At 35.8% G+C, this 55,009-nt stretch overlaps 1 protein-coding gene and 1 long non-coding RNA gene across 2 annotated transcripts; both read left to right on the forward strand.

Moving 5' to 3' along the window:
* Nucleotides 1-498: 498 nt before the first annotated feature.
* On the forward strand, nucleotides 499-48,742 carry LOC146146462 (ribonuclease inhibitor-like). The gene is made up of 9 exons (XM_083390770.1): nucleotides 499-510; nucleotides 1,436-1,597; nucleotides 39,003-39,065; nucleotides 40,213-40,264; nucleotides 40,595-40,666; nucleotides 42,346-42,587; nucleotides 45,100-45,255; nucleotides 45,816-45,971; nucleotides 48,560-48,742. The coding sequence occupies exons 1-9, from the start codon at nucleotides 499-501 to the stop codon at nucleotides 48,740-48,742; spliced, it is 1,098 nt and encodes a 365-aa protein (XP_083246896.1).
* A 4,712-nt stretch (nucleotides 48,743-53,454) lies between these two features.
* Nucleotides 53,455-54,687, forward strand: LOC146146463 (uncharacterized). The gene is made up of 2 exons (XR_014498731.1): nucleotides 53,455-54,242; nucleotides 54,559-54,687. It is a non-coding gene; the product is annotated as an uncharacterized LOC146146463 (long non-coding RNA).
* Nucleotides 54,688-55,009: the final 322 nt, after the last annotated feature.

Consider the following 55,009-nt stretch of genomic DNA (forward strand, 5'->3'; position numbering starts at 1 on the left):
CCCAGGTTGGAAACCACTGGGCTGAGCGCTGCCGGTCGGTGAACAATGTAATAATTATTACACGAATAATTATAAGCAATACTCAATTATAATGGCGTTTAAGTTATACTTGCTGACAAAGTCGTAGAGTACCTGAATACCTGGTGAGTGAAGCAAACGCGAATTTTGTAGCAAACCCGTATATTTTGTTTAACTGCTTGTAATTTTTTATTACATAAGTCTCATCGTTGCGTTATATTTAAATAACTGAATGAAAATTTGTTTTATGTTGATTGCGATTGAAATCTTATGATTTGGATTAACGTTCTCTTTCGTATTAAGCGCCTGAAAGCGTGGTTTAAGATTTAGGAATTGTTACGTCACACGTTCTAAATATTTCAGGCTCAGTTGATGGGTTGGTGGGCATTTTACCCCAAAGACAGAATTCTTATCAGCCTATGAGCTTCACCTAGCTCATAGCTCGACAATATTTTTTCTAAACGCGTGCCAAGCCCTAAAATGTCTCGACAGGCCCGTAATAAATTGTAAATCATTTTTTTTTTGCAAATAAAAATGGGTATAATTGAAATAAGAAGGATATACCAAGTTGTTAAAGTTTGGTTGTTTAAATTTTCAGGTATAGCGTCAAAATTCATTTACGTGGTTAAAATACCTAAAAATATGACGAACGTCGCTTCATGACCAGTTTGTAAAACGTTTGCAGCCGGATGGTTTACATCGGTGGGCCGTGTTTTGCGAGCTCAGCACTTTATATCTGCAGGTGACAACGAACACTTCCCACCCTGTAACTTTCACATATTATTTAGTGAACCCTAACGGTGCAACTGGCGGCGTATTTGTTATAGTTTTTCAGAAGTGGAATTTGCACATCACGAATGTAAATTTCGTCAAGTTCCAGGGCGTTTTGAGGCCCTACCAAAAATCCAGGGCGTCTAAAAACGCTCTGCACACCCACGTTCGGCGGCTATGCATACATCTATTAGTAATTGAACATTAACTTAAACTACTTTGTTAGCCGGGTAAATAGCTTATTCCATTTATAATTTGGCAGGATAATATTGCTAATTTTTATCCAAGATTGTATACATTCACTTTTTGCTACTGCACCTTTGATACGTTGGTAATGATTTTAAACTGTACCTACACTTTTAATGATACGTTTATAATTGTAGTTATTGCACCTTCAGTATGCAGATAATATTTCAAAGTGTAGCTTTGCCAAATACAAATCTGACAAAAAATGTGTGGCATTTTATTATATTTGCTACTTTACCTCCAACGTACCAATGCCCTTGATTGTTCATATGTTTTGTTTCGACTAATTCACCAACGAAGTGTCAGCTGTAGTAAACCATCTCACTAAATAAATAGACCGTCTAAAAAAAAACTTTGTGGCTCACATTTTAAACCTGAACTCGTCAATTTGTTGTTTCAGATCAAGTTGCTGGTTCTGAGGGATAACCGCATCGGCGACGAAGGAGCTCTTGAGCTTTCTCGCGTCCTCCCAAACATCGAGGAGTTAGGGATCAGTGATTGTGACATCACTGAGGAAGGCAAGGAGGTGATCAGATCGAAACTGAGAGAACTTGGACTTAAAGTAAGTAACAACAACAAATAAAGCACAACAACATAGAAATGTTTAATCATAGTCAAGGTCGTCTGTATCATCAAGGTCAAACAGTTTTGACCTTGAACATTTTTCCAACGCAGCAAACAGCGCACACTAGCGGCGAAAATATATAAAAAAATAGGAAAGATGTAAAAAGTAAATGTTAGAGACAAGAAATGCGAAAGTTTAGATAAAAACACAAAACACTTGAAACAAACTTTATTGTTTTCGGCGTTTGTAAAATAAATGTTTCTTTGTTAGTAAAATTTATTTTTCGGCTTAGCGCCGCACTTTCTAGACAATTTTTTTACCAAATTTACCAAAAATGTCTCAATTAACACAAAATATGCACAACTAAAAAAAAAACGGTTTCGACTCAATTCGGGTCGTTTTGTGACCTTTGTTTACCTCGGACAAAATTTACATTGTGCGATTATGACGTAACAGTAAGCCCATTGATGGGACGAAACAACTCGAACAAAATATTGCGAATTCATGTTAATAACATCCGGGATATTATTTGCGTTGATATTAAAAACAAATGTCAAAAATACTTTGGAGTTAATCAGCAATAATCCGAATAAACTTTAACAGCTCGTCAACATTAAAACACAAAAATCTAAACCTTAAAGTTAAATTATATTCTTCGTTTATAAGTGGTGGTGATAAATACGGCTGTGAATGTAGAATTACAATCGTCTCTAGGAGGTTACAAAATATGTGGAATGTAAGCAACAAAACATAGAAATATAACGCGAAAACAATATATTTCCTTAATCACCATTAATAGAACCGACTTATGTTAATTCCCATTACAACTTTTTTACGACTAACCTACACACAAAGTTAAAAAGTGAAACTTTTTTGTCTTGATATTCCCACATACAAGTATTATTGGCATAATGCAAACGGACACACAATTAATCTAGTGACGCAATTCATAAAGTCATCCAATGTAGCGCAAACTTATAGAAAAGCCTAGTTTACAATAAAATAAGCTAGATTTTGCAGAATAAACCTTGATTACATGTTTATTATATTATCTAATATTTGTCGCTTGTCACCTTTCTATTGTAAATAATTGGAATAACTACGTCATTTATTCGTCATCACTGGCTTCATATATACATTGATAAGCTTAGCAAACATCGAATAACTACTCTTATTATTCACAGTACCTCCTCTAGGCCATTGTTTAAAATTTTCATTTTCTAACCACGCATCTTTAAATTATTTTACATACCACAGTTTTTTTTTTAGCTAAACGTTTTCAGGTTAAAAAGCTAACTTTGGTAAACCAAAATATGTTGAACGCCGTTTGAAGAGCAGTATCTTTAGCTTGGAAATATGATGGATAAACGGGAACACACAATAAGACCAAAAAAGCAACAATGCCTAAATCAGAAAAATCTATAAAAGCATAGTATTTAGACCAGGGGTGTCCAACTTAAACACGCCGTCGTGCCAATTTTTATCTTATAACTTTTTCTCGTGCCAAATTTTGGTAATTACTTCTTTCTAATACCAAAAGCATTGTTTTACAAATAATAAAACGTGTACAGTTAGTAGTGCGCATTACTGCATCTAAGTGTCCGTCGGTGAGCTGACTTTTGCTTTCTTCACACCAAACTTTATAGTTAAGTGAATGCTAGCCTCCACTACAATATAATGTTATAGTATTAAAAGTAATTATTAGTTGTCGTGATTGCCGCGATTGTTTTATATTGTGAATAAACAATGGCAATTTAATGTATAAATAAAACTATGTTTTGACAATTTGCTGAATCACAAATGAATTATTTTAGGGGGGCTTGTGTGCTATTTTTTATTATGTCGCGTGCCACATTGGCACACGTGCCGCTTGTTGGACACCCCTGGTTTAGACCAACGACATAATACAGCCAAATACGCAGTAATATAGTACAGCATAAGATCTTAATCGTCTAAATAAGACATAAAATCATCAGAATAAGGCCTAAATGGCCAAAATAAAAAAATAAAAAAGCCTAAAACTGAAGGGATGGGGTAATGGACGATTAGGGGCCGTCGGTCTGGCATCGGCCAAAGCACGATTCGCTTTGCGTCTTAAAGGTTCGCTTTTTGCTGGACGTTAATTGGCTGTGTCTGGTTATATATTTATGACGTCATGCTTCGTTAACGTTAGACAGAAAATAGGGGAATTCCCTAAGTTGAAATTTCGGGAACTCCCCTTTTTAAGGACTGGTTCAAAAAACGCCCTGGGATTTTGAAAGTTCGGCGCCTATGCATAAAACCACAATTACGAACATAGTGACGTAGCAATGATCCTCTGTTGTCGAATAACGAATTTATCTGAAAAATGGGGGGGCTACTCGCAACAAAAGCCCCAGGGGTATCACCGTAGCTTATGGGTGAAAATAACCCACCCGGTAACATTGTACAAACAATAAGGTCACACAACTTTTAAATAGGGCTTTATGTATGAGAAGCAACATTCTCAGCACCTATAAGGAAAATAAGTTAAGTAATGGATTTGCAATAATTTAAGGCAATTACAAAACAATTGTTATTATTATGGAAACTCTTGAAAATTGTGGGGGACAGATGTGACTGGTTGGGTCTCAACTCACCTATGGACCCACTTTATCAACATTTCTTTAATCTACCCCCGATGTCACATTTCCAGTGGAGCCTCATTAATAAAATATACTTGTTTCACTTGAAAGCAGATTAACTGTTGAGCGAAAACTTCTTTGCCTGCAAAACACTTTTATCAGCTTTAATTTTCATCTTGTGTTTTGCAGAGGAAAAGAGTGGATTTTTACAACTGAAGTTCGACTGATCTTGGATTGCTTCGAGCGACCAACAATCGTCCCTCCGTGATGCGAAACATTTATCAGCTTTCCTGTTGATGAAACGTGGCGTGTTGCCCCACCCCCTAACTGCATTGTTTGCCTATTATATGTAAATTCCGTTTTTTTTTTGCTTTGCGAAAAAAATTAAATTGTTATAGTATATGTTCCTGCAACGCACACAGGGGAAATGGTATTTGTTTAACGTAGCCTAGTCGTGCGGGTTAAGGTAGTTCCCTTAACAACAAGCACCAGTATTTTTGGGTTCTAAAAACATCGACTAAGGTAAATATTGTCAGTGAGAAGTGTGTTTTGCCTGTGGTATAATCTGCACACACATATTGGTCATTTAATCGTCAACAATATTTAAATGCGTTTTTTTGATTTGCGCTAATCGATAGCATCTTTGTTATGTCTCTTTTGTTTTAAAACTAACACCTCTCCAACCTAAAACTTGTACAACTAAATGTGTGGTGTTCTTATGGACAACATGTGACGTCATCCCTCTTATTGACCGCTGTTGCCTTTGTTTTGTTCATGTTTGGCCGACTCTTTCCCAAACCACAGCCGTGTTTATTTGAGCGAGCGCTCGTCTCCCCAAAGCGCTTTGCCGTTTTGCTCGTTGCCTTGTAATAAGTGAGTTTGCGCCAAGGCCAAACGTCGCTTCACAACTTTGCTTCGACGAGAATGTCGACCTCGCTTGTTTGGTGGCCCCCCGGTACTTTGCTGTCCACGCATTTTAGCGTCTTGTTTGTTCTTGTGAAGTCGATGTTTTTATACTTTACTGTTGTTTGTAATGCCTCGCTAACATTTAAGTTCACTCCATTGTTTTGTGTTATTAATTTTTATTTTCGAAGCGTATTTTTACCCAAGATCAAAAGTTGTCTGAGATTTGTTTTCACTGATGAGAATCCGCTGTGGCTTTTGGTAGAATTCGTAAATCGTGCCCTGAATGAAGTTTATTTGTTGTTAACCAGGGTTTTTTAACCAGGGGTGCGTGTACCTCTTGGTGGTACGAAGCACCAAAGCAGGGGTACGACATGCAGTGGGAAATTATGCACTATTTAGGCATATTTGTAAAGAATGCGCAATTTATCAATAACAAAACTCCATGTTGTAAATATTGTTGAACTTACAAGACTGTTTTTAGTGCATGCATTCAACACTTAAAGTTTAAATACACTGCTTTTATTTCCTGTTATGAGGATTTTATTTACTTTTGTCGACCATTGTAGACAGGAGGGGGTATGAGAAAATTTCATGAAAACTTAAAAAGTACGATCGCTAAAAAGGTTAAGAAACACTGTTGTTAACAATGAGTAACGTGCCTCTTTGCGCAAATTACAACCCGAAGGGAATACTTATTTAAACGAGCCAAACTTTGATAATATAAGCAACCTTTCCACGCTTTACTGAGAATTACTTGCTGCGCAATACGCCACTTGTTATGTTTAATATAGCCAGGGTTGCCATCGACATGGACCTAAAAATAAGGACAAAAAAATTTAATTAGCATTTAAAAAACGTTTTTTGTCCAAAAAGTTTGGACTTTTTTGTTTAGCTTTTGTCATTGTATTAACTCCTGTAACGAACACAAAAACAATGCTAGCAAACCTTTTCGAGCAGCAACTGACTGAGTGTTAAACGCAATACCCAAAACCATGGGCGCCCGCAGGGGGGACTTGCGCCCCCCTGGAATTTCAAAATGCAATTATTAGTATTATCAGTATGTGTAATATTGAAGGTTAAAAATAATATACACTATCCATTGCCCCTGGTGGCGTATCCAGTAGGGGGCGGGAGTTCTTACCCCCCCCCCCGCCATTTATATTATCGTTTTTGGTTGTTTTTGTCATGGTTTAGCAAACTGTTCGAAGCGGTGTGCTTTTTAAGTAATTGGGTCACGCGCGTCTTAATCTAATGCGAAGCCAAAATCGAGCGCAAAACGCCGTTTTTCGTTTTTAGTTTGGCCGACCGTAAACGCTGGATAGTTTTTCTCTTTCGTTGTTTGTTTATTAGGTCAGTGGTTCTCAACCTTTTTTCTTTCGTGGCCCATGTACGTTGCAAAAATATTCTGTGGCCCAATAGAATTTTTATGAAAGAAAAACCTTTAAAATAGGTTTAGAACAGGGGTGTCCAACTCAATCATGCCGGCGTGCCAATTTATATCCTATAACTTCTTCCCGTGCCAAAGTTTAGTAACTAATTCTTTCTAATAATAAAAGCGCATTTTTAAAAACAATAAAGACGTATAGCAGTGCGCATTACTGCAGCAAACTGTCCGTCGGTGAGCTGAATTTTGCTTCTTGTTTCCTCACACCAAACTTTGTAGTTATGTAAATGCTAGCCTCCACTACAATATATTGTTATAGTATTAGAAGTATTTTACTGTATAAAAAATTAGCAATTTTTGACAATTGGGTGAATAACCAATTAAGTAGCCTATTTTAGGAGGGCTTGCGTGCCATTTTTTATTGGGTCGCGTGCCACATTTGGCACGAGTGCCGCTTGTTGGACACCCCTGGTTTAGAACAAAACACAGCAGAACATATTTCAACTTACTTAAATACAATGACACAAATGAAACTAAATCTAGCTTTTTAAATTGGTCTGTCACCTCAAATGTTCTTATGGCCCCCACTGGTTGAGAAGCGCTGGTTTAGGTTGACTGATTAGCAAGTGTGTATTCGACAATTGACAAAGCTAAGTCAAACCTTCTTTATTTTTTTTCGCTAAAAAACGTCAAGTTATACGCAGTATGTTCCTCGCTGTTCGGTCTCTACGCTAATATCCGATTTAAATGAAAGCAGATTCTTAAAAGGAGGTATAATGTCGTGCGCGTTTTAAAGTATAAATTTTTAAGTAATGATAGTTAACGCAAAATTATGCTCTTTATGCATACTCTAAGACCACGTTCTAAGTGTGCAATGGACACGACTTATTTCCCCTCAACCACAGCTTGTAATTTAGCTGACTGATGTGCGCAGATGTTGTGCCAATCGTGGCATAATAACACCCGGTAAAAACGATCTTCGCTTAGTATTGCACGTGGTGAAAGGCTTGCTTGTAGTTTAGAATTGAGCGCTAGTTCCGTTCATGGAACTTGAAAACTGCGCTGCTGATAGTTGAATTATGTATGATTCTACCATAATTAAACACATATATTTTAAGGTCTTGGTTTGTTTTTTTGCCGAAAGTTAACGATTGCACACTGTGGTTTCGCAGCTGGCGCCTGACAGGATTGTCGACGACGCACGTGGTCGCTATTGCTGGACGTATTTGGCTGTTTCTGTTTTTTTTCTATCTCTTCTTGCAATCACCATTCTATGACGTCATTATTCATTAACATCAGGCGAAAAAGGGGGAAATCCCTAAGTTGAAAATTCAGCACCCTTTTTTGATTTTCTGGTTACGCCCCTGTTTGCCCCCCCCCTGGAAAATTTTCTGTGGGCGCCCCTGCCCAAAACCATTAAAAGAGCAAAAACTGTCTAAAAGTGGTAAAACTACATTAATGTATAGCAAATGTAATATTAACTATATCGTTTGTGACGTAACAATGCTTGACAATTAAAGGTGTTGTATGTTGTGATCGAATGTTACGGTACTGCTCATAAATGCTAAATAAACAAATTATTAAGAATAAAACTTTATAAATTTTGGGATGGGGGGCATGGCCCCTCAGGCCCCCCCTGGCTACGCCTATGGTGTTGGCCACCCCTTCTTATAGCTTTACTGATTTAATCGAAGTGTCGGCTGCACTGCACCCATTTCCCCGTTACCAACCACTTCGCAAAAAGTGCTGCCTTCGTCGCACCCTATTCTGCTGCAGGCTAAACAGCAGTAACCTTGTACCGGTAATATTGTTTACTGCTAAAACTACGTCAGCTGCTGTATCCTGGTACAGTAGCCAAAACTGCTGCACCACTGCCCTACCCATCTCACCACTTAGAAGTAAAATCCTGAGACTTGAATGCCACGAAAGTACCTTTTCATCTATTCTCTAATGTTGTAAAATCTCGAAATCTCGACACAAAAGAATAATTTTAGAATATTATTCAACATCGGTTACCAGAGGAAAATAATCTAGGTTTTATAGTTATTGAAAATAGGACAACATAAGGACGCAATTCGAAAATAAGGACATTTCTTAGAAATTAGGACAGTATGGCAACCCTGAATATAGCTAACGTAACGTAGCTTCGAATCTAAACCATAATGCATTTGTACCAAAGTCTCTATAGAAATCACAAGTTGCGCAGCTAACTCGCCTCTTAGTTATAGCGACATGGACGCCATCTTGTTTCCCAAATTACAATAGACGCTTATGGCGGAAAAGCAAAAAATTGCAATTTATTAACGATTTTGCCGAATAAAAAACATTTGGATGAATGGCAATAATTAATACTAGTTAAACTAAACATTTTAGATCAGAATAAATAAATTTTTTTTAAAAATGGCCGAAATATACTCGATATTAGCGTGTCATGTCAGGATCATACTTTGTCGTCGACAATACTTTAGTTAACTATGCAAACAAAAATATCAGTAACTAATGTAAAGTGTAATGAAAATAAAGAAAATGTTTGATTGTTACTATTGGTTGAACAAGCATTTAAATTTTAAAGTAACTTTCCCACTTTATAGACTGCATTAAGGAGACATAATACGTTAAAAAAACACTGTTGTCCATTGGAATAGACTCTTAATTATTGGTTTGTTAATTTGGTAATAGATAAGAGCTTTGTGTATGTTGAAGGCAAACTTTTATTTCCCATCTTTTCACAGCGGGATTGTAAAATCAATGGATTTACAACTTGATATTAGGTTGATAGAAACAATATTTTTTATATAAAATTTGTCTAAAAATGAAACAATTTTGAAAACTGAATTTATGGACGACATAGGTCTGAAGGTTAATCACAGGGTAACACTAATTTACGCAATGATAAATTGTCGGAACGCTCACAGTAATATTATTAAAGATAATAACACTTGACCCACCTTCACCCAAACGCTAACCCCCACCCTAACCCAAATATTGTGCGTTGGTTTAATAATTGTTTTAACGGGGTAACACTTAAATTAGTGAGCGTTCCGACCATTCATCGTTCCGTAAATTAGTATTAACTTAATCACACAGTGTCTTCTGTTCCTAGTCAACCTTTGCAGCATATTTTTCTGTCTAACAAGACTTTTATAGTTATTGGCATAACTTTGCCCAGGTTTGAAGTTTAAACTGAGTGGAACTTGCACAGCACAACACTTCTGTACAAGGGTGTGGCTAAAGCAAGCATCAAGTAATGAACAAATAGACCCTATCACTAGAAAACATTTTCTCAACTGAGGTCTGAGGGCAATGTTAGTTTCTCCTACACCAAGCTGAAGTTTCAATTTTGTGGGTTTACTTTGCCAGCTATGCTTGTTGTCAACAAAGTCTATTGCAACTGACTTTATTCCACACCACTTCTGTAGGCCTAGTCATTCGGTTTCCCCTTTTCCAGTATGTTTGTGTTGCATTTTGTTTTTATTATTTATTTTGTGCATTGTTTTTATTATTTCTGAAAGAATGGAATTTATAATAAAACAAACTAAAAAAATTGTTTTGTTTTTTATTTTCCAAGCACATAGTTACAATTCTTAACAGTTTTTGGTAAGTGTTTTTATATTGGCAAGTTTTAATCTTCAACTAATTAAACAAATTATTATAAATAACTACAAAATCACAATAATTGCAAGCATTTGTTATAATTTCACATAAACACATAATTTCATTACAAAAGGCTCATTTTCAAGAATGTAAACAAACACCAGTAAGTTTATTTTTCACATTTACAGTGTAGCTTAAAAACAAAGTTTAACATTTTTTTGTTAAATTATAATTTTCTTTAAAAAATCCATTGGATGCGGTGAAGATATCTTGCAATTCTTATAGAAGGGAGTCCAGGAACAGGAGGATTTTAATTATTCTGTTAAAAACAGGGGTATATCACCTGTAAGACAATATGCTAGGTTTCATTATGAACATATTCAGATATTTAGATATCTCTTTATAGGAAAACTACAATAAAATTGGCTATTTTAATTTTTAGATGATTGCATTATTTTTATGATTGATTTTCTAACTCATTTAAATAAATTTCTTAGCCGGGTAAATAAACAAAAACGTACCTATTGGCTATTTGCCTGGCACACTCGAGCAAGCATACACTAATTTGTAATTATATATCGATTTACCTACTTAGTAATCCGGGTAAATAGCTTCTTACCTAACAAAATGTCTGAACCTGTATAGTTGCTACCTTTTTGTTCGAACACTAATCTAACCAAATTAATACTATATAACACACAAATGTAACAGTTTTCAACGTAATTCGGTGCATTATACATATACGTTTGTATATTGGGTCGTTACAATTTACAAAATTGCCGAAAAAGTTAAAAACGATGATTTTCTATTTTGCTCCCATAAGAGCCCATTATAAATTGAGGCGATTTGGGAAACATTTGAGCAACAGGACTCAAAACCAAAACGTGCACAAGATCAAGTAATACATGTTATTTTTCGTGCCATTCTTTTTATTATGATATATTTTTTATTTGAGTTCCACTTTTATGGATTTCCGATTATATGGAGTGGATTTATTATGCATGTTATTTTTCGATCGATTCTTTTTTTTTAATTGAGTCCCAATTGTATGGATTTTCGATTATATGGGCTAAATTTACCAAACAAATAAGTTAACAACTGGGTGTAACTAAACCTGCAAATTTAGCCTTGAAACCCGTAAAAGTATTTTTAAACGTTCATAATTTTTATCTACTCTGCTTATGTGGGCATGGTTATGACGTCATTGGGTATCGAATTGTGATACTTTTTGTTCACGATATTGGTTATCGGAAAAAATGTCACGTTTTGGGCACCCCTAACCAATTGCATGTCAATAGGACATTTTAAACGTAAGGCAACACTTCTTGTATTTAAAGATCTATGTTTGACCATTTTTAATCTAATTCAACTGCAATATTGGATTTTAATTTTGTTAACTTAAAAAAAAATTGGTTAGAATTAGTTGAACATTGAATAGCGATGCGATTGTTTGTGTTTGCTTTTAAATGATCAATGAATCCTAAAAATAACTTTCGTAATTAGTGGCTCTATCGACCTCGTAATTGGTGGCTCTATCGAAACTTCAACACAAAAGTTTATTTTATAAAACCAGAAAATTGAAGGCGTCACGGCAGGCATATAGAACAAAAGCAATTAGGGAACAAAACAATACTCACTTCAGGGCGAAATACCAATCGTAAGATAAAAAGTTGGAAATGGTTGAATAGAAAAATTTTAAACGGAAAACTGCAGCAGCAATATTTGCGAAATACTTTAAGCAAGATTATAAACGAAATACTATCGATAGGTAGGTAATATGAAAATGCGACAGAAACAAATTAAATATAACCTCAAATGACAAAGGAAAATGAAATTATAGTAAAGTAAATGAAAAAAAAAAAAAAAAAGGAAAGGCTTATCGAAATAAAAAAATTAAAAATCCATACACTAAAGAAAAGTTAAAGACGACCGTAAAAAAATGCTACAGAAACATAAAAAATATATAATGCTAGATTACAGAGAAAAAAATAATTACTGAAAATAAAAAGTAAAGGCATAGGCCTACATTTATGCAACATCCAAAAAGGTAAAGAATGCCGAACTGTTACCGAATCACCGTCTTTTGTAAAATTTTAAGGACCAGAACCGGAACTGAACGGAATAATTTGAAAGAACATAAACCTTAACCGAACCCAACCTGTAAACAAAAGCGGTTCACTCCAGCATGACGTCACAACTTGTATTTTACAGAGCTAAGTTAACGCCATGTTCGAAATTTTAGGACAAAAATATGAATATTGATTAAATAAAACGTTGATTTTTCATTTTTTCTATATATTATCAATGAGTTGCTGTTTTTTTAATACGTCACGTAACTTAGCTTAAATGACTTTACAATTTAAAAATTATTCTTGCCTCTAACCAACGAGATTGCAAACCGTGCTCAAAATGCGTCCGATTCTCTCGGTATCCACCCGACGAATGACAATGCAACACAACGCCATCCAAAACGCAACCGCACACAAAGTTGTCACGCAGCGCTAGAAAAACTGAGACTTCGAAATTCACACAAAGTCCTATCCCTGAGGGAAAACCAAGTCGGTGGGTATAGCTGACCCGAACGGCGATTCCCGCGGACAAACGCATTAGTCCGGAACAAAGGGTCTACAATAATCAAATTTGTGACAATCTGTCTTCTGGTAAGTAAGAAAAGTACAAATCCTACATCTGCCTGTCTGCCTGTTTTTAAGTTCGATAATAATAATCGGCTGCCGGACAAATAGCGCCTTACCATCACACGCGGTGGAAAAAGTGATCACGGAAAACAGAGTGTGCAACTTTTTAGCCACCTTTGCCGCACCGGCACATTAAAAGCACATCAAATTCAAGTGCACATAAGATGCAGATTTAATGTACATTTGGCGAAAATATCGCAAGTGCACAATGTGCACTGAACCGTGCACATATCGCAAGTGCACATTGTGCGCACAATGTGCACATTTTGGTTCGTGCACATATGACAAGTGCGCATTGTGCACATTTTGGTTTTGAGCCCGTCTCCATTTGAGCGCGCATGAATCTGAGTTGCACAACTTGTATTATTTCTATGAACTTTGATTTGTACAATGCGATTATAATAATTTCCATTTGAGCAATAGAAATTAGATTTCGTTGAATTAGGAGTTATTTTGTGGCACAATTTCGCGAAATTTGTTTTATGTGACAAATGCGTGCTTTGAAGGTTGGCTTTGTTGAGCGCTTATAAGTTTTAAAATGCCACAAGGATGAGCTTACAATAACTAGAACAACTGTTTATCTGCTGTAACTACTGATGCGTGTTACGCCTGGTGGCTACTCGCAATGTAAACGTTATTTCACGTCACACGATTTATAGAATCGCGCCCGACGCTTATTGTGACGTAACTTAATGTTGTCACACCAGCGCGGTTTGATGCGATATTTTGACTCACTTGGATGCGATATTTTGACTCACTTGGCTGACAGGCTCAATATCGCATCTTATTATTTTGAGGGGAATGACAAAAACATAATTAATCGCCAAACTAATTTCACCATTGTCATTTCGGCGAAATAATTTTTCATGCTTTTTTTAACATTTTTTACGCCGTTTAACACAATTTCACTTTCTTTTGCCTACGACGTATAAAACTGAACTAAAAATAAATATTTTCGCGTTTTTTGTCATCAATATAATCAGATTGTCAATTCATTCAGATATTTACAGCAAAATAGGTTTTCCGTAGCCCATTTGTGCTTAAAAACAAAGAAAAGTTGAAGTTGGGGTTACATTTGTTCGAATTTTTAAAAACTATCCACACATTAAAATTTCCTAAAAATTTACATACAACTACTAGAAAGTATTTTTAACAAGATAAGCATAGTCTCCCACTCTGGTCATTAAGATATTTTCAGCGAAATAGGTTTTCCGTAGCCTATTTGTGCTTAAAAACCAAAAAAAATTAAAGTTTGGGGGGTACATTTGGTCGAATTTTTAAAAACTATCCGCACATTAAAATTTCCTAAAAATTTCCATACAACTACTAGAAAGTATTCTTAACAAGATAAGCATAGTCTCCCACTCTGGTCATTCAGATATTTTCAGCGAAATAGGTTTCCGTAGCCCATTTGTGCTCAAAAACAAAAAAAGAGTAAAGTTTGGGGGTAGATTTGGTCGAATTTTTAAAAACTATCTGCACATTAAAATTTCCTACAAATTTCCATACAACTACTAGAAAGTATTCTTAACAAGATAAGCATAGTCTTCCACTCTGGTCATTCAGATATTTTCAGCGAAATAGGTTTTTGTGCTTAAAAACAAAAAAAATTAAAGTTTGGGGGGTACATTTGGTTGCATACCTCTATAGTAGCCTCATTAAGCTTATATGTGGCAAGTAATTTTAGGGTTTCACATTTATTTTGTGTTAACCAAATAATTTTTTTTGTAATATTTTGCAAATGGCGTCAAACGCAAAAATGGTGTAACCTACCTTGATCCTTTAAAGCATTGGCGGCAACTGTGAACCGCGATCCAAATGTTGGCCGCAGAGCCATTTTAGTGGGCCGCGAGTTACTTTTAAATGGTTTATTGTTATCATGTATTTGTGGGCCGCGTGATAGCCGTGCATTCATTGCACTTCATTTTAAAAGTTTATGTGGCTGAGAAGTATATTGTCTCAGCCTGGTTCAGGCCCGCGCGCCAAATGTGGCCATGTTCCTCCAACTGAAACCAATAGGCGCAATTTTTTGCGTTTCGCGCGATAAATGTGGTTTATTTGCATAATACGCGTTGTTTCTGTTAGGGAAGAACACGTTTCTTAAATTACTTGAACTATGACGTTACTTGTGACGTTAATGGTGCGGATTTTTATGTTCTTCTATCAGTTTTACTTTAATCCAGTGTTTCTTAACCTTTTTTGCTTAAGGGCTGTTGCGCCCCCGCCGCGACCTGCGCACTGGGGTCTGACCCCTGACCCCATACAGTTGCCCGGCGGGACGCAAACGCGCGAGTTCTTGTTGTTTGCAAAGGTTTCTGGTCAGATATCCTACCTGTCATAACCACAACTAAAATTCCAATCAAAAGTATATTGTTACAACGAATTAAAACGTTATCAAATAGCATTAGTGAACGTTATTTTCAAGTTAATGTGAGACAGACAGCCACCGCCTATTGCAGCGACTGTCGGCTAAAACTTCGCAAAAGACTTCTCTAGAGAAAAGCTCAAAACAGCTAAGAAACGACATGTATATAGCCAATACGTAGGAAGAAAAAGAACACGAAAGTTGCGTCATATTTGGCCAATAAGACTGGCCGGCACTCTGAAAACATGGCTAGGCATTACAGCGGCCATTCTAAGGCCAATTTGCAGCGGGAGTCAGACGCCAGCGAAACAAGTGGCTTGTGTTGCAGAACGTGAGAAAACCACCCGCAAGACTGACAGTTATAGATTACGAGATTAAAGGTTAAATGTCAAGTTTGAAACGAGGCGAACTGAAGCAGGAAAACTCAGGAATTTTACACACAACAATACGGAAAACTTTGCATCATCGAATATGATATTATGTAACTGAAGAACATATTTGGCAAACGAAAGCTGAAACGCGTAATCTAAAGCCCTATTTAAAAATTCGTAAGATAACTTCATATTAATATGAACTCTAAGATTTGGCTTATGGCAATTAATTAATTTGGGTGTTTAAGTGTTGATAAACACGTAACATCATTCCCCCATCCAAAATAAACATCGCCCAAAATGCATTTCAACATCTTGCGTTAATATGCGATATCGTCTCTTGAACGAAAATGTCTTGGTGCATCGTATTGTCGCACAAAAGCGTGACAATGCCCGCAGTCGGTGCTTCATGTTTGGCGAAAGCCATGAGTAGGTTTGCCAATGATTCCTTCCACGTTCCCGACTGGACACGACGAGATGAATGGACTTCTGTTAATCGAACGTAGGAGCCAAAACGAAGTTTGTACAAGCCGATAATCTCAAACGACAAAAATGTCGCGAACCACCTGCTGTTGAAGGAAACTCGACTGGTGTTTGAAGTCGTTCACGGCTTGTGTTCGTTGGGGGTTGAGGGGTCTAGCTGCAAACCTCAACTGCAGCCAGACCATCGAGGTGTATTGCCAAGCAATCTTAGAGTCCGGGTGTGTTTTGCATATACTCAGCGAGTATATTCGAAAATGAATGGTAGCTGCAACGCTGGTGAATTTAGCGCCTAGATCAGGTTGCAGCAGTACGAACGCCAGCTCTCGCATTCCAAATGTTCGAATACTTCTGAAAAAAAAACAATTTTGTAATTATGGGAAAACGTTTAACATAAAAAAATTCGTGAGTGGAATGAACTTAATATGGTTAGACATAAGTACGTATAAACAAGTTATTCTTAACTTTGACATCAAAATATATCAACAGATTTAAAGCTTTTTAAACATTAACACTAACTTCTTTTAAACAAAACACAATTAAAATTACAAGTTTTCAAGGCGTGGTCGTTTCTCGGAACACAATTATCACAACTAACGCACAAACTCTTTCTCACGCGACCACCACTCCTGCACAAGGCGTTTTCAACAATACAATCACGAGAGCAGATAAGAAGGAGGCAAAAATCCCGGAAAGTCTATACGTGGCAAGTTAAGGCGAGATACGGGCGATAAACAAAACACAATCAAATTGAATGCTTCAACGTTATTCTCAAACTGTTAACTCAGCGTATTTTTAATTTATTCCTTACCCCTTTTAGATTTACATCACCATTTTAAAGCTTATTTATTCCAAGATGAACAATTCCCTAGCATCAAAAATAGTTTCACTGGGCAAACAATTCTATAGGATATTTTGAAAATTCATTCAAGAAACATTTTAATAGTTATCAAAATGTAATCGGCAACTTTTTGTTTATTTGTTCACATGCAATATTTGCTATGTCATGATGAAACTGTTTATTGTTTTGACCCAACTGGAATTTGACCAATTGGCGTTGTCTATAGAAGCGTAGTACTTTCCCTTTGAAGAAAAACTTCAGCCCGAGTACTGGCCATCGACTTTGACTGACGAAAACTCCTGAAAAGAAAAGTTGGTAACTCTTGCGAGCTAAATTAGCCTGTCGCAAAAAGGTGAAATCGAGGTCGGCGACCGTCTCATCGTTTGATGGGATATGTTGAAATCTGAAAACACACCTATATTTGAAAACAAAAACTTCTTCATAGTTGAAAACTTCCAAACAAAACAATTGATTATTTCACGGACACAAGAAGCCAGCGACTCCGTCATGCCCGAATCAAAGAGACAAATTATAGTACAGTTATACAGCATATTTCTATTTTTTTCATTTATATATTTTTTTGTAAGTTTCAAAACAAAAACGCATCACAAGAAAACACGTTTTCAAATTGCTGCTTATTCACTTATACTTTCAACAAAGGTAGGTAATGGGCTTATCCCTAACTAAATTCGTGTTTGGACTTGCACGAATTGAAGCATATGTTTCCCGCCTGGATAAACCATCATGCTTTTTTTACGAGGAATGTACCGTCCCGTGTTCAGCCTAATCTACCTAACTATACGCGTCGTGCGTTTTGATTCAGACTTCCCTAAACTAAAACCCAAAAACATACCAATTGCTTACAAGAATAAGGAACTTAACACAAACTTATTTCGTGCACAACAAAATTAAACCGTGACCTCAAGCTTAACGTGTTGATTTTAAACTTAAATCTTAATACCCATACAATTACAAACGGTCCGACAATTATTGGACCCAATTGGAAGAAAAATCTCTGAAAAGATCAAACCGTTTATTTGCATAATAAGTCCTTTTTTGAAAGTCAAATATATCCACTCAAACAACGCAAAAATGTTTGAAACTACTTCCAAACCAACAACTTTCAACTCAAAACCAACTTATTTCTCACAAAAACTCAAAAATCTTCAATAAAAATTACTTTTATGTTTGACCAAAAAATTATGCTTTCCAAAACATCTGGCCAAAAACACATTACACAACCAACAAAGTTGCTTCAAACAACACCAAAACGGGGCACCAAACCGTGTTGCGCCCCCACCGCGACCTGCGCACTGGGGTCTGACCCCTGGCCCCATACAATTGCCCGGCGGGACGCAACCGCGCGAGTTCTTGTTGTTTGCAAAGGTTTCTGGTCAGATATGCTACCTGTCATAACCACAACTAAAATTCCAATCAAAAGTATATTGTTACAACGAATTAAAACGTTACCAAATAGCATTAGTGAACGTTATTTTCAAGTTAATGTGAAACAGACAGCCACCGCCTATTGCAGCGACTGTCGGCTAAAACTTCGCAAAAGACTTCTAGAGAAAAAGCCTAAAGCCGCTAATAAACGACATGTATATAGCCAATACGTAGGAAGAAAAAGAACACGAAAGTTTCGTCATATTTGGCCAATAAGACTGGCCGGCACTCTGAAAACATGGCTAGGCATTACAGCGGCCATTCTAAGGCCAATTTGCAGCGGGAGTCAGACGCCAGCGAAACAAGTGGCTTGTTTTGCAGAACGTGAGAAAACCGCCCGCAAGACTGAAAGTTATAGATTACGAGATTAAAGGTTACATGTCAAGTTTGAAACGAGGCGAACTGAAGCAGGAAAACTCAGGAATTTTACACACAACAATACGGAAAACTTTGCATCATCAAATATGATATTATGTAACTGAAGAACATATTTGGCAAACGAAAGCTGAAACGCGTAATCTAAAGCCCTATTTAAAAATTCGTAAGATAACTTAATGAACTCTAAGATTTGGCTTATGGCAATTAATTAATTTGGGTGTTTAAGTGTTGATAAACACGTAACAGGGCGCACGTTAGAGACGTATGAAAACGTTGCGGCGCACCTTACGAGCGAGGCGAGCGCGAAATTTTTTAGGTGTACCGGTATTTCTCTTAAATTGTCTTCATTATGCCAATTTTGATGGTAATTGGCTTTTATGAATTTGTTGCTGATGAAACTACTTTTATTTGAACATTCTAACGTAGTTGGTTTCGGCAAACTTGTGTGTTCGTGTAGTATCAGATTCTGTGCTTGCTACTGTTCCTTGCTCTCAGTATGTTTTATCAAGGACACATAATAAAAGCACAACGTTTTCAACATCGTCACCATTGCGTGAAGGAATTTATCCGGGGGAACCAGACCGTGGCCCAAAACAACACCCTAGACCTTCTCTGGGGCTGTTACTATAGCAACCTCAAGGTCCGTGCGACACATTTGGTGTTTTTCCATTGGTTTCCGTCTGAAGTGAAAATTTGTTTCTCTCTCAAGCAACCTAGAGAGTGTTGCGTACTTAGCTGCATTAGACGCTTTTCTAGTCGTCGTGTGTTCTAGCTTACTTGTTTGCGTATTTTATCAAAGGGAGCGTTGAACAACTTGCTATCTGACACCAACCGAATCTGTAATTACAGTAAATGGAGTTTAATAAGCATATATTTTATCTACTTTACACAAATTTGCGTAGTTCAATAAATATAGCCTAAAGCGTTCCACAAGCATGTGGCGAAAGTGTATTTTTTTTATAGTGTCTATAAATCAAAACTGTTTTTATTGTCATGAGGAACCGCTGTGTTTGGGATAAGCTGTTTTTTTTTCGAAGCTTAACCGAGATACGCGACGCCTTTAGTTTAAAACAATTATAGCAAAATAGGATTGGACATACTAAAAACATAACTCAGATTTTTTTCAGTTAAGCGGAAAATACAGCTGGGGGTGGGGGGGGGGGGGCATGACCACGCTCCCTTGGATACGCCCATGTTTGTCGGTTAGGCCGAAGCGGTTCCGCTTCAATTTAAAGACGAGCGTTGGTTCCGTTAAACTTGAACAAGAAAAAAAGTTTGTGAGCGAACAAAGGACGCGAGAGCATCGCAAGGTTGTCTCGTACTTCGCTCGACATTAAGCACTTGTTGTTCAACCATTAGCGACTGAAAGTTTGAGATTTTGGTGAAAACCTTCTAAATGTAGCTCAGAAAACAAAAGCATAATTAAGTTCGGTTCAAAATATTTAAAATTAATGCCTTTTTATTAGTTTTAATCGTTTTGTTTAATAAAAAGCAGTCGTTATGTTTGCCTTACTGAAGGTTTTGTCAACAAAATTTGTTTACTATGTTTTTGCAAAGTAACATGTCAAAAATTCACGGTAAATCTTGTATTATTTGACAACTTTTTTAACCGGTTTTGGCGCAAATTTTTATGGTGGACTTACTTTATGACGTCATTAATAACTGTTACTATCTGATTAACAGTAAAGACTAGCGAATAAATAAACAATAATTTGATGCCGTTTTGTCTTGGCTTTGTTTATTGTATCTTTGCTATCTTACTTTCTAATAAACATACTTAGCCTTGTTGGAACAGCTTTGTGTAACTTAAACTTATGAATTTATTTGTCACATACCATAACGCATTACGTCATATATTGTGACGTAGTGATATGTTAAGCTTTACATGAACATACCAAGTCTTGATAAATAAATATAAATCGCTCTTCTGGTGTAAACGAAGTATAAACCGACGTTTCGGCAGCAGATACCAGCTGACCTCATCAGGGTTAATAATTAAAACGAGAGTGCGTTAGCCATCTTATATACTGAGAAGTAAAAAATGTAGATAAATTCCCTGTGGAGGTTGTTCAGCAACATACATAGGGGAAACTAAACGTTCCTTTCATACCAGGAAACTCGAACACATGGGTGATGTCCGCCACGAAAAGGCATCCCGGTCAGCTCTGGCAGAGCATGCGGTTGAACTCCGACACGGAATTGATTGGGATAACTGTAAAATTCTAGACTGGGAACCGCACTATTACAAAAGACGGTTCATTGAATCATTCCGGATTGACAAATCTCCTAACACCATGAATAAAAAGGATTCATGGTATCCGGCAATCTACTCGTCGTTGTAGCTATACGCAATAGCTGATAAACGCCCGTTGTACGACGGCGCAGTTCTGCACCGGATGACTCCGGCGCGTCACAGCTTATCGCATACTTCAGCGACGTCTAGAATTATTAATTTTAATCTACATTTTTTACTTCTCAGTATATAAGATGGCTAACGCACTCTCGTTTTAATTATTAACCCTGATGAGGTCAGCTGGTATCTGCTGCCGAAACGTCGGTTTATACTTCGTTTACACCAGAAGAGCGATTTATATTTATTGATATGTTGCCTGGTGGAGCTAACTCTAATACCAAGTCTTGTTTGAGCAGCTTTGTGTCAAGTTAAAAATGTAACTTTATTTGTCATATACCAAAATGCGTTACGTCATATATTGTGACGTAGTGATATGTTAAGCTTTACTTGAACATACCAAGTCTTGTTTGAACATCTTTGTGTAAAGTTAAACTTGTGCGAGTGAAATATCTGAATGACCAGAGTGGGAGACTATGCTGTTCTTGTTAAGAATACTTTCTAGTAGTTGTATGTAAATTTTTAGGAAATTTTAATGTGCGGATAGTTTTTAAAAATTCGACCAAATATACCCCCAAACTTAAACTTTTTTTGGTTTTTAGCACAAATGGGTTACGGAAAACCTATTTCGCTGAAAATATCTGAATGACCAGAGTGGGAGACTATGCTGTTCTTGTTAAGAATACTTTCTAGTAGTTGTATGGAAATTTGTAGGAAATTTTAATGTGCGGATAGTTTTTAAAAATTCAACCAAATGTACCCCCCAACTTAAACTTTTTTTGGTTTTTAGCACAAATGGGTTACGGAAAACCTATTTCGCTGAAAATATCTGAATGACCAGAGTGGGAGACTATGCGTATCTTGTTAAGAATACTTTGTAGTAGTTGTATATAAATTTTTAGGAAATTTTAATGTGCGGATAGTTTTTAAAAAATCGACCAAATGTATCCCCAAACTTTACTTTTTTTTGTTTTTAAGCACAAATGAGCTACGGAAAACCTATTTCGCTGAAAATATATGAATGGCCAGAGTGGGAGACTACGCTTATCTTGTTAAGAATACTTTCTAGTAGTTGTATGGATTTTTTTAGAAAAGTTTAATGCGCAGATAGTTTTCAAAAATCCAGCTTAATGTACCCCCAAAATCTGTGTTTTTTCCCAAAAACTCTTTTCGAGTTTTCTTTATATTAGCAAAATTAATGGATTACGGCAATGCTATTTCGCTGAAAATATCTGATGGCCAGAGTAGGAGACTATGCTTATCTTGTTAGGGAAACTTTATTGTTGTTGCATTGTATTTTTTAGAACTTTTGGATGTGTGCAAATTCTTTAAAATTTATTCTAAAACAAAGATTTTAGCAGATATATTTTAAAAATGTGTTGTTGTTGTGACAACCTAAATGTATTGATGATAATTAAGGCAAATCATCATTTATAAATCAGTTTTGTATGAGTTCAGCAAAAGACCATTGTCATTTCGGCGAAATAATTTTTCATGCTTTTTTTAATATTTTTTACGCCGTTTAACACAATTTCACTTTCTTTTGCCTACGACGTATAAAACTGAACTACAATTAAATATTTTCGCGTTTTTTGTAATCAATATAATCAGATTGTCAATTCATTCAGATATTTACAGCGAAATAGGTTTTCCGTAGCCTATTTGTGCTTAAAAACCAAAAAAAATTAAAGTTTGGGTGGTACATTTGGTCGAATTTTGAAAAACTATCCGCAATTTAAAATTTCCTAAAAATTTCCATACAACTACTAGAAAGTATTCTTAACAAGATACGCATAGTCTCTCACTCTGGTCATTCAGATATTTTCAGCGAAATAGGTTTTCCGTAGCTCATTTGCGCTTAAAAACAAAAAAAAATTAAAGTTTGGGGGTAGATTTGGTCAAATTTTTAAAAACTATCCGCACATTAAATTTCCTAAAAATTTACATACAACTACTAGAAAGTATTCTTAACAAGAAAAGCATAGTCTCCCACTCTGGTCATTCAGATATTTTCAGCGAAATAGGTTTTCCGTAGCCAATTTGTGCTTAAAAACAAAAAAAGATTAAAGTTTGGGGGGTACATTTGGTCGATTTTTTAAAACTATCCGCACATTAAAATTTCCTACAAATTTTCATACAACTACTAGAAAGTATTCTTAACAAGAACAGCATAGTCTCCCACTCTGGTCATTCAGATATTTTCAGCGAAATAGGTTTTCCGTAGCCTATTTGTGCTTAAAAAACAAAAAAAATTAAAGTTTGGGGGGTACATTTGGTCGAATTTTTAAAAACTATCCGCACATTAAAATTTCCTAAAAATTTCCATACAACTACTAGAAAGTATTCTTAACAAGATAAGCATAGTCTCCCACTCTGGTCATTCAAATATTTTCAGCGAAATAGGTTTTCCGTAGCCCATTTGTGCTTAAAAACAAAAAAAATTAAAGTTTGGGGGGTACATTTGGTCGAATTTTTAAAACTATCCGCACATTAAAATTTCCTACAAATTTCCATACAACTACTAAAAAGTATTCTTAACAAGATAAGCATAGTCTCCCACTCTGGTCATTCAGATATTTTCAGCGAAATAGGTTTTTGTGCTTAAAAACAAAAAAAATTAAAGTTTGGGGGGTACATTTGGTTGCATACCTCTCTAGTAGCCTCATTAAGCTTATATGTGGCAAGTAATTTTAGGGTTTCACATTTATTTTGTGTTAACCAAATAATTTTTTTGTAATATTTTGCAAATGGCGTCAAACGCAAAAATGGTGTAACCTACCTTGATCCTTTAAAGCAGTGGTCGGCAAACTGTGGACCGCGGCCCAAATGTTGGCCGCAGAGTCATTTTAGTGGGCCGCGAGTTACTTTTAAATGGTTTATTGTTATCATGTAGTTGTGGGCCGCGTGATAGCCGTGCATTCATTGCACTTCATTTCAAAAGTTTATGTGGCTGAGAATTACACTGTCTCAGCCTGGTTCAGGCCCGCGCGCCAAATGTGGCCATGTTCTTCCAACTGAAACCTGAAGGCACAATTTTTTGCGTTTCGCGTGTAATGTGGTTTATTTGCATAATACGCGTTGTTTCTGTTAGGGAAGAACACGTTTCTTAAATTACTTGATCTATGACGTTACTTGTGACGTTAATGGTGCGGATGTTTATGTTCTTCTTTCAGTTTTACTTTAATCCAGTGTTTCTTAACCTTTTTTGCTTAAGGGCGCACGTTAGAGACGTATGAAAACGTTGCGGCGCACCTTACGAGCGAAGCGAGCGCGAAATTTTTTAGGTGTACCGGTATTTCTCTTAAATTGTCTTCATTATGCCAATTTTGATGGTAATTGGCTTTTATGAATTTGTTGCTGATGAAACTACTTTTATTTGAACATTCTAACGTAGTTGGTTTCGGCAAACTTGTGTGTTCGTGTAGTATCAGATTCTGTGCTTGCTACTGTTCCTTGCTCTCAGTATGTTTTATCAAGGACACATAATAAAAGCACAACGTTTTCAACATCGTCACCATTGCGTGAAGGAATTTATCCGGGGGAACCAGACCGTGGCCCAAAACAACACCCTAGACCTTTTCTGGGGCTGTTACTATAGCAACCTCAAGGTCCGTGCGTCACACTTGGTGGTTTTCCATTGGTTTCAGGCTGAAGTGAAAATTTGTTTCTCTCTTAAGCAACCCAGAGAGTGTTGCGTACTTAGCTGCATTAGACGCTTTTCTAGTCGTCGTGTGTTCTAGCTTACTTGTTTGCGTATTTTATCAAAGGGAGCGTTGAACAACTTGCTATCTGACACCAACCGAATCTGTAATTACAGTAAATGGAGTTTAATAAGCATATATTTTATCTACTTTACACAAATTTGCGTAGTTCAATAAATATAGCCTAGAGCGTTCCACAAGCATGTGGCGAAAGTGTATTTTTTTTATAGTGTCTATAAATCAAAACTGTTTTTATTGTCATGAGGAACCGCTGTGTTTGGGATAAGCTGTTTTTTTTCGAAGCTTAACCGAGATACGCGACGCCTTTAGTTTAAAACAATTTTAGCAAAATAGGATTGGACATACTAAAAACATAACTCAGATTTTTTTCAGTTAAGCGGAAAATACAGCTGGGGGTGGGGGGCATGACCACGCTCCCTTGGATACGCCCATGTTTGTCGGTTAGGCCGAAGCGGGTCCGCTTCAATTTAAAGACGAGCGTTGGTTCCGTTAAACTTGAACAAGAAAAAAAGTTTGTGAGCGAACAAAGGACGCGAGAGCATCGCAAGGTTGTCTCGTACTTCGCTCAACATTTAGCACTTGTTGTTCAACCATTAGCGACTGAAAGTTTGAGATTTTGGTGAAAACCTTCTAAATGTAGCTCAGAAAACAAAAGCATAATTAAGTTCGGTTCAAAATATTTAAAATTAATGCCTTTTTATTAGTTTTAATCGTTTTTTTTAATAAAAAGCAGTCGTTATGTTTGCCTTACTGAAGGTTTTGTCAACAAAATTTGTTTACTATGTTTTTGCAAAGTAACATGTCAAAAATTCACGGTAAATCTTGTATTATTTGACAACTTTTTTAACCGGTTTTGGCGCAAATTTTTATGGTGGACTTACTTTATGACGTCATTAATAACTGTTACTATCTGATTAACAGTAAAGACTAGCGAATAAATAAACAATAATTTGATGCCGTTTTGTCTTGGCTTTGTTTATTGTATTTTTGCTATCTTACTTTCTAATAAACATACTTAGCCTTGTTGGAACAGCTTTGTGTAACTTAAACTTATGAATTTATTTGTCACATACCATAACGCATTACGTCATATATTGTGACGTAGTGATATGTTAAGCTTTACATGAACATACCAAGTCTTGTTTGAGCAGCTTTGTGTCAAGTTAAAAATGTAACTTTATTTGTCATATACCAAAATGCGTTACGTCATATATTGTGACGTAGTGATATGTTAAGCTTTACTTGAACATACCAAGTCTTGTTTGAACAGCTTTGTGTAAAGTTAAACTTGTGCGAGTGAAATATCTGAATGACCAGAGTGGGAGACTATGCTGTTCTTGTTAAGAATACTTTCTAGTAGTTGTATGGAAATTTTTAGGAAATTTTAATGTGCGGATAGTTTTTAAAAATTCGACCAAATATACCCCCAAACTTAAACTTTTTTTGGTTTTTAGCACAAATGGGTTACGGAAAACCTATTTCGCTGAAAATATCTGAATGACCAGAGTGGGAGACTATGCTGTTCTTGTTAAGAATACTTTCTAGTAGTTGTATGGAAATTTGTAGGAAATTTTAATGTGCGGATAGTTTTTAAAAAATCGACCAAATGTATCCCCAAACTTTACTTTTTTTTGTTTTTAAGCACAAATGAGCTACGGAAAACCTATTTCGCTGAAAATATATGAATGGCCAGAGTGGGAGACTACGCTTATCTTGTTAAGAATACTTTCTAGTAGTTGTATGGATTTTTTTAGAAAAGTTTAATGCGCAGATAGTTTTCAAAAATCCAGCTTAATGTACCCCCAAAATCTGTGTTTTTTCCCAAAAACTCTTTTCGAGTTTTCTTTATATTAGCAAAATTAATGGATTACGGCAATGCTATTTCGCTGAAAATATCTGATGGCCAGAGTAGGAGACTATGCTTATCTTGTTAGGGAAACTTTATTGTTGTTGCATTGTATTTTTTAGAACTTTTGGATGTGTGCAAATTCTTTAAAATTTATTCTAAAACAAAGATTTTAGCAGATATATTTTAAAAATGTGTTGTTGTTGTGACAACCTAAATGTATTGATGATAATTAAGGCAAATCATCATTTATAAATCAGTTTTGTATGAGTTCAGCAAAAGACCATTGTCATTTCGGCGAAATAATTTTTCATGCTTTTTTTAATATTTTTTACGCCGTTTAACACAATTTCACTTTCTTTTGCCTACGACGTATAAAACTGAACTACAATTAAATATTTTCGCGTTTTTTGTAATCAATATAATCAGATTGTCAATTCATTCAGATATTTACAGCGAAATAGGTTTTCCGTAGCCTATTTGTGCTTAAAAACCAAAAAAAATTAAAGTTTGGGGGGTACATTTGGTCGAATTTTGAAAAACTATCCGCAATTTAAAATTTCCTAAAAATTTCCATACAACTACTAGAAAGTATTCTTAACAAGATACGCATAGTCTCTCACTCTGGTCATTCAGATATTTTCAGCGAAATAGGTTTTCCGTAGCTCATTTGCGCTTAAAAACAAAAAAAAATTAAAGTTTGGGGGTAGATTTGGTCAAATTTTTAAAAACTATCCGCACATTAAATTTCCTAAAAATTTACATACAACTACTAGAAAGTATTCTTAACAAGAAAAGCATAGTCTCCCACTCTGGTCATTCAGATATTTTCAGCGAAATAGGTTTTCCGTAGCCAATTTGTGCTTAAAAACAAAAAAAGATTAAAGTTTGGGGGGTACATTTGGTCGATTTTTTAAAACTATCCGCACATTAAAATTTCCTACAAATTTTCATACAACTACTAGAAAGTATTCTTAACAAGAACAGCATAGTCTCCCACTCTGGTCATTCAGATATTTTCAGCGAAATAGGTTTTCCGTAGCCTATTTGTGCTTAAAAAACAAAAAAAATTAAAGTTTGGGGGGTACATTTGGTCGAATTTTTAAAAACTATCCGCACATTAAAATTTCCTAAAAATTTCCATACAACTACTAGAAAGTATTCTTAACAAGATAAGCATAGTCTCCCACTCTGGTCATTCAGATATTTTCAGCGAAATAGGTTTTCCGTAGCCCATTTGTGCTTAAAAACAAAAAAAATTAAAGTTTGGGGGGTACATTTGGTTGCATACCTCTCTAGTAGCCTCATTAAGCTTATATGTGGCAAGTAATTTTAGGGTTTCACATTTATTTTGTGTTAACCAAATAATTTTTTTGTAATATTTTGCAAATGGCGTCAAACGCAAAAATGGTGTAACCTACCTTGATCCTTTAAAGCAGTGGTCGGCAAACTGTGGACCGCGACCCAAATGTTGGCCGCAGAGTCATTTTAGTGGGCCGCGAGTTACTTTTAAATGGTTTATTGTTATCATGTAGTTGTGGGCCGCGTGATAGCCGTGCATTCATTGCACTTCATTTCAAAAGTTTATGTGGCTGAGAATTACACTGTCTCAGCCTGGTTCAGGCCCGCGCGCCAAATGTGGCCATGTTCTTCCAACTGAAACCTGAAGGCACAATTTTTTGCGTTTCGCGTGATAAATGTGGTTTATTTGCATAATACGCGTTGTTTCTGTTAGGGAAGAACACGTTTCTTAAATTACTTGATCTATGACGTTACTTGTGACGTTAATGGTGCGGATGTTTATGTTCTTCTATCAGTTTTACTTTAATCCAGTGTTTCTTAACCTTTTTTGCTTAAGGGCGCACGTTAGAGACGTATGAAAACGTTGCGGCGCACCTTACGAGCGAAGCGAGCGCGCATTTTTTAGGTGTACCGGTATTTCTCATAAATTGTCTTCATTATGCCAATTTTGATGGTAATTGGCTTTTATGAATTTGTTGCTGATAAAACTACTTTTATTTGAACATTCTAACGTAGTTGGTTTCAGCAAACTTGTGTGTTCGTGTAGTATCAGATTCTATGCTTGCTACTGTTCCTTGCTCTCAGTATGTTTTATCAAGGACACATAATAAAAGCACAACGTTTTCAACATCGTCACCATTGCGTGAAGGAATTTATCCGGGAGAACCAGACCGTGGCCCAAAACAACACCCTAGACCTTTTCTGGGGCTGTTACTATAGCAACCTCAAGGTCCGTGCGTCACACTTGGTGGTTTTCCATTGGTTTCAGGCTGAAGTGAAAATTTGTTTCTCTCTTAAGCAACCCAGAGAGTGTTGCGTACTTAGCTGCATTAGACGCTTTTCTAGTCGTCGTGTGTTCTAGCTTACTTGTTTGCGTATTTTATCAAAGGGAGCGTTGAACAACTTGCTATCTGACACCAACCGAATCTGTAATTACAGTAAATGGAGTTTAATAAGCATATATTTTATCTACTTTACACAAATTTGCGTAGTTCAATAAATATAGCCTAAAGCGTTCCACAAGCATGTTGCGTTAGTGTATTTTTTATAGTGTCTATAAATCAAAACTGTTTTTATTGTCATGAGGAACCGCTGTGTTTGGGATAAGCTGTTTTTTTTTCGAAGGTTAACCGAGATACGCGACGCCTTTAGTTTAAAACAATTTTAGCAAAATAGGATAAAACATACTAAAAACATAACTCAGATTTTTTTCAGTTAAGCGGAAAATACAGCTGGGGGTGGGGGGGTATGACCACGCCCCCTTGGATACGCCCATGTTTGTCGGTTAGGCCGAAGCGGTTCCGCTTCAATTTAAAGACGAGCGTTGGTTCCGTTAAACTTGAACAAAGCAAGAAAGAAGTTTGTGAGCGAACAAAGGACGCGAGAGCATCGCAAGGTTGTCTCGTACTTCGCTCGACATTAAGCACTTGTTGTTCAACCATTAGCGACTGAAAGTTTGAGATTTTGGTGAAAACCTTCTAAATGTAGCTCAGAAAACAAAAGCATAATTAAGTTCGGTTCAAAATATTTAAAATTAATGCCTTTTTATTAGTTTTAATCGTTTTTTTTAATAAAAAGCAGTCGTTATGTTTGCCTTACTGAAGGTTTTGCCAACAAAATTTGTTTACTATGTTTTTGCAAAGTAACATGTCAAAAATTCACGGTAAATATTGTATTATTTGACAACTTTTTTAGCCGGTTTTGGCGCAAATTTTTATGGTGGACTTACTTTATGACGTCATTAATAACCGTTACTATCTGATTAACAGTAAAGACCAGCGAATAATTAAACAATAATTTGATGCCGTTTTGTCTTGGCTTTGTTTATTGTATTTTTGCTATCTTACTTTCTAATAAACATACTTAGCCTTGTTGGAACAGCTTTGTGTAACTTAAACTTATGAATTTATTTGTCACATACCATAACGCATTACGTCATATATTGTGACGTAGTGATATGTTAAGCTTTACATGAACATACCAAGTCTTGTTTGAGCAGCTTTGTGTCAAGTTAAAAATGTAACTTTATTTGTCATATACCAAAATGCGTTACGTCATATATTGTGACGTAGTGATATGTTAAGCTTTACATGAACATACCAAGTCTTGTTTGAGCAGCTTTGTGTCAAGTTAAAAATGTAACTTTATTTGTCATATACCAAAATGCGTTACGTCATATATTGTGACGTATGATATGTTAAGCTTTACATGAACATACCAAGTCTTGTTTGAGCAGCTTTGTGTCAAGTTAAACTTGTGCGAGTGAAATATCTGAATGACCAGAGTGGGAGACTATGCCTATCTTGTTGAGAATACTTTCTAGTAGTTGTATGGAAATTTGTAGGAAATTTTAATGTGCGGATAGTTTTTAAAAATTCGACCAAATGTACCCCCCAAACTTTAATTTTTTTTGGTTTTTAAGCCCAAATGGGCTACGGAAAACCTATTTCGCTGAAAATATCTGAATGACCAGAGTGGGAGACTATGCCTATCTTGTTAAGAATACTTTCTAGTAGTTGTATGGAAATTTGTAGGAAATTTTAATGTGCGGATAGTTTTTAAAAATTCGACCAAATGTACCCCCAAACTTTAATTTTTTTTGTTTTTTAAGCACAAATGAGCTACGGAAAACCTATTTCGCTGAAAATATATGAATGGCCAGAGTGGGAGACTACGCTTATCTTGTTAAGAATACTTTCTAGTAGTTGTATGGATTTTTTTAGAAAAGTTTAATGCGCAGATAGTTTTCAAAAATCCAGCTCAATGTACCCCCCAAAATCTGTGTTTTTTCCCAAAAACTCTTTTCGAGTTTTCTTTATATTAGCAAAATTAATGGATTACGGCAATGCTGTTTCGGTGGAAATATCTGATGGCCAGAGTAGGAGACTATGCTTATCTTGTTAGGGAAACTTTATTGTTGTTGCATTGTATTTTTTAGAACTTTTGGATGTGTGCAAATTCTTTGAAATTTATTCTAAAACAAAGATTTTAGCAGATATATTTTAAAAATGTGTTGTTGTTGTGACAACCTAAATGTATTGATGATAATTAAGGCAAATCATCATTTATAAATCAGTTTTGTATGAGTTCAGCAAAAGATAATGAATTTATGTTAAGCGGTTCGTAAAAGTGTGAAAAAAAGCGTAAAAAATTATTTCGCCGAAATGACAATGGTATAAATACAACGTAAAACAAAGTTAACCTCTAGTCCTTGTGACATCCTATTGTAACTATTCAGCGCAAAAAACAAAAAGTCATTATGTCTTTTATTCATACCGATGGTGAAAATATAAAATTATTATTTTTTTTTAAGTTTGATTGCTGGCTAGCTTAGGTTGCTTTGAGTGATGTGTAAAAATTGTGACTAAAAATCTTGTTTATTTCTCGAGTTATGGGACTTTTGCTTTTTTGTCCGATTTGAAATTTTGGACGTTTATGAATTTTTGAAGGAATATTAATAACTTATCCCCGAATAATTGGCGGTCGAGTTATATCTCATTTTGAAGAGTAGACTCGTAGCTATCACCCTATGTAAGTCACTTAGGGCACATTTTAATTACAAGGCTGAATATGACTGAATATTCATATTTATGAATATTAATATTTTTATGTTTTTTTAAACAAAAAGTCTGATTGCTGGCTAGCTTAGGTTGCTTTGAGTAATGTGTAAAAATTTCTCATCGATATCTTGTTTACTTCCGGAGATATTACGCAAATAATTTCGAGCTGCCAACATCCTTTTGGTATATTTTGACTCACTTGGTTGACAGGCTCAATATCGCATCTTATTATTTTGAGGGGAATGACAAAAACATAATTAATCGCCAAACTAATTTCTAACATAGGCTATGTGTATTATTGTAATCAAAAAATAATTAACTATTAACCTTTTAAACAACTGCCACCTAAAGAAGTTTAAACTACAGTGCATAACTACACAAAAAACTAAACAAGTACATAAACATGATAACAACATCAGGGTGTTGTCAAAACCATTTTTTGCCCATATAATGATCACAATGAAAACAAAGTTGTGTTTTAGTTACACTTCATTATAAATATGATATGTTATTTAGGCTGTATAATAATATGCTGCCGAATACAGAGCTACCCCTGCCAGTAATGCGTTACCATTATACTTGACAATTATGATGTTGCGTATAACCTCGCTAAATATTGTTGACCTTGAGTAACGCCTTAGCGCACTCGTGTGATTATGATGGAATGTTTTTTTTGCATTTTAACGCCCTTAAAAAATTGCAAAATATATGCACCTGTCATAACACGTTAGTCGCTCGCCCAACAGCATTGATGGACAGAGGACACTTACGAATTAAGAAAAGGTTATCTGCAAGTAATTGATCTCCTGTAAAAGCGCTATAGTATTATGTTGCACAAAGCGGCACAGTAATTGTTTGCCACCATGGTAGGAGGCGTATAAACAGCAGAATCCAATTCGAACTTAAAGACCCGATTTTGAGAAATAATTATTTAAACGGCACATCAGAAAGATGCATTATAAACGTTACAAGAAAGGATTACAGTCATAATAAAAAACACAATTGAAAACTGGCAAATTTTGAAAATAATGATACTTGGGTAGTCTAGTTTTGCAAAACTACCACCCAGCTAAAGAGTTATGCTCAAGGCCCCCCAATGACTACTTCGTGCCCCCACTGAGGAACCCTGTGCTAAGCCATGCACCATGTTGCTAATCTTAAATTAAGCATGTTTTAAAAAATGCAATAATGTCATTTAACATTATGCTGTTTGATTTGTACACGCCATATAATTTAAAAACAATTGTGTCATTATAACGTTAAAATCACCTGTTATACGTTGTAAAACTCAAGTTGCTGTCTTATTAGTTGCCGTTTCAAAAGCTATTTAGCTATTACATATTTGAAATTGTAAATATATTTTTTTAGATCATAAGAAATAAGGCATGTGTGCTTTGCAAAGTAAACAAATGGGTTGCAAAGTAGTTATTACAGTCACAAAGTAGCTGTATAAAAAAAGTAGACCCTAAGTGTTTGAATCATAAGTTTCTAAATGAAAAGCAATGTTTATTTCCAAATTTGATATGTGATTCAACGTTTGTACGTCAAAAGAATGCTCCTTTGCCTAATGAATATTTATCATTAAAACCCATAAAGTGGTATTTTTGCAGTTTTGGCTTTCCATACAAAACAGGAAATGCAGGACATTTTACTGTGCAGTGGAAAATAGGTTGCCAGCTTGAGTGTGATGCACACAGACAGATGATTTGGCGTCACAACAGGCTGTTTGCACAGAATAGCCGGAGTTTCTCGATCACATGATGCAAGCTACTACACCTTTAATGCCGGAGCACAATACGTCATATCCCGAAATTGAGCAGCTGATGCAATTTGTGTTAGTTGCTTACTCTCCTTGGTGTATAAGTTTATATCAGGCCTTTTTGTGAGCAAAAAGAGCCATATTTCTTTTTTAAAGTTTCATTGCTGGCAAAGTTAGATTGCTTAGAGTTATGTGTAAACATTCCTAATCATATCTCATTTACTTCCTAAGATATTACACAATGAAATTTCGGGCCGCATGTTTTCTTGGGTTAGTCCGTGCTGGTCTATAATCCTATCACCTTTTTGTTTAAAGCAGGGTCGGGCAACCTTTTTAACACAAGGGCCAGTTAAGAAATTTAATGCTTACAGGAGGGCCGCACATCAAATAAACACTAATTAATTGATATTTTCAGCTTTTACTAGAAAAACACAAGTACAAGCGCATATGAAATATCATAGCAGACACACATGTGGATGTTCAAATAGAAGTTAGTGAGAAGGCTGATGTTGGATATTTTGAACCAACTTGTCAATGTTTGGTTCCAGGCCAGATGTGCATAGACGCAAACTATTTAACAGCAATAATTCAAAACCAGCTGTTAAACACAACATCTCAGTCAATATGCGCGGCAAAAGTCGTAGCAGACAAGTGTAATTGTTGCAAAACAATTCTTTATGATACCAACATGAGGCAAGTAAAACTTTATGAATAAAGATTGTTTTGTAATAGATGCTTTCCATTCGAGTTGAACAACTGCATTAGTGTAGCGGTGCAACCTATGGGTTACATTGCACTTTTAAACAGGAAACTGAAAGAGCAAAAGTTCCAACATTGGTGCACACAAAATACCCTTATTTAGGGAAAAATATCTGGAAGAAGGCGAAGGGCCGCACAAAAAATGGCAAAGGGCCGCACGTTGCCCGCCCCTGGTTTAAAGTATATAGTGCAACTTCCGAAGTTCGGTAAACTGCTTTAGCTATAAATTGTATTTGTAGATCCGTTTATAGTAGTGCGAATTTTGAAGTTCAGTAAAAGTGGGAAAGCTTCAGCGCTGGTCTAGAATCCTACCACAACGCACATTATTCGGGTTAGGGTGTGAGTTAGCGTTTGGGTTGGGGTTGGTCAAGTATTAGTTTGGGTTGGTTTAGCAAAATAATTAAATAATAAAATACTACTACTAGACTCGCACAAACAACTGAAACCCCCACCCAAATAATGTGCAGAATCAGTACTTCTTAGGGAAAAGGTTTTTGAATTATAGTTAAAGCTGTCTTTATTACAACTTGTTAATCTGCGATTTTATTATGGAATCAGTATTTATTAAATATAGCATTGTTAGTAAGCATTTTGGTACATGTTCTACTTTCTCTTTTACTGTGTTTCTAATTTTTGTTTCAATATTTTTAACAGCAAATACAAACAATGAAAATGGCAGCTTCTGGTAGTCTATAACTAGTAGTATAAATTTATGGAACAGGCTATTTGTCCTGCTTGCCCGTTTAGCGAACTGTGAAAATTGTACTACTGTAACCGAATCTGCACAAAAACAAAAAGATTTATTTTTGAAGCCATTTACAGTAGTGCAAGTTTGAGCTCTAATTTTTTAGTTCCGACTTATTCTTCCATATATAAAAACTGGATGAGTTAACTTATTTCGAAAGTCTGCTAACAGGTTGCCGGGCAAATAACCTCTTTCTACATTTATCCACAGCAGAGTGTTATTTGAAATAGTCACAACTAGTCAAAAGCAATGCTTTCAATCACCAACAGTTTGTTTTCGGTTAAAAATAATATATCTGAGAAAAATTCCTTTTCGACTGTTCGTTCTAACAATTTTAATGCTGCAATTTTTTTTGAAAAAAATTAACACATGTTTTTTAGCAAAATGTGAACAGAACTTGTTTATGTCATAACTTTTAAGCACTTACCTGGCTACATCATAGAGTGATTTTATTTTCTTAGATATGTAAATACATTAGGTGATTTTATTTTGTAAATGGTTCAAACGGCTGAAGAACAAACATCCAACATCTCTTGCAGAGTAAGTTTGTTTTTATTATTTAGTTTCCTATTTTATGTGCATCTTTTTAATTTGGAATTACTAAAACTATTATTCCAGTGTGGTCCAACTTATTTTTATCACAGGCCAAAAACAAGTTTTTTTTTATATTGCTGGCCAATGTTTTTAAATAACGATTCTAGGCTTATAATTGCTGGCAAATTATACATAGCCTATGGCAGTGGTTCTTAACCTTTTTTCAGCCGCGCCCCCCCCTTTGGTTATTTTCCTATGCCTTTTGCCCCCCTAGAAAAGCAGTACAGCATTTTCAATTAAATATCGTTAAGACAACTTGAAAAAAAATTGAGTTTAATTTGTTGAATTGGCGCTAAACTGTAAATTCAGGAGCCTTTTCGCATTGGACACACGACAAATTGCCCGTGCCCGATACATTGATTTAAACAGTACGCTACCTTGTTTCAAAAGATGTGACGACACACAATACAATGGCCATATTGCAAAAACATTAAAGATTTGTGCAAAAAAGTTTAAGTCCCCCTGTTGCAAGCCTGTTGTCATATATGAAATAAAGATAAAAAATTGTTTGAACGGGGGGTGACTTTTGTCGTTTATATACAAGTTAAAAAAATTGTAATTAAATGGGCCGTTATACTTTCGATGATATGAAAACATGCAATGGCACTAAAGAGAATTTGGGCTAAAACTCAGTCAACAAAAGTATAAAAACAGGATTCGCACAGAGCGCAAAAATTTTTTGCAGTTTCAATGTTAAAGTTGGCAAAAACAGAGTTTGTAGCCTACAGCGCTGTAGGAGTGGTGTACAACCAAAACGAAACCATTAGAATCATTGCAAAAAAATTCAACTATTAACTTGGAGCTCGCGCCCCCTAAAAATTGCTTGTCGCCCCACCAGGTTGAAGACCGCTGGCCTATGGCATATATACTAACTTTCTAAAATGTACACCTTTGTTCAGCTACAGTAGTTATGAAATTTCAAACAATCATTTACGAATTTTTTGTCAATTGCAATAACAAAGAAACCAAAATTAAAGTGATATTGCTAGATTGCAGCAAAGCTGGCTATCAGTTTGCGGGCCAAAAAAGCGGAATTCGCAGGCCAACCTTTGCCTGCGGGCCTGCAGTTGGACCACACTGTATTAATCTATAAAATAAATGCTACATATTGTTGTATCCAGTGACAGTTTATTGCTCATGGACGTAGAAGTCAAGTAGAATGAAAGAATGTAAGACATGCACGGTTATATAGGGTGCAGAATGCAGTCCCTATTCCAACGTAAACCAATACATACTGCGCCTCAAGGATGTTAGCGAAATATGCGAGCAAGTCGTCCATGCTGAATGGCAATAGAATCATAGGGTGAGACAACAAAATACAGGTACTAAATGAATACAATGGTCGAACCCATAGCACATTATATAAACTAGACGGCTTGCGGTTGTTGTATATTTGGCCGAGGGATATTTCTCATGGACTTATCTTCATGGGTGTTTTGTCAAAGTAATTGGGTCAATATAAATAGGGTTATTTACCAGAATAAATCTTGTTATATATTACACTTTGGTGTGTTTGTTTTAGATTTTAAGGGTATACACTAAGTTTCACTTTTCCTGACTTGACTTTACTCATTCGAAGTAGGCAGTTAATGGATACAATTGAAATAAAAGTATTTAGGTAAAAACTGAGAATAAATACGTAATAGTATCTTCCAGCGCCCGCCTGATAATATCCATTTAAATTTTTACCCATCACACAAAAAAAAAATAAACCCCAGCAACCCCACCCCCCTGAAAAACATCTCTTAGAACTCGCTGAAAAAATAATCTATGTTTAAAAAATGTTTAACAGTGCTCGAAACCAAAAATAACAAGTAAAACGCATTTCTAGCAGCCCGCTTAAAAAAAACGTAAATAAAATAGTAAAGGTGTGGTAATTGTGGAATGTTCGAAAAATCTGATTGATAGATTTTATGTAGATAATACATATACAGTACACTGAGTGGTATTACACCAATGTATACTTTTTATTAATTCGATTATATACGTTTATTCCGTCTTTTATTGATTTCGCTGAAAAGCCATACCAGGTATTTGCATGTTTACCACTTGTGACTATAACGATCATTACATAAAGCAACAATAAGGATTTCACAGGGCCTTCAGCTAACCAATATTTAGTAGATATGTTTAGTAGAAACAACATGCGAAAGAGGTAACGACAGAAAGGTCTACACTGCTTTTGATTTAGCATTTTAATTTGCGACGGTAAAATATGTTATTTTCTAATAACATTAAGTTATTTTACTGAGAGTCGATCACCTTTCTAAAAGGCAATGACACGCGCAGTTTATCCTTCTAGTGAGAATAAAGTGCACAGCATGATGTCAGTCGCTATGCAAGCTAAAAAAAACAAGCAACTATGAACGAATCTTGTATTGGAGATATTTCTACCACTAGATAGGAGTAGGTCAGTAGGTAGCTACAAAAAACTACGATGACATTACAATATTTTAAATGTTTTGTCTCCCAATTATACACCCTTAGGGGTGCAGACTTCTAAACTTCTTATGCGCACTTATACACCACTCTACGTCATGTCTCAAAGTTTTAAAGTTCTACGATGAATACTTTCTCTAATAGTGTCCAGGTAAAACTATGTCATCCCAAGCAAACTAAAAAATAATAAAAAGAAACAAGCAAAAACAAGATATGTCCAGAAAAAAACATTTTCGGCCCATATAAACTATGTGGTTTTGAGCATTACTATTTACTTTGCTTTTCACATGAAACCTACACTTTCTATCATTTATGTAGAATTTCATGTGCTACAGTGGTAGTGCCACAAGCTGCCATTCAAGAAGCACCACTCAGTATTAGGACATTAACTTCTCAACAAGGTAAATAATTTTTTATCAGCCACCCAAGTCAAGTCCAAACTTTTAAGGTCATTAATTTAACACATAATTAGCCATGTTGTTAAACTAGTTTGATCAAACTAGATGCCCGCGATATTATTTTATGGACTAGTGATGGATAACTATAAAAGATAAAAATGTTGTATTTATTAGCCCCTGATAAAAAAAGTTTGAAAAAAAAAACGTCATAAAATAGTGATTGTAATGACAGCATGAATAGAAAAACAACTAATCAGAAACAGTCATTTAATGTCCAACAAACAAACCTGTAGGCAACAGAATAAAAGCTTGATTTACAGCTGTCAATTGGCCAACCTGAACGAATAGCGAAGTAGAAATAAGTATCCTGCGTTGATGGTCGACCAAACAAGAGACGGAGAATGGCGTTTTGATTTTGGTTTCGCATTAGTGTAATACGCATGCTCCAATTACATTAAAAGCATTGCCACTAAAGAAATTAAGAAAAACCTGAAAAAAAACTATAATATAACTTACAAATTTGGGGCGAGGTGCTAACCCCTTCCTCTGGATATGCCACTGCACTAGACATATAGCAAGTGAACTGTTTCAATTTCCAAATATCTGGGAAATATACTGATTTTATTAACTTGTATTGTTCAACAGTTCCACAACCTGCGATTCAAGGTGCTGGGTCTCTCACTAATGAGCCATCAACTTCTCAGCAAGGTAAAACGTAATTGATTGGACGCATTTTATTTAGTCATTTTCAACCCTTTATTTCACTTCACACATATTTTGCATTGCACATAATGTACTGCACATGTAGCTCACAAATTTTGTATATATGTTTACAAAATTATTGGAAATATGCTAATTTATTAACTTTATTTACAACAGTGCCGCAACTTACCACTTAAGGTACAGTCCCTCTCAGTATACAACCTTCAATTTCTCAACAATGTAAACCACTAATTATTTGGACGCCTTTATTTTAGTCATTTTGAAGTCAGTCTATTCCTTCCACACAAGTGTGCATAGCAAACTATTGTGTGGTCATTAGGGATGTTCAAAGTAGAATCCCAAGCTATTCTAGAATAATAGGTTTCGAATCTAGAATAACGAATCCAGAATAGCGAATCCTAGTATATTTTTATTAAATTATTTAACCTCGATTTTGTTTGGGGAAGGGATTAATCTTAATCTACCCTACAGGGCCCACAATCACAGCAATAAATCACCCAAACAATTTGCTAACATGTGTACATTATAATTAAAAAAAATCTCCCATATGTTTAACATTCTTAACAACTGTCATTTGAAGCCATTCTGTAAACTGTAATATGTCAACTGTCCAGGTTGTTGCTAAAACTTATATTTTTGCCAATAGTGAGAAAATGCAACACTGCACACAGAAGTCTTAAAGCAATTTGGTCCTGATTTTGAAATCATTGTTAAGTCTTATTGCTTCTTGCTATGTTACTTTTGCAACTTAACGCATTTTGGGAAATTGCGAATTCCACACCTGGCATTACACGTTGGCCGCTCGCCTGATTTGACACTTAATTATTAGACGAACGTTATCGCCACGCAGTGATTGGTCGCTCGAAAAAACGCTGACACTGCACTACCAGGTTACATTTAAAGCAAGCACTATAAATGTGTCGCCGCAGCGACAGGCCAACTTACCACACGCGTTTGTACAAATAAGCGCGACAATCCGCGGTAAAACATTAAGTTATATCGGTTCCAATTACCCGAAATAAATGGCAGAATTGGATTCGAATCCCATCTGGATTCGAATCCAAGGATTCGGTATTCTACTTAACATCCCTACTTAGTACACCACATTATATTAGTTGTTTTTGTTTTGTAGATTCACAACATCAAAATGTGGACTCCAGGGAAAACCACAATGCAAGCAGGAGGTATTTGTTATTCCTGGTCAGCTTACTTCAATGTATTGTGTGATATTGTCAACAATAACAAAAAAACCTTTGCTTAGATTTGATGATAAATATAATTCTCGTATTATTCACACTAATAACATCAAAAAATGTAATCATGCAGTCTTTGTAAAAATCTAATACCTACCTAAAGTGTTTGTTTATCTGTCTATTTGATGAAATACTTTTTTAGTTTTAGGAAATGATATTGGCACCGGTAGTTCTTCTTTAGGAAATTATGTGTTACCATTACTATTTAATCAAACTTTCAATAGGATTTATCGTTTTTAAAATTAAATTACTCAATTACAGACAATGTCCAGCAGGCTGCAAGGGATATTATCAACACTTACAACATTTACAACAACCCTAATAATACAACGGGTAAGTAGTTTGGTAAAGTGTTAAACTTTGTATTTCATAAAAACTAAAATATTTATAACCCACAATAAATGTTACATTAAACATTGAATTGTTTTAATAAACCACAAAGTACAAAGGGTGACTAAATAATATTTTTGTTTGGTTGGCTTGCTCTTTAATGAAATGTGTAAAAATACATAGATGTTAAGGTTATTACACAAACTGTAAAGAAGACTGTGTCACCAACTGTAAGTGTTTGGCATTGTTTAAATATAAAAAAAAAAAAAAAAATCGTAATATAAAACAGAAAAAAGATTAAAAATTAATCAGGAACTTTTTAAAATAAAGTTAAAATATTTTTGAATAAATAACAAGTCAAGTCCAAATCATCAGTTGCTCAAGTCAAGTGATTATGGGAGAAAGTAAATCCATTGATATAAAACTGGTAAACTCGTCTGATTATTAGCAATTTCTTAGCTAAAAAAAAAACAAATATATAGAAAGCAAATTGTTTTTAGTGCAAAAATTAAAACAACAATTTCAGTAATAAATGTTTAATGAAAAGTTTTAATTTTAACCAAAGTTATTTAACAAAATGACTTAAGTCCAAGTCAAGTCATTTTGGTCAACAGATTTAAGTCAAGTTATTTGAAAACACTTAAGTACATAAAAGGCATGTCATTGTGAAGTCATAACAACATTGGAAATGGATCGAATGATAATGACCCATACTGCTTAACATAAGTTGTCCTACACCAACTAACTAAGTGAATTTCTCGCCGAGCCACTCGCCAGTTGGGCGAGTGGGTTTCAATCAGCATTCCCCGGAGCGATTTTTTACTCGCATTGGCGAGCGGTCAAGTGCGTAATCCCAACCCTGTATAAACTGTATTATACAGCCAGAGTTTTCATATTAATATTAACAGGACCAAAATCAGACAGTGCAAAGAAGTGTTAAAAATGTAAAATCTAGTAAATAATGCGTTTGGTGTATTTTGTTTTTTTCACTAAATGCTAGTTTTGGAATTGTGTTTATCAGCATCTACAGCAGGGTTTCCCAAACTTTTTGAACCATAGACTACTATTTTTTAATCTGTTTTTTCGCGGACCACAATACAAAGCAAAAAATAAATAAAACTGGATTTTATCTATTCACAAAACTGACAACATCAATGGACGGATGCGATTGCTTCTTTCTGCTTCGTTTTACTAACTTTAGCCTAGGCAAACGGTTGGAATAATCTCAACAAAACCGCAAATTCTGAACACAAAGATGTACTAGTGCGGTACAACAGTCGTCACAATTCCAGTGAATAACATGATTTTGTGAATAACTTCGGCAGTCATGCGCTTGGCTAATGGTAAAGTTCGTTGTTGTTGGATGAATACAAGATTTTCAATAGTTTAATATTGTTTCTAACATCGATATTCTGTGTTTCTGTTTTAATTGATTGACGCTTACATGGCATAAGTAATGCAATATGTTACGCAAGTACTATCTCGTTTACTTATTGTGATTTTTTGCCGGTCGTGAACATATTTTTATTTTAACTCGTTTGTCTAAAAAGGTTTGGGAACTTCTGCTTTAAACAACCATTGTTAGAACAATTCACACTTGTGACGTCACAGTGCCAATTGCTGGTTCAACCTGCAATGTTATTTTTGTTGCTTTTTTAATATTTGTTGAAAACTGTGTTTAGAGATTGGAATGATTGTTGATTTGCAAGAATGCAATGAAGCAGTGCTCCAGTCTTTCGCAAAGCACTTCCCTGTGAAGGCTTATTTTCACGGCCGAACCATCGGTACAAGTTCATGCCACGCTTTGGGGCGGATGCTCCAGCATGTCGACAAACCAATCGAGGAGTTGAATCTGTGGGGCTGCGACCTGACAAGTCAAGGTTTCGAACACATTTGCGAAGGAATCGGGAAAATGCCCCACAAGGTAAAGTGGGTTCATGTTATTATCAGCAATGTTCCCTCTAAGAAAATCTTCTACTGCGCAAATATTATTTTAGTGAGCAACAATATTTATAGGCTGCATGAGTTAGCATGGGCCGATCAATATTTTTGTATGGGGCAAGACAATTTATGACGTCACAAATCATGAGGCATAAAACAAATAATCTCACAATCTTTCTGTTCCCGGTTGGACTCTAGAATTTTTCAGTTGTAACTTGCGACTGGAATCGAGTTTAAATACAATCAAGAATATGGCAACAAAGCGGTCGCGAACAAATATCTGATTACTTTGGTTAAATTGATAAAACGTCTACATTAGAAAGATAGGATGTTGATGCCTTCAGCACACAATAAATATTCGTCAACTACTGACTCATTTGCATTTATCGAGATGATTTTACTAGGGTTGTATCGATGCCGACCCAGTTAATATAGGGGTTCCTACGTTAATTTGCGACCCAGTTCATCGATTCTACTTTGAATTTATCAAAACTATAAGCACACAACAACTGTAGGTTACTAAAGTTCATAACAATAAAGATCCCTATATAGGTATGGGAATACAAATTGCAAATATCAGCCACCCCCGAATAGCGCAAAGCGTGAAAAAAACGTTAACTCGATATACTTGACAGAAATTGGATTTATGGAGTTCTGTGATTTTACGCTGCGCTAGCTTATGGACACAAAGAAAATGTGTAATTAAAATCGCTTTCTGTAAGCCTCCCATCTTTGTCTAGTTTAATTATAATTTCTAGTTTGTAACTTGAATATTGAATAGGGCCGTTATGCCACGGATTGTGATAAAAAACGATTCGATAAAATAATTTACAGAAAACATGTATTACGTTACATTTTGTGACCTAATGATTTCAGCGCCATACCTCAAGCAGTTACTTATAGCAGGGTCGCCACTCAAATCAGGACAAGTATGTGACGTATTGACAAAATATTGTGTGACAATACTAGGACTGAATTAATTCGCTATAAGCGCGAAACATTTTGTACTTGCTTAGTAAAACATGGCAGAAGCATGGTTTGATGCCCCAAAGCGGAAGCGTACAGAGTATAATGAGATAGAATGTGGCAACCTGAACAATACGTAAGCACACCCTTGCTGATACGCCCGTCCGGAAAGTAAGGCAGATCTCGACATCTCTTGGGTGCACGGCCGAACAATACGTAATGTAGTCACCACACGCTTGCTGATACGTAGACCGGCGGTCCCGACATTTATTGGCTTACAGAACCAGTCATGTAAACTGTTCGCGGCACCCTTACTAGTAGTTTGTCTAAGTGGTTTACTGTGATGTTGCAATAAACAAAACCAAAACAGGCCTTATCAACTGTGTATAATGTAGGAAAGCTTTCTTAATTGTGGCACATTTAATAATACCTTCAAAATAAAATGAATATAAGCTTTACTTTTATTAGCATAATTTTTTTATACCCCTGCCATTCCTAGTACGTGATTATAATGTTAGGAAATAACGCAATATATGTTTGTAGTCCTAATATTTATACTTTTGCTAAATGTCTAAAACACAATAAACATGATATTCGATCTTTTAAAGCAAATTAAATATTTATGTGATTTCGGTGAGTCATACAAACTGTTAGGCGTCATTATACAACATATGTACGGCCCTTCAAACATTACCTGACATTAAACATTACTCGACCAACCCATTTACTTTCTACCTCTGATGCCATCCATCCATTAAAATATTTTATAGAAAACCCTTAATTTAACCGCTAGTGGCGCTATTTTAAAGAGCGGGCATCTGTATTTTTTATTTAACGTGTTTATTGAGCGTGTTTAGAATGAACCTCTGTTTAAAATCGTTATTCTATACTTTATTTCCCCGTCTGTCTTGCTGACTCAGCTAATCACAATACAGTCGATAGCTACTTAGTTTAACGCGGCTGCTGGGAAACTCAACTATAGACACAACTACATGCACGCCATACTTGCTGGTGTGATTGTGCTGCGCTGTTGTGAACTGCATTCATTGCGCAGTGTGCCGCTTTGTCGAATGTACAATACACCAAGCATTCTTATTTATAAGGAATTTAACAATCTTTTCAATTAAACATTTTTAATCGCACAAAATTGTGATGGTTTTAATCCTTAATCACAAAATTCACATGTTTTAATTCCATGAATTAAGGAACTTCAAACAATTTGGGACTGTTGCGAAAATATACTTATTTTGTAACAAATAATTTCAAACCCACAAGGTTATGTTTTTATGAATTAGTTAAAGGAGCTTTTCCTCAGCTTCAGGTGAATTTTCGTCCAAAATTACTTGAGATTTTGTTCCGTTTTAAAGTTTTGGATAAAACCAAATCGAAAGTAGGGTGTGAGCAAATTTGCGACAAACATCGCGTCATTGTTTAAGCAATCGCTTTTTCTATTTGTTCAAAATAATTTATTTCAACGAAACATTGAAGAGAAATGTTTGAACTCATGACGTTATGTTTCTATGAATTAGTTGAAGGAGCTTAACCTCACCGGCAACCAAATCGAAAACGCCGGAGTGAAAAGTTTGTCGGAGATTGTTCACAAGTTGGAGAAGTTGTGGTTGGTCGATTGTGGCATCACAGACATCAGTCCACTCACCGACGCCATCAAGAACAAAGATTGCAAAGTAGGTTGCTTTTAAAGTTGATTCTCGACAAGCAATCAGAGGTACAGTAGCCAAACAAGCAAGTTTGGAAAATAAAGTGTTTTATAAATTACAAATAAATTTTTGATTAAAACAGAATTATTTTGTGTTTTCGGCAGCTCATGTACAAATACACCCATTAGTGATTAAACATTAATTTAAACTATTTTTTTATCCGGGTAAAAACCTTATTCAATAAAAATATTTGTTAATTTATTCAAAGACTTGATGCATTTTTTGCTACGTTACCTTCATTATGCGGGTAATAATTTAAACTGTACCTTTCTTAACGTCACCTTAAATCAAACATTAAAACTTTTTGCTACTTTACTTTTAGTTACATTTTTCGTCCAAAATTGCTTGAGATTTTGTTCCGTTTTAAATTTTTGGATAAAATTAAATCGAAAGTAGGATGTGAGCAAATTTGCGACAAACATCGCGTCATTGTTAAAACGCTTTTTGCTTCTGTTCAAAATAATTTATTTCAACGAAACATTGAAGAGAAATATTTAAACTCACGACGTTATGTTTCTATGAATTAGCTAAAGGTGCTTGACCTCAGCAACAACCAAATCCAAAACGCCGGAGTGAAAAGTTTGTCGGAGATTGTTCACAAGTTGGAGGCGTTGGGGTTGTGGAGATGTGGCATCACAGACATCAGTCCACTCACCGACGCCATCAAGAACAAAGATTGCAAAGTAGGTTGTTTTTAAAGTTGATTCTCGATAAGCAGTCAGAGGTACAGTAGCCAAACAAGCAAGTTCGTGAAATTAAAAAATAGGTTTTTATAGATTAGCGGAAAGTTATTAACATAAAAATAGAATGTAGCTATTTGCCCAGCTTGCTCGAGTACACATGCACCCATAGGCACCAAACTTTTACAATTTCAGGGCGTTTTTTTTATCGGTTCAAAATACTTAATTATAAGTATGACGAACAAAACGCAAACTGGAATTCATTAAAATAATGCGTTGCTTCTCGCGATTTAGTTGTAATAAATTGCAAATACGCGCTTAACGACGAAGGGCGGCTTCTGTACAAACTGTAGGAAACATTTGAAAAAATATTAGAAAAGCTAAATAAAAAAAAAAAACTAGAAACAAAATGATTAAAATATCTCTCGGCACCATTGGGCGTTAGAAAAAGCACCCAGGTTGGAACCACTGGGCTAAGCGCTGCCGGTCGGTGAACAATGTAATAATTATTACACGAATACTTATAAGCAATACTCAATTATAATGGCGTTTAAGTTGTACTTGCTGACAAAGTCGTAGCATACCTGAATACCTGGTGAGTGAAGCAAACGCGAATTTTGTAGCAAACCCGTATATTTTATTTAATTGCTTTTTATTTTTATTACAATAAGCTCATCGTTGCGTTATATTTAAATAACTGAATGAAAATCTGTTTTATGTTGGTTGCGATTGAAATCTTATGATTTGGATTAACGTTCTCTTTCGTATTAAGCGCCTGAAAGCGAGGTTTAAGATTTAGGAATTGTTACGTCACACGTTCTAAATATTTCAGGCTCAGTTGATGGGTTGGTGCACATTTTACCCCAAAGACAGAATTCTTATCAGCCTATGAGCTTCACCTAACTCATAGCGCGACAATATTTTTTCTAAACGCGTGCCAAACCCTAAAATGTCTCGACAGGCCCGTAATAAATTGCAAATCATTTTTTTTTACAAATAAAAATGGTTATAATTGAAATAAGAACGATATACGAAGTTGTTAAAGGTTGGTTGTTTAAATTTTCAGGGCATGTATGGCGTCAAAATTCATTTACGTGGTTAAAATACCTAAAAATATGACGAACGTCGCTTCATGACCAGTTTGTAAAACGTTTGCAGCCGGATGGTTTACATCGGTGGGCCGTGTTTTGCGAGCTCGGCACTTTATATATCTACAGGTGACAACGAACACTTCCCACCCTGTAACTTTCACGCATTATTTTAGTAAACCTAACCGGTGCAACTGGCGGCGTATTTGTTATAGTTTTTCAGAAGTGGAATTTGCACATCACGAATGTAAATTTCGTCAAGTTCCAGGGCGTTTTGAGGCCCTACCAAAAATCCAGGGCGTCTAAAAACGCTTTGCACACCCACGTTCGGCGGCTATGCATACATCTATTAGTGATTGAACATTAATTTAAACTACTTTGTTAGCCGGATAAATAGCTTAGTCCATTTATAATTTGGCAGGATAATATTGCTAACTTTTATCCAAGATTGTATACATTCACTTTTTGCTTCTGCACCTTTGATACGTTGGTAATGATTTTAAACTGTACCCACACTTTTAATGATACGTTTATAATTGTAGTTATTGCACCTTCTATATGCAGATAATATTTCAAAGTGCAGCTTTGCCAAATACAAATCTGACAAAAAATGTGTGGCATTTTATTATATTTGCTACTTTACCTCCAACGTACCAATGCCCTTGATTGTTCATATGTTTTGTTTCGACTAATTTACCAACGAAGTGTCAGCTGTAGTAAACCATCTCACTAAATAAATAGACCGTCTAAAAAAACAAAAATAATAATCATGGAGTCAATTGATCAATTAACGGGTATGAATCCACTGCCGTGTAGCCCAAGGGTAACAACTATAATATCTTAATGCTGTGTAAGTTATTTGAAAGTATCCTAACTTGCTGCTGTGGCCATTGGTCATTCATCCCAAAAGTTCTAAAATAACTATTTTGTGTTATCACTGTTTCCAAATCTCTTTACCTTTTCATGTTTGGGCAAAGTGTTATGGGAACAAACCGCTTAAAACTTAATTGTTGCCAATGTAAAATGATTTAGTGTTTCATGCGAATTTTTTAAGGTCGGCATTATTATGAGAACATTGGATTTCGAAACTAATTTTCGAACAATTTAAGCCCTGCCCGGTGAAGTAACAGTGAAACACACAATAAGATCTACAAGGAAACAATATTTAAAGCGGGTTATCTATATTACTATAGTGTTAAGACCAACAACATATAAAACAACACTTAGTGCCCCCCTATTCACGCTTTAGAACTATAAATGAATATAAAATTTGTAACGTAACGTCACAAGAGAGGTCTATGAGGTCATGATAGAAACAACAAATTAAAGTTTAATTGAGAAATAATGGAAATATTAAATGCTTGTGCCCCCCCGAAGGCTGCTCCGCGCACCCCTCCCCCATTTATTACCATTTACTGCCACATCGTAAAATGAGCTATTTGGTGCCTTGACTTTGTGGCTCACATTTTAAATCTGAACTCGCTCGTCAATTTGTTGTTTCAGATCAAGTTGCTGGTTCTGAGGGGGAACCGCATCGATGACGAAGGAGCTCTTGAGTTTTCTCGCGTCCTACCAAACATCGAGAGGTTGGAGGTCGGTGGTTGTGGCATCACTGAGGAAGGCGAGGAGGTGATCAGATCGAAACTGAGAGAACTTGGACTTGACGTGAGTAACAACAACAAATAAAGCCCAACAACATAGAAATGTTTAATCATAGTCAAGGTCGTCTGTATCATCAAGGTCAAACAGTTTTGACCTTGAACATTTTTCCAACGCAGCAAACAGCGCACACTAGCGGTGAAAATATATCAAAAAAAATAGGAAAGATGTAAAAAGTAAATGTTAGAGACAAGAAATGCGAAATTTTAGATAAAAACACAAAACACTTGAAATAAACTTTCTTGTTTTCGGCGTTTGTAAAATAAATGTTTCTTTGTTAGTAAAATTTATTTTTCGGCTTAGCGCCGCACTTTCTAGACAATTTTTTTACCAAATTTCCCAAAAATGTCTCGATTAACACAAAAATATGCACAACTAAAAAAAAACGGTTTCGTCTCAATTCGGGTCATTTTGTGACGTTTGTTTACCTCGGACAAAATGTACATTGTGCGATTATGACGTAACAGTAGGTCCATTGATGGGACGAAACAACTTGAACAAAATATTGCGAGCTCATGTTAATAACATCCGGGATATTATTTGCGTTGATATTAAAACAAATGTCAAAAGTACTTTGGAGTGAATCAGCAATAATCCGAATAAACTTTAACAGCTCGTCAACATTAAAACACAAAAATCAAAACCTTAAAGTTAAATTATATTCTTCGTTTATAAGTGGTGGTGATGAATACGGCTGTGAATGTAGAATTACAATCGTCTCTAGGAGGTTACAAAATATAAATGTGGAATGTAAGCAACAAAACATAGAAATATAATGCGCAAACAATATATTTCCTTAATCACCATTAATAGTACCGGCTTTTGTTAATTCCCGTCACAACTTTTTTACGACTAACCTACACACAAAGTTAAAAAGTGAAACTTTTTTGTCTTGATATTCCCACATACAAGTATTATTGGCATAATGCAAATGGACACACAATTAATCTAGTGATGCAATTCATAAAGTCACCCAATGTAGCGCAAACTTATAGAAAATCCTAGTTTACAATAAAATAAGCTAGACTTTGCAGAATAAACATTTAATACATATTTATTATATTATCTAATATTTGTCCCTTGTGACCTTTCTATTGTAAATAATTGGAATAACTAGATCATTTATTCGCCATCACTGGCTTCATATATACATTGATAAGTTTAGCAAACATCGAATAACTACTCTTATTATTCACAGTACCTCCTCTAGGCCATTGTTTAAAATTTTCATTTTCTAACCACGCATCTTTAAATGATTTTACATACTACAGTTTTTTTTTTAACTAAACGTTTTCAGGTTAAAAAAGCTAATTTCGGTTAACCAAAATATGTTGAACGCCGTTTGAAGAGCAGTATCTTTAGCTTGGAAATATGACAGATAAACGGGAACACACAATAAGACCTAAAAAGCAACAATGCCTAAATCAGAAAAATCTATAAAAGCATAGTATTTAGACCAGGGGTGTCCAACTTAAACACGCCGTCGTGCCAATTTTTATCTTATAACTTTTTCTCGTGCCAAATTTTGGTAATTACTTCTTTCTATTACCAAAAGCATTGTTTTACAAATAATAAAACGTGTATAGTTAGCAGTGCGCATTACTGCATCTAAGTGTCCGTCGGTGCATCAAACTTTATAGTTAAGTGAATGCTAGCCTCCACTAAAATATGATGTTATAGTATTAAAAGTAATTATTAGTTGTCGTGATTGCCGCGATTGTTTTATATTGTGGATAAACAATGACAATTTAATGTATAAATAAAAACTATGTTTTGACAATTGGCTGAATCACAAATTAAGTATTTTAGGGGGGATGGTGGGCTATTTTTTATTATGTCGCGTGCCACATTGGCACACGTGCCGCTTGTTGGACACCCCTGGTTTAGACCAACGACATAATACAGCCAAATAAGCAGTAATATAGTACAGCATAAGATCTTAATCGTCTGAATAAGACATAAAATCATCAGAATAAGACATAAATGGCCAAAATAACGCCTAAAACTGTGGATAGAGGGTTTGGAACGGTAGGGACCGTCGGTCTGGCATCGGCCATTTTTTGTGTCGACGTTTTTGACGCCCTAGTTTGACCGGCGCCGTTAACCCAAGTCATTTGACCTAATGATTAAACACCGCTGTTTTGGCACCGGATTGATGGTCCTGTTTGGGGTTGTTGGTGGGTAATAATAAGTGGGGTTTAAAAAATGGGTTTGGGTTAAAATTATTAGGGGAGCTAGTGATGTACTAAGGGGTGGGGTTAGGTAAAGTGTTGTTTAGGCCTGATTCTGGCCATTTAGGTTTTATTCCTACTGCTTATGACTTATTCCTATACGACTATTAGGCCTAGTATTATTTCTTATCTCGGTCTTATGGCCGGAGTCCAGATAAACAAAAGCAAAATAGTTAAATAACTCCCGGAAAACCTTTCTAAAATACTGCCAGCTCATAAAAAGTGTTAAAGAAAAGAAAACTCGCTGATAACAAATTGACTTTTGTTTTAATTTGTCTATTGCCTACTTTTAAAAATATAACTGTAAAGTGACGAGCTACCTTGATGTTTAGTGCGAACCTTTTGCGGCCGTGAAATAAAAGACATAAAACCATAGGCGCCGAACGTGGGTGTGCAGAGCGTTTTTTGACGCCCTGGATTTCTTGCAGGGTGTCAAAACGCCCTGAAATTCGACCAGGTTTCATGTGCAATTAGTGTGCAACTTCACTACTGTGAACACTATTTTACAGCTAGTGCAATGAGCACCACAAGTAGCACAATCGTGGTTCCCTAACAGTATGCGCGACTTTCCTGAGTTACATGGGGAGAAGTACCATCTGCGAAAGTGTTTGTTCGCACCTATTAATAAACCGAAGCGCTGAAAGTACGAAATACCAAGTCGCGCTAACGTAGGTTGAACTTAAGCTGATGAGAAATTTGTGTTTAGTGGAAAACTTTCTGTGAAAAAGATGCGTCAAGCCAATTACCGAGACTAAAATAGACAAGTGTTAACCTATTTCCTAACTTTCGAACGCCGTATAACTCAGTGCTTCGTCTAGCATCACAATTCCTACTGTTTAATATGCTGAGACGTTTGGTCACTCAAATCGATAAATAACCGTAATATTCTGAACAAACGCTTTTAAACGCCAAACACATATAAAAACCCTCGTTCAATAACGCCGACTACTCTCGCACAAGTCTCTTTAACTTTTAATATTATAGCCCCAAAAAATTCGCCCTTGCTTCGCTCGCTCCTTCTGCGCGTGTCGTATATGCTATGGCTGATAATAAGTTACGAACACTGCTCAAAGCAGATTGCCACTAACCTTCGTCCTTCATCATTTTAATGCAGGAAAAACCACGCATTAGCTTTAAGTACGATTATTTCTGACGAAATTGAGACATAACGGTTGTTTTGAACCTAGTATACGGAATCGCAAAATCGGTTAGCGAGACGTGCTACGTTTTGTTTGTAATAAGTGGTGGCGTTTTTGTCAGGGTTTAACTCACTGTCTAAAGCGGAAATGTTTTCGATGCAATTGGCTCACACGCCTTAATCTAATGCGAAACCAAAATCAAACGCAAAACGCCGTTTTCGTGTCTTGTGTGGTCGACCGTAAACGCAGGATGTTTTTTCTCTTTCGCCTTTCGTTATTCATCCAGGTTCGTTGATCAGCAAAAATGTATTCGACCATTGACAACATTAAGTCAAGCGTTCTTCCCTTTTTCTCTCTAATAACGTCGAGTTACGGAATTTTTTTAACGCAGATTCTCTTGATAAGGTGGTTTAACTGTGACTGTTTAAAGTCACCTTTTTTATGTAATGATAGTTACCGCAAAATTATTTTCATATTCGGGACATGTTGCGCAAATCGTGGCATAGTAATTTAGCGTGGTGGCTGGTCCCGTACATAAATATTGGGAAAATGTGCTGCTGATAGTCGAAAAAACATGATTCTTGGTTTAGTTTTCCGCCTGAAGTTAACGATTGCACACTAAGCGGTTTCAAAGCACGATTCGCTTTGCGTCTTAAAGGTTTACTTTGCTGGACGTTGATTGGCTGTGTCTGGTTATATATTTATGACGTCATGCTTCGTTAACGTTAGACATAAAATAGGGGAATTCCCTAAGTTGAAATTTCGGGAACCCCCTTTTTAAGGCCTGGTTCAAAAAACGCCCTGGGATTTTGAAAAAAGTTCGGCGCCTATGCATAAAACCACAATTACGAACATAGTGACGTAACAATCATCCTCTGTTGTCGAATAGCGAATATATCTGAAAATAGATGGGCTACTCGCAACAAAAGCCCCAGGGGAATCACCGTAGCTCATGGGTGAAAATGACCCACCTGGTAACATTGTACAAACAATAAGGTCGCACAACTTTTAAATAGGGCTTTATGTATGAGAAGCAACATTCTCAGCACCTAGAAGGAAAATAAGTTAAGTAATGGATTTGCAATAATTTAAGGCAATTACAAAACAATTGTTATTATTATGGAAACTCTTGAAAATTGTGGGGGACAGATGTGACTGGTTGGGTCTCAACTCACCTATAGACCCACTTTATCAACATTTCTTTAATCTACCCCCGATGTCACATTTCCAGTGGTGCCTCAATAATAAAATTTACTTGTTTCACTTGAAAGCAGATTAACTGTTGAGCAAAAGTCTTATTTTCGTTGAAAACACTTTTATCAGCTTTTAATTTTCATCTTGTTATTTGCAGACCAAAGTGCGTTTTCGCTACTGAAGTTCGACTGATCTTGGATTGCTTCGAGCGACCAACAATCGTCCCTCCGTGATGCGAAACATTTATCAGCTTTCCTGTTGATGGAACGTGGCGTGTTGCCCCACCCCCTAACTGCATTGTTTGCCTATTATATGTAAATTCCGTTTTTTTTTTTGCTTTGCGAAAAAAATTAAATTGTTATAGTATATGTTCTTGCAACGCACACAGGGGGAATGGTATTTGTTTAACGTAGCCTAGTCGTGCGGCTTAAGGTAGTTCCCTTAACAACAAGCACCCGGATTTTTGGGTTCTAAAAACATCGACTAAGGTAAATATTGTCAGTGAGAAGTGTGTTTTGCCTGTGGTATAATCTGCACACACATATTGGTCATTTAATCATCAACAATATATAAAGGCGTTTTTTTGATTTGCGCTAATCGATAACATCTTTCTAAAGTAAATTTTGTTTTAAAACTAACACTTCTCCAACCTAAAACTTGTATTAACGAAATGTGTGTTCTTATGGACGTTTAGATGCAACATATGACGTCATCCCTCTTATTGACCGCTGTTACTTTTGTTTTGTTCATGTTTGGCCGACTCTTTCCCAAAACCACAGCCGTGTTTATTTGAGCGAGCGCTCGTCTCCACAAAGCGCTTTGCCGTTTTGCTCGTTGCCTTGTAATAAGTGAGTTTGTGCCAAAGCTAAACGTCGCTTCACAACTTTGCTTCGACGAGAATGACGACCTCGCTTGTTTGGTGGCCGCCCCCGCTCCTTTTGTCCACGCATTTTAGCGTCATTTGTTCTTATTAAGTCGATGTTTTCATACTTTACCGTTGTTTGTAATGCCTCGCTAACATTGAAGTTCACTCCATTGTTTTGTGTTATTAATTTTTATTTTCGAAGCGTATTTTTACCCAAGATCAAAAGCTGCCTGAGATTTGTTTTCACTGATGAGAATCCGCTGTAGCTTTTGGTAGAATTCGTAAATCGTTCCCTGAATGAAGTTTATTTGTTGTTAACCAGGGTTTTTTAACCAGGGGTGCGTGTACCCCTTGGTGGTACGAAGCACCAAAGCAGCGGGTACGACATGCAGTGTGAAATTATGCGCTATTTAGGCATATTTGTAAAGAATGCGCAATTTATCTATAACAAAACTCCATGTTGTAAATATTGTTGAACTTACAAGACTGTTTTTAGTGCATGCATTCAACACTTGAATTATAAATACACTGCTTTTATTTCCTGTTATGAGGATTTTGTTTACTTTGTGGACCATTGTAGACAGGAGGGGGTACGAGAAAATTTCATGAAATCTCAAAGGGTACGATCGCTAAAAAGGTTAAGAAACACTGTTGTTAACAATGAGTAACGTGCTTTGCGCAAATTACAATCCGAAGGGAATACTTATTTAAACGAGCCAAACTTTGATAATATAAGCAACCATACCACGCTTTACTGAGAATTACTTGCTGCGCAATACGCCACTTGTTATGTTTAATATAGCCAGAGTTGACATCGACATGGACCTAAAAATAAGGACAAAAAAATTACACTAGCATTTAAAAA

Source organism: Ascidiella aspersa, chromosome 5 (assembly GCF_963924565.1).
Source record: "Ascidiella aspersa chromosome 5, kaAscAspe10.2, whole genome shotgun sequence".
NCBI lineage: Eukaryota > Metazoa > Chordata > Ascidiacea > Phlebobranchia > Ascidiidae > Ascidiella > Ascidiella aspersa.

Excerpts from the sequence above, each read along its gene's own strand:
- LOC146146462 (XM_083390770.1), top strand. Across the intron at positions 40,667-42,345 it reads CAACCCTAATAATACAACGG|AGATTGGAATGATTGTTGAT; the intron begins GTAAGTAGTTTG and ends AACTGTGTTTAG. Across the intron at positions 45,972-48,559 it reads TCAAGAACAAAGATTGCAAA|ATCAAGTTGCTGGTTCTGAG; the intron begins GTAGGTTGTTTT and ends TTGTTGTTTCAG.